This window comes from Ictidomys tridecemlineatus, chromosome Y (assembly GCF_052094955.1).
Source record: "Ictidomys tridecemlineatus isolate mIctTri1 chromosome Y, mIctTri1.hap1, whole genome shotgun sequence".
Taxonomy (NCBI): Eukaryota; Metazoa; Chordata; class Mammalia; order Rodentia; family Sciuridae; genus Ictidomys; species Ictidomys tridecemlineatus.
The window spans coordinates 1,404,472-1,476,502 of record NC_135494.1 but is presented as its reverse complement, the minus strand read 5'-3'; the positions used below and the strand labels follow the sequence as shown (position 1 = coordinate 1,476,502).

Below are 72,031 nucleotides of genomic sequence, written 5' to 3'. Positions count from 1 at the left end.
AGTGGGATAACGGGGTCAAACGGTCTTTCTATTCCAAGTGTTCTCAGGAATCTCCATCCTGCTTTCCAGAGTGGTTGCACCGATTTTCAGTCCCACCAGCAACGTGTGAGTGAACCCTTTCCCCACATCCATGCCAAGATTTATTATTCTTTCTATTCTTGATGAGTTCCATTCTGTCCGAGGGAGATGAAACCTCAGTGTAGATTTTCATTTGCCTTTCTCTAATTTCTAGAAAGGTCGAACATTTTTTTCATATATCTGTTGATGGATTCAGAGATGCTACACCCTAAGAAAGAAGAAAGTGGGCCCCAATTTTCATGATACCGGATCAGGCTCCAACGCCCTTAGCAAGACTCCTAAAGCGCAAGAAATAAAATGAAGACTCAAATCAGTGGGAGGGGTTCCAGCTGAAAAACTTCTTCTCAGCAAAGAACGAATCCGTGAGCGGAAAAGAGAGCCCTCAGAATGGGATCCGGATCTTTACCCCCGCCCCCCATCATCATCAGACAGACAGCGCACTCAGCTCCAGCATAGACGAAGAACTCAAAAAACTTAACGCCAAGAAAACAAATAACCCCATCAATAAATGGGCCAAGGACCTCAAGACACTTCTCAGAAGAAAAAATACAATCGAATAACAAATATATGAAAAAAAAAATCCTTTTCTTTTTCTCCCTCCCCTCCCCCTCCTCCCCTCCTCCTCCCCTTCCCCCCTCCCCTTCCCCCCTCCCCCTCCTCCCCTCCTCCTCCTCCTCCCCAGGGCTACGGTGGAGCCACCAGTTACCCAGAGCTCAGCAATCTCAACATGCACATTGCTCAGGTGGTTGCTGCAGCTCTGATGAGATATTAAGATAAAACCAGTAAGTTTTACCACTCACACCTGTCAGCTCAGTGTCAACCCCGGCTGGCAGGGGCGGGTGCCCTGTTCTCGTGAGAAAAATCTCTCCTACTAGGCGACCTATCAACAAGATAACGTATCAGGGGTGGGGACCCCTTCCCTTCCCTCCTTTCTGCAGGGCCGGGCTTGTCTCAGCAAACCCCACCCTGACTGCTCTATCTTGTCCCCGATCGGCTCCTGTGGGATCTCGGTGGCGCTACACAAATCCCAGTGCTTCTAGGTCCAGCACTGAGCATTTCTCGCCCTGTTTTGAGTGTCCTAGACATTAAGAGGAGGAAAGCACCTCAGCTCTGTTAATGGCAGCTTCAGAAAGTCCTGGAAGCCAGTGGAAAGGAGCTTCTGACACACCCACCTGTCGGGGACTGGGGCTGGGGCTCCGTGGCAGAGCGCTTGCCCAGCCTGTGGGAGGCTCTGGGCTCGATCCTCGGCACCACATAAAATTAAATAAATTGAACAAAGGTATTGTGTCCAAAAAGTTGAAAAGGGAAACAGAACCCAGGGGTGATGGCTCACACCTGTCCTCCCAGCAACTCAGGAGGTTGAGGCAGGAGGATCACAAGTTAGAGGCCAGCCTCTGCCATTTAGTGAGGCCCTGTCTCCAAATAAATAAATAGAAAGGGCTGAGTGAAAGGAAAGTGAGAAAGCAGGAAATGGGAGAAGTGAAAGACAGAGACTAGGCAGAGGTACACACTTGGGGATTTTTTCTGAGGAGGCTTAGGGATTAGAGCTGGCAGGTCCTCGTGCAGGTGGTGAAGGGTTGGGTAGGTACAAGGGAGTGGCCAGCCTTTCTCAGAAACACCCTGGGGTGGGAACGCAAAACTTTCAGAAACTGTCACTTAACAGGGCCATCCGGATGCTAAGCAAGGACCTCACATCCTCCCTCCCCCCCCTTTTTTTTATTGGGCCCCTTAGGGACGAGGGTCATAGGTCCATCTGCTGTAACCGCACCCTGCTGCGAGGGAGCAGCCTTTGAATCCTTCTTTGGGGGCCCAGGATGTCATTGGAGCCATGACAGTAGTTGAGTGATGGTGGGACGCTGTCCCCAGTGCACCAATTTCTGGCGAGGGATGGGTACTTCTGTAACAAAAGCTGTTTTAGAGTTTGGTTGGAGATTTTTTTTTTTTTTTTTTTTTTGGGTCTGGTCTTGAGCTAATCTAATGACTCAGGGAGCAAGCAATTACAGCAGTGTCCCATGGAGAAGGGGTGACTTAGCTGGCACCCCTCAGCAGAGGGATGTTCAAGGTCCTGTGGGAGTTGTTTCGTCTTGTCCTTTACTATGCGGGATGGAGGACTGATTGACACAAAACTGCATTCCTGGTGGGTGGGTGTGGGCTGGGGCTGGGGCTGAGCCGGAGAGCGCTCGCCTAGCACGTTGCAGGACCTGGTTTCAACCCTCAGCACCACAGAAAAATAGACAAGATAAAGGCATTGCTTCCAAATGCAACGAAAACAATAAATACTCAACAAACCCGAGCGTTCCTCCCGTAGATACTGACAAAGCTCACCTTTTGGGCCTTAAGAAGCCCCTCGGACGGGGAGGGCCTGGTTAGCATGGTTTGCCCCGCAGGAGGAGGGAGGAGGAAAAGTGATAAACGGAAGGACGGCACCCAGGGTCCCGCAGGGTGCCTGTGCTGCTCAGAGATGGAAGGAAGATGGGGGGGTCCCAGCCTGGGAGAAACGCAGCTAGAGGGGCCTGTGGGGGTCACTGTATAAAGGGGTGGAGAAAAATGTTTTCAATGGGACTTATGAACCAATATGGCCTGCCACCAAGGCGGGCCGCGGAAGGAGTGGAAGAATGACCGGACAGGGGATAGGGTCCAGTCCATTTTGCATAGGATTGGGTGGCGGGGGAGCTGTTGGAGGGAATTAAGGTGTCCCCAGGAGACGCAGGAGGAGAAGGGGAAGAGGCAGAACTAGGCTTGGCCAGAACAGCATGGCTGTATTACCAGAGAAGGTTCCAGAGAAGAGTAGGAGCAAGGGGCAGTGGAGACTCAGGGGAGGTGAGCTGCGCAGGGAGGTGGGCCTCCATAGGAGCTCAGCAGGGGAGATGGCGAAGGCCCCTTCGGGAGGGCCGTCACTATGGAGGGCCAAGGGAAGGAGTTTGTCCACTCTGAATGTAATTCAAGGGATAGCTCAGTGACAGTGTCCCTCAGGGCCCGGTTGGTGGGTTCCACGGTGGCAGAGGGCTGAGCAGCACCAGGGATGTGAGAAGGCCCGCGCTGCGGGGGGCCTCGGCTGCAGGCCGAGCCTGGGAAGGAGACTCAGGACCAGGAGCACCCTGGAGCCAGGAGGGAGGCCGAATCGGGAAGAATGGGTTCAAAGAGAGGCCGGCCAGCTGGGTGGTGCATAAAAGGAGGACAGGTGCGCGGAGACGGGAGGTGGGCTTTGGCTTCCCCATGGTGAGTAGCTAGAGGCACGTGTCCCCAGGACTAGGCCAAGCCAGAGGAGAGGACACAGGAGCCAAAGGGGGTCCACAGCACCGGATTCACTGGCCCTGGGGCTGGAGCCTTTTGGGGACTGAAGAAGGGGGTCGTCACCCGCTACTTCCGTAGTCCCGGGCTTTGCCATGCAGAGTCGTGGTGGCTGGCCAGGGCTTCTGTGTGCTCTGCTCAGGAGCTGAGAACCGAGACCCGAGAGGAAGTGGCCAAGGGGTAGGGATGGGAAGGTCGGAGTCTTGGTGCTGGGCCAAGATCTAAGTGAACTCTAGCGAACTAGAGATTTGTCCCTGCCATCTCCAGGGACTTGTGAGAAGGAGGGGAGGGGAAGGGAGGAGTCACCTACCCCAATGAGGCTGGTGCGGATGGAGATGGCGTGTAGGGAGAGCGAGTACGGTGATTGGGCCGGAAAATGGCAGAGGGATGTGAAAGGGCACTGGTGGAGTGAGGCCATGGCAGGACTTGAAACATCCCGGACAGCAGGGGCCCCCGGGCAGGGCTAATGGCAAGGCACTGGCAGGCGGAAGGGGGATGGCCCTAGGGTCAGGGTGAGGATCAGGGCAAAGGCAGGCCAGTCAGAGGGATGCGTGCAAGAGGGGAGAGGGAAAGCCAGGCCCCCAACTTCGGGAGGATGTCCCTTTCCCATAAGGGGATCAGGGCACTGTGGCCAAAAGGAGTGGGTAAGAATTAGAGAGCCAAAAGCGCAAACAAGGCGGGGTGTCTGTAAGGGTTGGCAGGTTTACCCCTACCCCACAATAGAGGTCATAGAGTGAGCAGCGCGCCCCAGAACTCCTTGAGGACTGAATATGAGGCCCCTGTGTCTAGGGGGAAGGAGACAGGCCACCTAAAATACCAGGTGTTTTTTTTTTTTTAACTTTATTTATTTATTTTTTTTTTAAAGAGAGAGTGAGAGAGAGAGAGAGAGAAAATTTTTAGTATTTATTTTTCAGTTCTCGGCGGACACAACATCCCTGTTGGTATGTGGTGCTGAGGATCGAACCCGGGCCGCACGCATGCCAGGCCAGCGCGCTACCGCTTGAGCCACATCCCCAGCCCTATCTTTTCATTTTTCAAATGCGTGAAATAGTTGACGAGATCCATGATAATATAGGGATCTTGAGTGCCGTTAAGCAGCCATTTAGAGCCAGATCTGATTGCACAAGTGGAGAAGGTTTGGGGGGTTGAGGTCCAGGGTGAGAGACAGAGGCCCTAGGTTAGCCAGGGGACAGCCTGGGGGGCTATGGGAGGGAATGGATGAGGGGCAGGGCCGCAGCCCATAGAGGCCCTTGGGCACCCAGCCTGGGTTAGAAGGGACAGAAGCCTGTAAAGATGAACCCAAGGTCAAGAGGTCTCGCCAAGAACAACTCCCAATCACGCTTGGTGACTTTTCTCAAAACCCAGGACCCAAATAAAGAACCACCTCTAGGTGGACAGTAGGGACCAGCCGGCGCTGTGAAAGCTGAGTGTGGGGTACCACGGCCACACGGGAACCCTGGGAGTGCCGGATGTTCCCTTCCCAGGACCCCAAGTCACTGAGTTCCACTGGGGACAGCGGTCTTACCTGCAATGTCCAATGGTGGGTGTGAGGAGGGCGCTTGGCAGAATGGAGGACGTGGTCCCATGATGGAATCCAGGTCGGGGCCCGGGGATGCTCCGTGACCCTCGAAGGCTGGAGTGGGTACAGCCGGGGAACCCGATCCCAGGTTTTGGCATGAAAATGAAGGGGAAGCCAAGAACCAGGAAAGGAGTAAGCGAGAAATGGAAGACGGAGCCCAGGCCGAGACTCACATGAGAGTGTGTTTGTCAGAGCTGATCCATAAAGGGCCATCTCTCTGTAGCAGAGGGAGGCCAAACAGGCTGGAGTCCTGAGACTTTTATGGGGGGGCGGCTGAGAAATCAGAGCTGGGCAGTCCCACTGAGGGTGGGCAGCGGTGGGGTTGGTATGAGGGACTGCTGAGCCTTTCTCAGAAAGGCCCTCGGATGGGAAAGAGAAACTCTTTCCTTAAAATGGAGGCTGTCACTTAAGATGCTCCTCCAGGTGCTAAGCAAAGACGTTACAGGGACCACCCCAACCTCTGTGCAGGCCTCAATTCCACCTCGATGTGCACTCTTCAAACGCAGGGGTCTGCCTACTTTCTGTTCTCTTCCCACACGCCTGCACGGCTGCCACCAACCGAGGGTGTCCTCAGTCCTGGGAACCCTCAGCCCGAGGCTCCCGTGTTTCCATCCCCAGCTTGCCACCGGCCTCAAGTAGCTTGGGATCCACCTCCCCCTTCTCCACAAGTTTGCAGGTGCCAAGTTCATTGATGGGGCTGTCCTCTCTTGCTGCCTGCAGGGAACTGTAGGAGCACCCTTCGCCTCCAGAAAAACTGGCTCATCCTTCATGTGGTAAATTTTGTTCTATGTAACTCATAAATGTCTGTGACTATTTTACTTTCCAATGCTGAATTCCAGGGACTATTCTCCGTCACTCCTGCTGGGAAGTGGGACTCCTGCTGGGATCCCATGCAGGGGCAGGCGGCACCTGAGCCTTGTCTTGTCCACCTTCCGCATGTGGAGTAAATATCTCCCCCAACCGCTTCACCAAATTACAAGGGACATTCATCTTTTTTTTTTTTTTTTTTAGTATTTTTTTAGTTGTAGGTGGACACAATACGTTGATTTTATTTATTAATTTTTGTGTGATGCTGAGGATCGAACCCAGTGCCTCACACATGCTAGACAAGCACTCTGCCCCTGAGCCCCAGCCCCAGCCCCAGCCCCAGCCATTCATCTTTTCTGATTGTGGAATAAGACTGCTGGCTTTCCACATGCGACTACATCATCACTGTGCATTCGTCTGAATGGATAAGGAAATCAGTCCCCACTTTCAAACATGCATTCCCTGAGGACCTCTTCCTGAGATAGACATCCTGGGGAAGGCAGCTGTACTCTGTAAAACAGAAGTCACTCAACACTTTCAGCGTGTTTATGATTGTACCCCTGGCAGTTCGATGCTTATTTGGTTTCTGAAATGGTGGAGACAGCAAAGGCCACTCTGGGGTGCTCTTGGAAAACCACCCGAAATTTGCTAGGGATCTCAGAAGATATACAGTGCTCTCCCGGTGGTCAGAGTCAATGGCATCAATGGGGTGCAGGCGCTGAATGCTGTCTGGAAGCTGATCATAATCAGGGCTGCCTACAGGCCTATCTTCCTCCTGAACACTGCCTTCATTCTGTTCTACTCTCCAAGACTGCAGAAAACCCTGTTACTGGTAGGTGACAGAAAGACACTGAGAAACTGATGTGACTCCACTTTTGAAAAACCAGCCTCTACCTCAGAGCAAGGCCTGTCCTAAGGAAGGGGGCGTGACCCTTGTCCTTGGAAAGACCCACAGAGCACTCCTAGGCTCATACCCCACCCTGCTGAGTCGTTTGTCTGCAAATAACAGGAGAGGTCTGCTGCACCAGGTGTCCCTGACTCAGTCAGGCTAGGTGGGGACCCATAGCAACCCCCTAGCAAGCACCAATCAGCATGAGACAGGGAAAATACCCGGGATGCCAGATGACCCCCAAGTCGTTTATGGTGGTTGATAACATGTTGGGAAACCATGTAATTTAGCATGCACACCCCTCGTGGCTTAATCCAATCAGTTCAAAGGAATCCCCCTCTTGCACTAACCCATCACCCCTACCCAATTCACCCCCGCCAGTGAATGTGCTAATCAGTGTTGAGAGTTGTTGTTTGACTTTCCCGTGGTGTGGAATGATTTGCTGTGTGATGTTGTGAGGCATACAGTTCCCCCCCCCCAAAACCTATAAAATCTCACTCGACAAAGGACCAGGACTCTTTCCCTAGGACTGCTGCCTTGGAAATGGTTTGTAAGTCCAGGCTGGAGCTTGCAATAAAGACTCTTGTGTGACTGCATCAGATTCAGCTCCTGGAGGCCTATTGGGGTCCCAAGAATCTGGCATTAGAAGATCACATAGGGGACACACTCCTGGGTGACTGTTTCCAGCTCTTCTGTGCCAAGCAACTTGGATGGACTTGTCACGATCTCTTCATTTTATTTTTTTTAAAATTGAAAAATATAAGAGCAAATAAAAACAAACAAACAAAGCGTATCTTTCTTTTGCATCACCACGCACTGTGGATCATCCAAGGAAGGCTGTCTGTTGCCATGCTAATCCTCAGAATAATAAGTGAAGTATCCAAAGAAAGGCCAAGTACACGCCTTGCTCACCGTCCTTGGTGGCAGGTCTTGTTGCCGAGGAAGCTGTCGTGTGCTGGTTGTAGAAGCAGGAAGATGGGTGGCCTACCTCCAGCAAAGAACTCTGCTCTGGAATTTCTGCTGGCCATTTGTCTCTCACTCTTGTCTCCAGAACAGGCTCAGCCTGAGGCTGGTGAGTGTGAGTGTCTCTCCTGTGCCATGCAGCAGGACACACTCAAATTGGCCTCTTTGATGCCACCTGACTCAATTTACCCATCTTCCCTGACGCCTGTCTAATTCTGGCTTCGCTGCTACCTGCCTTGGCCTTACATCTTGGCATCCCTCTGTCCCGACTAGTGAAAGGACACTCACACAATGTCCAAGGACCACACAGTGCACCCGAATCCCACTGGAGAGATTGGTTGCCAGACCGTGGAGCAAACTGACAAGGCATTCCTTCCAAGGAGAGCAGCAGCCTGTGGGCACTCACAGGGCAGCTTTACAGCCTGCAAGGGGAATGTCACCAGCATGCTTAGGGGTGATGTCATGGGCTGGAGTGGCACAAGTTCTTAACGGAGGCTTAGCAGCATAGCAGAAGGGTCTGCAGATTAAATGACTCTTAATTGGAAATCTGTTGAATCCCTAGATAAAAATGCATGTCCAATTAAAATGGCAGACCTGATGCTAATTGCTAGTGTCCAAGAGTTGTCTGTAATTATGTTCTCCTCAATGTCCCCAGGACAAAAAGGGAGCTCCCTGAGGGCTATTCAAATTGCAAAAGATCAATTAAGGAGGTATGAATTGGGGGGCAAATTCAGGGACTCTATGTCCTGAGAAAGCACCTCCCATTTCTTGGAGGCGGTCCCTGCACTTCCTACGCTGTCAGACCTAAGTCGGAGGGGGACCTGGGGGGTACTCTCTGAAAACTTCCCTGGGACCCCAATAGAACTGGAGACCAGGAGGGGCTTGCCTGTCCTTTCTGGGAGGACCCTCTCTCTCCCTTAAGACTGTCCCTTTTTCCTTTCCCATCTCTTCTTTTTTTTTTTTTTAAGAGAGAGTGAGAGAGGAGAGAGAGAGAGAGAGAGAGAGAGAGAATTTTTGATCTTTATTTTTTAGTTCTCGTCGGACACAACATCTTTGTTGGTATGTGGTGCTGAGGATCGAACCCCGGCCGCATGCATGCCAGGCGAGCGCGCTACCGCTTGAGCCACATCCCCAGCCCCTTCCCATCTCTTCTAATAAAAATCGTGGCTCAGTGGCAGAGCACTTGCCTAGCACGTGTGAAGCACTGAGTTCCATTCTCAGTACCACATATAAATAAATAAAATAATAAAAAAGGCCACATTACTTTATAAAAAAAAATTTAAAAAGTCATGCCTCATACTCTGAGCGCCCTGTCTGAAGTCCTTCACACTTGATGACAAAAATCAGAGTCTGAAGGGGGCTTCCCAGAGTCCCAATTTCCCTGATGGTCCCAGCGCTGGAATACTGAGAGTAAAGCAAATCACATTTCTTACCTGCCTGGTCCTGGCCAACCTGGGAGGTCCCACTGAACTTGCACCCCACCCCTAGGCTGCCTAAAGTCCAGGGGCTGGTGAACCTGGAGTTCACGTGCTGGCAGAGTGCCCGCCAGACCACCTCTGACTCCACTCCAATGACACACTTGAATACTCCTGCCCTCAGCAGCCAGTCTTCCCCCTCATTCCTTTTCCCCTTCATTAATGGCTGCCCCATTTGAAGGGTGGGAAGTTCACTCAGGAGTCTAGCTTTGACTCCTCCTGATCCTGGCCAAGAATAAAATTCTCCTTGGCTCTTCAATGGGCATTTGGTTCTGTTGCAACTGAACGCTCAGCTCTTGTCCCCAGAGCCAACTCCATAATGAGGACACAGTTATAAGAAAGGGGGGGGGGGAATGTTTTCTTGCTTTGCTATCAAAGGAGAAACACAGGGAATTCCTGTTCCAGAGGCTGTGATTCTGCCCATCAGGAGGAGCAACAGGGAGGTTTCAAAGGAGCTATTCAAAGGAGAGCCCTGACTGGGGGTCCCAGGGTGCCCCCTTGCTGTGTTAGAATTCACTTGTTAATTTGGGGGCTATTTACTTCCTAGATGCTGTGGCAGACTTCTTCCTTTGGTTGGGCAAAGGAGGTCTGGGCCAGCACAGGGCTGGGAAGGGCTGTGGTGGCAGAGCAGCCTGGGCCACCTTCCCACACCTCCTTTCCCTGGTCTGTGATGCTTTCTTGGCTTTTCCCTAAAGGTGTCTGCCCTCAGGACAAAGGGGACAGCACCCAGGTCCTCCAAATGTGACCTGAGTCCCAGGGGTGGCCATACCTGGGGGAGGAGGGAATGCAGACCCTGGGCCCTCCCAGGACCCCAGAGTGTGCGTCCCAGCTCTCAGGGCATCCGTGTGCACAGTAGGTGGAGGAGCCCTGGGGAGTGTCTGCCTGTCCAAGGCTGGAGGCCTTTTTCCTATGGAAAGTCCGCTGTGCACTGGGAACCTCAGGCATTCGAGCCAGACGCGCCCTGGCGAAATCCTGGTTCTCTTCTCCTGAGCGAAGGATGTAACCATAAGTTCTCAGGCACCAAGCAGACACAGTGGGAAGGGTGCCCGGCACACTGGCCTCTCCCAAGCACAGAGGTGAGATAAACTGGAGGTGCCAGGTGGAAACCTGCCAAACACCAGGTGTTTCTCACAAACAAAATGAAAACACAACTGCAACGTCAGCATGCTTCAACGTTACGACAAACCCAGCCTAATTCCCTTTTAAGATTGGAAGCCCTCTCATCACAAAGGCATGGGAGGTTAATTCTGGCTTTACTATAAATGACTGCGATTTCTAAACTCGCTGGGAATGCCTGCCCGTGCCTTGACCTCCTCATCCAGGCCTGGCTTTCCCTGGCCAGACAGCAGCCCTCTCTGAAACTTTATTGGTGCCTTATAAATTCTTTTTTTTTTTTTTTTTTTTTTTTTTTACTGGTTGTTCACAACATTACAAAGCTCTTGACATATCATATTTCATACATTACATTGAAGTGGGTTATGAACTCCCAATTTTACCCAAAATGCAGATTGCAGAATCACGTTGGTTACACATCCACAATTTTACATAATGCCCTATTAGTAATTGTTGTATTCTGCTGCCTTTCCTATCCTCAACTATCCCCCTTCCCCTCCCCTCCCATCTTCTCTCTCTACCCCATCTACTGTAATTCATTTCTCTCCTTGTTTATTTTCCCATTCCCCTCACAACCTCTTGTATGTAATTTTGTATAGCAATGAGGGTCTCCCTTCATTTCCATGCAATTTCCCTTTTCTCTCCCTTTCCCTCCCATCTCATGTCTCTGTTTAATGTTAATCTTTTCTTCTTGCTCTTCCTCCCTGCTCTTCCTCCCTGCTCTGTTCATAGTTGTTCTCATTATATCAAAGAAGACATTTGGTATTTGTTTTTTAGGGATTGGCTAGCTTCACTAAGCATAATCTGCTCTAGTGCCATCCATTTCCCTGCAAATTCCATGATCTTGTCATTTTTAAGTGCCGCATAATATTCCATGATGTATAAATGCCACTTTTTTTTTTTTATCCATTCATCTATTGAAGGGCATCTGGGTTGGTTCCACAGTCTAGCTATTGTGAATTGTGCTGCTATGAACATTGATGTGCAGTATCCCTGTAGCATGCTCTTTTAAGGTCTTCAGGGAATAGTCCGAGAAGGGCAATAGCTGGGTCAAATGGTGGTTCCATTCCCAGCATTCTCAGGAATCTCCACACTGCTTTCCAAATTGGCCGCACCAATTTGCAGTCCCACCAGCAATGCACAAGTGTACCCTTTTCTCCACATCCTCGCCAGCACTTGTTGTTGTTTGACTTCATAGTGGCTGCCAATCTTAGGTGCCTTATAAATTCTAACATTGGGATCTAAATTTACTCCCTAAGTGCTGGACTATTAACCTACTACCAGGGCTTCGAATCCTGCGTGGAGGTCACTGCTCAGGCTTCTGACTCCCAATAGGAAACCCAGGCTCCTGGGAGCCCCAACAGTCCTGACCCCGGGACCCTCTCCTGACAGTGGAGAGGAAGGGACCCAGGACACCCCAGACAAAAGGCACCCTGCCATCAACCTTCCCCTGGAGGATGCAGGGATGTGCTCAGAGGAGCATCCTGGGTCCTCAGCCCTAGGGAGCCCCCCACCCTCTCCACCCAGCACCCAGATTGCTCCCTTGTCAGATGAAATATGCAAAACCTCCCATGAAATCAAGCTAAAGAGAACAGAGAAATGAGACAATTTCTGTGACAACACATTCACCATTACTTTTGCCAAAACGTCACAATTTCCAACTCATGATGTAAACCATGGTCGTGGAGCTGTGCTCCATTAGGTCATGGCTCAGACTCTGGTACAGAGGGGGACAACTTCAAATAACACCCATTAAACCTGTGACGTGCCCACCCCAGAGCTTGGACAGGGGGGAAGCAGCAATTCTTGCTTCTGTAGACCATGGGACAGTGGGACCCGTGAGCACCGCTGGACCCGGACACTGACTGCCTCCCGTTCGTCCCACAGCTTTACCCAATCAAGAGCTTCTGAAGGAAGAGGTTCTGAACAATTTTTGCATTTCCCAGTAATTGAGATTTTACCTTCACTCTGATAATAAGACATTGCCCCCTGGGGTTGAGTTCCACTCACCTGTTCCTTTGTAATCCTACTTTGTTTTTTTTTTTTTGCCCCTTTTTTGGGATAGAATGTTCTAAGAAACAGCATCCCCCAATATTCTCTCCTTCTCCCCTCCCCCCTTCGGCCTCTGGTGACTTTTTCTCCCCCGTGTGTCAGGGAAAGCCATTCAGAAGCTTATAAAAAAGCTATTCCATGTCTATGTGGCATTTTGCATCACCCCAAATTCACCCGAGTGACTGTATTTCACTTTCCCTGCTGAACGGGGGGGCAGCAGATTGGCACCCGAGGAGGGGCACTCCTTGTGCATTTGGTGGGCTGACTTTGCACTTAGCAAACTCTGAGTGACTTGGATTGGGCTGGGAAGGAAAACAGATTGCAGAAGGAGAGGGAGGGACGCCAAGAATAACCGGGGCCACTCATCCTCGCAGAGAAGTGGACTTAATGTGCCTGGAGACTTTCATTAACCACAGTGCAGAACAGATCAAAAGAGCTCAGCTCGCTCCATTTCTAAAAAAAATCGTCAAGGATGCTTGTCCCTGGCTTTGGGAGGAAGAGTCCATCAATTGGCGTACTTGGGAGAGGCCAGGTAGAGAGCTGTTTAAAGGCCGTCTCTCTGCTAAACTCCCCAGAAGTACAATAGAGGACATCCAGAACATCTGGACTGCCTTAGCAATGGGTCCTTCTGCTGACCAAGGGGGCGACCAGTGGTCCTCGGAGAAATTGTTGGAAGGGCTGCAGAATGGGCGGATAGGACCCCCGAGCAAGGCAAGACAGACAGACTTGCCCCGCTCCAAGATGAATTTCCTGCCTGGAACTGGACTAGGGTGGGGTCAAGTCCCACCCAGTTTGTGGCTCAGGCAGAAAGCCTCGGGCGGGACCTGAAACTCCTCCAATTACAGCAGATCCGGGCCAGCAGAGGGAGGTGGGGGGTTCCCAGTCCCATGCGGAAAGCGAGCTGGAAGCGGGTGTGGGTCATCTGCACTTGGGGAGCCCTGCTTCCCCCATTTGGATATGGCTGCTCCCCTGCGGGAGGACCAGGCTCTGCCTCCCCAGCGAGGCTCACTGTGGCCTCTGGTTGGGGGGAAGGGGAAGACCTTACAGGTTTCCAGCTTTTTCCAGTTTTTGAGCAGGCAGGGAGCAAAACCCACGTGTTGGCATTCACGCTGTGGTTCCTTTTAAAAGTATGAAAGGGGCTGAAAAATGCTCGTTGCGCTTACGGTCCCAATTCAACTCTTGTTCAAAGCTTGATTGAGTCTGAGACACTGATGTGACTCCTTTTTTGAAAACAGCTTCTGAAGGACCCCAGCCCAACAACGTCAGGCCTAGTTGCAAAACCACCGAGGCATGTCACAAACCTACGCAGGCACCAGAGGTGTTTTTCAGATAATCAGTTAGGTGTAAACCAGGTCCCGAGGCATGCCTGAATAAGCAGGAACAAGAGGACCACAGTGCAAACATGTAGCTTTTATGTGGTTTTTCCAGTAACATAAAGTGAAAAACAACTTTATTTTTTAGGTAACCTATATGCTGGGTTTAAAATTAACTAATAAGAAACCTATTGCTTACCTTGCGCGAAAACTGCCCCTTTACCCTATAAATATCTCTTTATCCCCAAGCCGGGTGTGCCAGTTCACTAAAGTTCCAGCTGAGGTTCTGCTGGGCACCCGCAGGCGCCTGTGTCCCAATAAACCTCTTGCTTTTGCAGCCAGTGTTTCGTGTGATTCTCCTTGGACAGGGAAATGGGGGTCTTTCACTTCTGCCTCTGAGATAGTTTAGTGACCCCATTTTAAAAAATAAATAACAGCAGCTTCTACCTCAAGGCCTGTCTTAAGGAAGGGGGCGTGACCCTTGTCAAAATCCCACAGAGCACTCCTAAGCACATACCCACCCTGCTGAGTTGTTTGTAAATAACAGGAGAGATCTGCAGTGCCAGGTGACCCTGACTCAGTCAGGCTGGGTGGGGACCCATAGCAACCCCCTAGCAAGCACCAATCAGCATGAGACAGGAAAAATACCTGGGATGCCAGATGACCCCCAAGTAGTTTATGGTGGTTGATAACATGTTGGGAAACCATGTAGTTTAGCACGTACACCCCTCGTAGCCTAAACCAATCAGTTCAAAGGAATCCCCCTCTTGCACTAACCAATCACCCCTACCCAACTTGTTCCCGCCAGTGAATGTGCTAATCAATGTGAAGAGCTGTTGTTTGCTTTTCCCGCGGTGTGGAATGATTCGCTGTGGAAGTTGTGACCGGTGATCACTCCCTGGGACCACTGTATAGGGAATGGTTATGAGTCCAGGCTCAAGCTTGCAATAAAGACTCTTGTGTGATTGCACCAGATTTAGCTCCTGGAGGTCTATTGGGGTCCCACGAATCTGGCATTACAAATAAATCTGTAGTGGGCCATTACCACCCCATGACTGGATTAGCTAGCCAAATCCTTGTGTATCTGGAGGTGATGTTTTATTATGGAGATCGAACAGGACAGATTTTTGTCCTGGACAAGGGGAGAAGAATCACAGGCATCTGCAGATTTAGAACAACAGTTAAAATATGATCTATGGATTGATGATCCAATTAGTATGTGTGCCACGAGAGCCTGGAGAGAACTATCAAATAAAGGTGAATAATTTTTAGATTTTACTCAGATTCAGCAGTGACCAGAAGAAAAATTCTCAGAATTTGCGGCAAGTCTTTACCAGGCAGCTAATTGGACCATTGGTGACTCAAATGCTTCTGAGTCTTTGGTCAAATGATTACCTTTTGAAAATCTCAATGAAGTTTGCCATGAAATCATTCAACCCCATAGGAAAAAAAAAAAGTGTTTCTGAATTTATTCGCCTTTGCTCTGATGTGGATATGGTGCAGTTAGAATGTTTGACCGTCACTGATGTTTCTTTTATTTATGTATTTTTCAGTTTTCGGTGGACACAACATCTTCATTTTATGTGGTGCTGAGGATTGAACCCAGTGCCCTTGCAACTTGAGCCACATCCCCAGCCCATTGCTGATGTTTTAACGCAAGTTTTGCAGCCTCCACCCAGGAGATGCCATTCACAGAGGCAGTGTTTTGACTGTGGAACAACTGGACACGTGGCTAGGGACTGCAGAATAGCCTGGAGGGATACAGCTGGTTCATGCCACCACCATTTGCAACTTCACTTCTGTCTTCACCACCCCAACCCTGCCCCACATTATTATCCTTCTGGGATGTTTTTGCCCCAGCGTCCTGGAGCTTGGGACACTGACCAGCCTTGGGACTAATTTGAACTCCTGAAATAGGCCCACAGCTTGTCCCTACTGGGGTTCATGGATCACTACTGCCAAATACCAATGGGACGAAGCCATTGAACTCAGAGAGCAATTCAAGTATCGCCAGGCATTTTTGATACAAATTTGAAGGAGAGTTGAAGATTACAATTCAAACAAATTGTGCTGTTCAGCTGTCCCCAGGAGATGTGTTAGCACAATCAATATTCTTGCCTTGTCCCTCCACAGATGACCAGAGTAAAACCCCAACTTCTGGGTCCCCAGAATGGGCATAACGGGCTCAGTTGGTTACCCAGGAGCGCCCTCTATTGGATCTTAAAGTCAACATGAAGATTTCAGAGCTGTGCCTGGCTTGGGAGCAGATAAGGCAGATATTTCTAGCAGGGACTGGACAAAGAAGTGGCCTTTCCACACTGCACCTGCTAGCTTAGGAGGGATTGGCCAACATTCCCAACCTGCAGAGTGCTCAGTGTCCCTTCTGTGGGAGGGTAAAGATGGTAACTCTGGAAACTTTAAGCCTAGACACTTTGCCAATAAGTCCTAGACACTTTACCAATAAATTTATGTTGTCCAGATATTCTAAGCAGCCTCGGTTTGTTATTAATGACTCCAAACTCCATTCTGTCAACTCAAGGACTTAGTCAAAAATTTAGTTTTTAAGGGAATTTAAATGAAGGGTACTCACCTATAACCCAGTCTTCCCAGTGATTGGTTAATTCACACAGTGAAAATTTCTGGCAGCGGCACGGACTTTCTTTCTAGCCCCAAAGCTAGCAGAAGTGCCAATTTAGGCGTGTAAGTGGCCATTAATGGGAAAAAGTTTAAATAGACAATATATTGGTTTAGGAACACTAGGTTGGCCATATGGAACTTACTCTTAGTCCCTGGAATACATCAATTTTTGTAATTAAGAAAAAGTCTGGTAAATGGAGATTGGTGCAAGATCTCAGGGTAATTAATAATGTTATTGAGCCCACGGGAGCTTTACACCCAGGGCTTCCTTCAGACCATTATCCAATGGTGATAGATCTGACAGACTGTTTTTTTTTTTTTTTTACTATTCATTTGCACCCAGACTGTAAAAAAAAAAATTGCTTTTAATGTTCCAACAATACATTTTAAAGAACCAGTCAAGATATTTTGCTGGAAGGTGTTACCTCAGGATAAGTGTAATAGTTCAACTCTTTGTCAGAATTCTGTGGCACAGATTACCATGACTGTGAGGGGGAAATTTCCTGATGCATATATTATTCATTTTATGCATCCATAAATATACTTTTAGCTCGAGCTAGTCCAGATGTACTTTTAAAATTTTTTGTTCAATTACATAATTTACTTACTGCCTTGGGTTTGGGCTCGGTGCCTGAAAAGGTGCAAAAAGACATCTACTTTTTGGAATCAGGTAGTATAATTAATAGTAGGATGCACAATTTGTCCTCAAAACTAATATATAAGCTTCAAAAAATGCTTAATGATTTTCAAAAATTATTAGGTGATATTAATTGGCTAAGACCATCTTTAAAACTAACTTTTGCAAACTCGAGTACTTTGTTTCAGATCTTACAGAGGACCCCTCTCTGACTTCTCCACCTCATCTCACACCAGAAAAGAGAATGGCCTTAAAGAAGGTCGAACTTGCTATTTAAAATGTTCAGCATGGGCTGGGATGTGGCTCAAGCGGTAGCGCGCTCGCTTGGTGTGTGCGGGCTGCCCGGGTTCAATCCTCACCACCACATACAAACAAAAAGCTGTTGGGTCCGCCAAGAACTGAAAAATAAATATTAAAAAAAATAAATGCTCAGCTTACCAGAAAGAACCCATAGGAGCCCATATGTTTATTAATACGTCCCACTTCTCACACACCTACAGAAGCGATATGGATCCCCTGGGAGTCCTTGAATGGCCCACTTAGCTCATTCTCCTCAAAATTCAACTCCTTTTCCTGACTTTTCTTGCTCAGTGGGTTACTAAAGGCAGAATGTGAGTTTTACAGCTGGTTGGATCAGAACCTTATGCTATTATCATCCCATATTCTACTCGATACAGTGATTGGCTTTTCCAAACTTCGAATACTTGGCAAGTAGCTTTTGCTAATTTTCCTGGTCACATAGAAAGTCAATATCCTCATGATAAAATTTTTTCCATTTGTTTTAGTAACTACATTTAATTTTCCAAAAATTGTCCATGCTCAACAAATAGTTTGGGCACTATCAGTGTTCACTGATGGATCAAGCTCAAGTAAAGCAGGTATTTATAGTGATTCTCATACATAATACAAACCTCATGTACTTCTGCACAACAAGAAGAACTTCAAGCTCTTATTTGTGCTTTAAGTCATTTTGCAAATGAGCCAATTAATATTTATTCTAATAATTTACATACAATTGAAGTTACTAAAAAAAATTGAATCTTCAATTATTGGGTATACACCATTGCAAGAGTTATCAATTTGTTTCATACCTTGCAGAAGATAATCCAAAGGCATCAACATTCGTGTTTTGTAGGCCATATATGGCCCACCAGTAATCTCCCACGGCCTTTAACATCAGGTAATGATAAGACTGATAAACCTGTTGCTCTCTGTCAGCAAATGTCTTTGTATGACTGTACATAATTTTTACATTCTTTGCATCATCAAAATGCTTCTAGTTTGCATAAAAATTTTAATATTACTAGAGAGCAAGCTATCAAGTTGTATGTCAATGCCCCCAATATGTTATACACTTCCCATTTTTACCATCTGGGGTAAATCCCCATGGGTTCTGCCTACGTCAGTTATGGCAAATGGATGTAACTCACATTTCTCAATTTGGCAAATACTTTTATGTACATGTATTTGTAGACACTTATTCTAGATTTGTGTCTGACACAGCCTAGATCTAGAAAGAAAATACTCAACATATTATTTCTCACTGCCTAGCTCCCACTGCCATATTCCAATGCCCTTTTCAGATTAAAACTGATAACGCACCAGCTTATACTAGCTCCTTTTCTGCAGTTTTGCCAATAGTTTCATATGGACCATAAAACAGGTATTTCTTACAACCCTCAGGGTCAAGCTATTGTAGAATGAGCTCATTTTTCTAGTAAGCTACAATTACAAAAACAGGAAGGGGGAAGTAGAACTCCCCAAAATATCTTTAATCATGCCATGTTTCTTTTTAATTTTCCATACATGTGACTCAGAAGGTCGCCCTGCAGCTGAGTGATACGTCTTCCACAGCAACAGGTCCTTTAGGTCAAGTTTGGCGGAAAGATTAAAAAACAGGTCAATGGAAAGGCCCAGATCTAGTGATAATGTGGAGTAGAGGTCATGCTTGTATTTTTCCCAGAAGGTGCATTTTGTCCTCTTTGGATACCTGAATGCACCATCAGACATGGAAGAACTAGAGCCAAGGTTCAAACAACTGAGGAGTGATCCAGAGATGCCAGCCCTGACTCCCAGCAAGAAGAGGAACCTTCAAAGGAAGAGGGGGGAAAAAAAGATGGCCCAGAGAGACCCAGTGGTGAAGCTACCCTCATGGAAGCAGTTGAGGAATCTGATTCAGCAGCAAGACCAACTCAGCCTCCAGCTGCGATGCTAGTAGCAATGCTAGTTCTGTGGAGCTGCCAGGTGAGTGGGACACAGGGAAAAGCTTATTGGACTCATTTTCAAGTCCATCTTTAGGACCCTCAGCAGTGTGGACTGCAGAATCCATCCCAGTATTTTCCAATGACTCATATGATGGGAGGATTGACAGACACCAATGTTACTCCATCCATTTGACTGGACTTAATTATTCAGGCTTTAGTGCTCAGGTATGTATGTGCTGGTCTCCCTCAATAAACATGCTGGCTGACTGAGAGTGTTCTTGGAGGAAAAGGCAGCAGTTTGGGGGCCTAGACCAGCTAATCATATTGGTCTTGGGGACTCAAAGCCATACATTAGAACAGTTATGAAAGTGGGACTTCCTTGTAACAAGCAAGTAATTTCAACAGAACTTCCACTCAATGTCCTAACCATTCTACAATAGAAATTGGCACTTTTGCTAAGTGGATGGATTGTATAAATACCTTGCCAGTACAGTTTAGGGTGTCTAGAGCTAGTGAGTATATTTTAGTCTGGTCTCCTAGGATTGACAAGATTCAATTATGCAAGGGTACTGCCACGACCCCTGGACGATTTCTTAGGAACACCTTGACCTTTAACCAAAGTGGCACTCAGAAAGATGTTTGGTGTTTGATTGCTGCGTCAGAGTTTTTACATTTTACTGACAAGCCTTTACCTGACTTTTTAGGCAGAATTTTAAAGAAATTCTTGTGTGGCCTGAGAGTCTGTGTTCAATATTCTTACATATTAATTACTGGAGATCTGAAATGTAAAAGAAAGATGATTAATATCTCGTAGCCTGTAATAGATGCAATTTAACTAATTGTATAACATGGTATAGTCGAGGGAAGGGAAGAGTGATAGTTCACCAGCCCTCTTTTGTCTTATTTCCAGCTAATATTTCAGAGCCATGGTATGCTGATGCTGCTTTTCAACTCTTACAACAAATACATGGCCAGCTGACTGGACCTAAGCAAGCTCTTGGACTCTTCATACTTGAAGTGGCTGCCTTAGTTTCATTTATTGCTTCCTTGGTCACAGCTTTGGTGGTCATAACTCAAAATGCCCAGCCTGCAAATTTTCTGAATAATTTGGCTCAGAACACTTCCAAAGGTCTTCACAATCAGATAATTGTTGATGAAAAGATTGAAACTGAGTTAAATACCTTAGAAGGTACTGCCATAAATATTGGTAATGAGCATTCAGCTTTAAAGTTCTAGAAAAGGTTCCAATGTCACACTGATTATAAATATGTGTATGTTACTGCTGCCAAATACATTGCTTCCAAATCGAATTGGAAAAAGGTTAAAAACCATTTATTGGGTATTTGGGCAAAGAATAGCAACAGCTTGGATCTTTTGGAGTTACATTATCATATGAAAGATAAAAAAAAGTAAGGTTGATTTGTCAGATCCTACCTCTTTAGCCAATCAAATATTTCAACAATTAAACGGGTTTTTACCCTGGAAACATTCTAAAATATTATGCATAGCATATTATTGGACTGTTCTCTTTGCTGTTAATTCTCTCTTGTATTGTAATCATAGGATTTTGTGCCTTCCACGCAAGAATTCAGGAACTGGAGAGAGGAACTCATCAGTTACTTTTTCAAAGTGGGGATGTGTGGGGAATCACACTGAATGATCATGCCTTTGAGTCCTGAAGCAAGAGGTTCTGAACAATTATTGTGTTCCCCAGTAACTTGGGCTTTACCTCCACTGGAATAATAAGGTGTGGCTCCAGGAGTAAGCGTTGCCCCCTGGGGATAAGTTACACTCACCTGTTCCTTTGTAATCCTATTCCTTTTGCCCTTTTTCAGATAGAATGTTCCAAGAAATAGTGTTCCCCAATAAAAGGCCACTTCAGAACGTGCACTCCCTCTGTCAGTCTCTCGTGATTTTTTTCTTGCCCCTTTGGTGAGAGCCTGAGGCTGAGAGCTGGGGAAGCCATGGTGAAGCTTATAAAAATGTCTGTGTTATTTTGTGTCACCCCAAGTTCACACGAGTGGCTTTAGTTCAGTTGCCTGCACTGAACGCGGGCACCAGCACAGCTCCCATTCCTTCCAACTTGAAGAGCTGAGCCCCAGATTCACTCTGGTGCCTGTTGTGTATGAAGAAGAGACTGCAGCTCAGGGAGAGGAAGTGGACATGCCCTCTACGGTCTACATGCCTTGATCTGTGTTCAGACACAAAACTCAGTTCAGACACAAAACTTTTGGAGGGCAGTCATAGTTCAGAAAACTGTATTGAATGTGTTATTGGACAAACGGCAAAAAATTTACCAAACGGTTAATAAATTATTGGAAATGTGAAGGAGGCACACAGGCTCAATACCTACTCTGATGGCATCTCAGAGATTCCAATATAATCAGAAAAAGCACCTGAGTGTGTGTTTCCAACATCAAAACCCATATTGTAATCCCATCATCACAGGAGTTATGCTTGCTACTGTGGAAAATAGAAAAAGACTTGCACATATTATTTTAATGTCATTTTTCTCATGTGTTATTTGCTTACACAAAGAAAGACAAATTGGTATAAAAATTATGTATTTGAGATTATAGAATTAAAACTTTTTTAGGGAGGAGACAATATCCAAATATATATTATATATATATTTTGATATTATATATATAATATATATATTATAATTATATATATATATTTGGATATTATATATATATATATATATATATTATACCTATTATAATTAGGGTGGATTTCATAGGACACACTATACCTTCACAGGACAAGAACCATGTTTGCAGGGTGACCCAGTTATAGGAACTGCAGAGAAGCTTGTGTTTAGAAGGTGAGCAGCACAGCCCCTGGGAGAAGACCCTGGCCTCATCAGCTACAGTTCTGCTGGTGGGGAGAGAAGAGCAGGAACTAGTGATGGGGAGAAGGCAAGGTCACTAATGCAGATTCAGGCACCCAAGGAACTTCGGAGCCACCCAGGCTATGACTGTGGTGAGCATGAGTGCTCAGTGGGTCTGGGAGAACAGAGCCCTGGCTTCCTGAGGTGCTGAGACTGGTGCAGAGTTCTCAGACTGCTGAGGGCCATTGCCAAGTAGGAATGACGCATCGAAATTTCCTTGCCAGCGTACCCCATGTTAAATGGACTTGCCTTGGAATTTCGCTGTTGACATTGCATGTAAGGTGACCTTGTTCAAGGACCAGGGCGGATCCGGGTTTAGAGCTGATCAGGTTTGAGGAAGTATCCTGCTCCTTGAGTTTAAGGTGTTCCCGGTTTAAGACAATAGGGGTTTTACGGAAGTTGGAGGTTGAAGATTATTGCTGCTGGGATTAGGGTGTTCCTGCTGCTTGTTCCCGTTGAGTTCTCGTGAGATTCAAATGGGATTTTGGAAAAAAAGCCTCGTGGAGTAGGTGAATTGGGCGGGCAGATTTTGGATTTCCCCTGAACGTGTGTGGAGGCCGGTGTGAGTTCGGGAATAAAGAATTGCTGTTTGAATCTACAAAGCTGTGAGTGGCTCGTGATTCAGTGCCAAGCTGAGATATTGGCATTAGACATGCTCCTGCCAGGAGTCTCCAGGAAGGCAGCCTCCAGCGGCAGCATCGTGTTTGCTAGGTGTTGTGCTTGACTCTGTATTCCAAGATCGTGTGTGTGTGTGTGTGTGTGTGTGTGTGTGTGATGTGCTGGGATAGTTACCAGAAAGAACTCGGGCAGGAACATTCAACTGATTTCTCGATGTCAACTCAAGAAAAGGTACAGGCTGAGGCAAAAACAATTCTGAACAAGTACTAATAAAGGCAATTTCTTCTTGTTTTCCTTTAGCGTTTCATTCCAGGTTGAATGGTCAATTTTCTCTTTCTAGGAATTTGTAGTAGTAGGTTTTCACAGAGAAATGAAACCAAACTTCAAATGACTTTATTTGCTTGGGGTTGTTTCCACAAAACAGCCTACTTCTGCTGCTCCTGCTCATCTTTGTGTCTGTCCCTGCCCATTTGCGGAACTCGGGAATGACTGGCCTCATCTTCTTGGATCCCCACCTCCTCACCCCATGAACATTCTCCTCAGAGCTCTCCCTTAGGGACCCGATGTCACTGTTCTCAAGGTGGCCCTCAATTTTCTCTCTGGCCAAAAAAAGTATCTCCGGACTGAACTTTGGTGAGCAAGTCTTCTTCTTTATGACCATGGCAAGTTCTGACGGCTTACTCCTGGCCTCCATAGCCTATGACTACTCTATTGCCATGTGTCACCCCACAGTTACTGCATACATACGAACAAACAAGTGTATGTTAAGATGATTCTGGGGTCCCAGCAAGTCACTTTCTCTAAATACAAAATAAAAAGAATTGGGAATGTGGCTCAGTGGTGAGCACCACCAGACTATATCCCCAGTAGAATATATGTATATATATGAGCCTTTTCTTCTATTTGAAGGTGAGAAGGAATAGTGATTTACCACATTTCACACTCAAAGGATATTTCTTCAGTAAGCTTCCTACATGTTTATGAGTGAGAGAGTAACAACAGAAGACTAAGCCAGTTGTATTCATGAGTGTGATTTCTCTGCAGTGTGAGTTTGTTCATGTCTCCGAAGGTTACTGGATCTAGCAAAGGCTTCATCACATTGTTGACATTCATAGGGCTTCTCTCCAGTATGTGTTCTTCCATGTCTTTGAAGGTGACTGGATCTAGCAAAGGCTTTGCCACATTGTTGACATTCATAGGGCTTCTCTCCAGTATGTGTTCTTCCATGTCTGTGAAGGTGACTGGATCTAGCAAAGGCTTTGCCACACTGCTTACACTCATAGGGCTTCTCTCCAGTATGTGTTCTTCTATGTATGTGAAGCTCACTAGATGTAGCAAAAGCTTTTCTACACTGCTTGCATTCATATGGCTTCTCTCCAGTATGAAACCGTTCATGTACCTGAACAGAAGAGAATGTAGCAAAGGCTTTTCCACATTGTTGACATTCATAGGGCTTCTCTCCAGTATGTGTTCTTCCATGAATCTGAAGGTTACTGGATCTAGCAAAGGCTTTGCCACACTGCTTACATTCATAGGGCTTCTCTCCAGTATGTGTTCTCCCATGGATGTGAAGCTCAGTGGATGTAGCAAAGGCTTTTCCACATTGTTGACATTCATAGAATTTCTCTCCAGTATGTGTTCTTTCGTGGATCTGAAGGTGACAGGACCTAGCAAAGGCCTTTCCACATTGTTGACATTCATACGGCTTCTCTCCAGTATGTGTTCTTTTGTGTACATGGAGCTGAGAGGATGTAACAAAGGCTTTCCCACACTGTTTACATTCATAGGGCTTTTCTCCAGTATGAATTCGTTTATGTATCTGAACATAAGAGGATGTAGAAAAGGCCTTTTCACATTGTTGACATTCATAAGGTTTCTCTCCAGTATGAGTTCGTTCATGTGACACAAGGGCAGAGGGCTTAGCGAAAGCTTTGCCACACTGCTTACATCCATAGGGCTTCTCCCCAGCATGTGTTTTCTGATGTATTCTAAATAAACTGGGGTAAACACAGTCTTTCCCACATACCTCACATTTAAAAGGTGCATTTTCAGTGTGTGTGATCCTGTGCCTTTGAAGACTTGGAAGTGAAGTACAGGTCCGACCACCTTCTTTACATTCACAGAGTTTCTCTCCAGAATGAGTTCTTTCATGTCTTCTAACTAAAGAGGAGGAATGAACGGCTTTCCCACATACCTCACATTGAACAGGTTTACCTCCACTGTGTGTTCTCATGTGTCTTGGAACACCTGTGGGAGAAGATGAGGCTTCACCACATTGTTGATATTCATAGGGTTGCCACCCAGTATGAGTATCTTCATGCCTTTGAATGTCACTGGAACGACTGATGACTTTCCCACATACTCTATTTTCATAAGGTCCATCTCCAGTCTGTGTTAACATTTGTGTGTGAACGCTTTTGGGAGTAACCACAGATTTCCTGCAATGTTTCAATTCACATGGCTTCTCTGCACATTCCTCATGCTTGTAGGGTTCATGTCCAGAGTGACATGTGACGTGCCTATGACAAAATAAAGGACATGTAGTCTTTTGTATACATAACACACTTACATGTATTTACTGTATCAAAATTTGTCTTTGTCCAGTTAAGAACTGGAATCTCATTGAAATTTTCCCCACACTATCTTCTTGGCCTCTGAAGTTTACCACATGGCTTCTTTGAAGAATGACCAGCACATTATCAATGCTTGATTCATTCACATTGTTCTATTTATTTAAAGATCATAAGCTTATGTTACTATGAACAACAGGTAAAGGCTAGGTTTTCTGACTTGTTCAAATGGCCTGAAAATCAAGAGATTGAAAGGAAACAATCGTTTACAACACAGCTTCCCTGTGGCTCTCATGCAAATAGTGATATTCACATATGCAATTTCATAGTACTTTTTGCATGTCAAGCACTTTGAAAACACTGAATATCTGTTACAGTTAAGTATATATTTCCTGCAAAAAAAAAATCTTGTAAGAATAAATACATTTCAAATTGTGCATATTTCTCTGGTTGGTTTGTTTTAAATATTATATGACATTCTCAGATTCCCTCCAGGATTCCTCTTGTGAGTACAATTACCTTAGAATGCTCCCAGAATGTTCGATCTGATCTTCAATGGTCTTGTCTTCCCATTTGTTTCCTAAAATGCAAAACCAGAATGATCTTTATAAATTTTTAGGAGCTAGAAATGCTTTTCCAAATCCTAGGTGTCATTTATGCTGCAATAATTCAACAACTGATTCTCTTTTCACCTTCTACATAAATGACCAAAATAAACATGAGTTCTATTTGATTAATTTTAAAAAAAACATCATTATTACCTATAGAAGCCAGGTTTCTGAGGACCTCCAGCATCACATCTCTGTAAAGGTTCTTCTGGGAAGCATCCAGCAAAGCCCACTCCTCCTGGTTGAAGTTCACAGCCACATCCTCAAAGGTCACTGAGATCTAAAATATCCCACCAAATGTATAGTGGAGGCCAGGAGAGATTGACAGCATGAGAAATCTACACTCAACATGCATGATGTTCACATGATTCCCTGGCCTCCTAATTCATTCCACAATTTGGTCCATGAAATCCTTACTGCATTTGATTGTTCATGGCCATTCCAGCAGTAGAATTGGGCCACTCAAAAGGCAAACAGTAGAACGTTGGACACCCTTCCTTTGGTGTGTTCATAGGAAGTAAGAAAGCCTTCCAGGTCACTCCTAAATTCTCTGTTGGCTTTAGCTATTACAGGTCCTAACATTATCCTGTGCAGTAGAGAGCTTACATTAACACTCCCAATATTACTTAAACTTAGAAAAGAAAGCTGACTGAGTAGAAAATTGCTGGAATCACAAAACAGCATTTCTGACAGATTCTGCCAACCACAGTGGCTCACTGGGCCTCTACAGTTAATGTCAACAACATGGAAATTACTGATCTCCCATTTCCTTCTGAAAGTTTATTGTTCCCTCCTTAAATAAATGCCTAGAATTAGGCCCCACCCACAACCTCTGGGCATGGGTCACTAAGGATCTTCCCTCATAGACAATATTTAGACAACATTTCACACAGTTAGTCACAATGTGTTCACTGGGGATTGAGCTCAATTTGGTTGATTATAACAAGAACAAATAGAAGTTTGCAGGTGATTTACTCCAGAGGAAAACTAAGCCAACTAGTAATCAAACACAACGATTAACACCTTTATTCATTTTATTTTAATATAATGCTGTGAACCAAACTCAGTGCCTCACAAATGCTAGGCAAGCAATCTACCAGTGAGCCACAACCCCAGCCCCAAGCACCATGATTAACAAACATGAAAATTTGACAATATCCGGTGGTTAATGCCAAAGCAGAATGGAGTGTGTGGAAAGATGGCATGTGTCTCAGAAATAACTCAATGTGCCCAAGATGTCACCTTGTCAAAAACAACAGCCTTACAAAGCTGTATAAGTCTGAAAAACAGCCTTCTTACAAAGCTGTATAAGTCTGAAAACAGCCTGTATAAGTCTGAAAAACTGACAGCAGAAAGTGCTCTTCCAAACCTCATGTCAACAATGAATATCCAAGGATTGTCAAATTCCTCTGAACAGCAGATGTCTCACTCAGATGATGGACAACTATGAGGCACACACCAATGTTCTGCTCAAGGACACTTTGATCAAGAACGGGCCACATGTGCAATGGTTGTCTGAGCACAGTGATGGTGCAGGCAAACTGGAATCTACATGGCAAAAGGCACTCCCTCCATCCCTCTATTCTGCAGACAAAAGTCCATGGATTACACATTGAAATGTGAAAGACTAAAACACTTTTCAGAAAGTTAAAGGAAACATGGTTTTATTTATTTATTTATGGTGGGGCAGATTAAAAACATAGCAGAAATCAAATCCAGTCCAGGGGATAAAAATCATGCAGCCACATCCCTCTCACATTTTTTTTTTTTTTTTTTTGGTGCTGGGGATCAAACCCAGGGCCTTGTGCATGCAGGGCAAGCACCCTAACAACTGAGCTATATCCCCAGCCCTCACATTTGAAGTTTTAAGACAGAGTCTTGTCTGTTGGCTTCCCTTCTGTCCCACCACACTGGCACTCAGGGGAGTCTAGAAATGGACTGAACACAAGCCAATTCACCACACACACCGCAGACCAAGCAGTTTCTAAGCAAATGCATGAAGCCTTCAAGAAACAGGAAGAGCACCCTAGGAGAAAGGGGAGAACACATTTCCATCCACTTTTCAACAACAAAATGTACAAAGAATACTGAAAAACAGGAAGCCATGGCTCAGCAAAGGAAAAACACATGACTTGAGATTGACCAACCCTGAGCAAGATCAGACTTCAGAATCCCTAGGTTAAATTTTCTTCCTTCGTTTCTTTCTTCTTTCCGGTTTTTCTTTCTTTCCTTCTTTTTCTTTTCATTTCTTTTTCTTTTTTTTTTAATATATACTAGGAATGGAACACAGAGGTGCTTAACAACTAAGCCACATCCCCAGCCTTATAAATTTTATTTATTTACTTTTGTTTTGAGATAGGATCTAATTTGTTCAGGGGGTCTCTAACATATACTGAGGCTGTCTTTGTACTTGGAATCCTTCTGCCCATAACATGGGATTACATGCCTGTTCTGTTTCTGGTCTAAACTGTAAAATAACGCTCTTAAATTTTAATATGCATGCAACTGAAACAAAGTGAAAAATACACCAGGTAGAGCCATAGAGAACTGTCTAGGACAATGAAGAATGCACACTTACACTGGAGACATCAGCCTGACTCTGTTAGATCAGAAAGGCAGACAGGAGGGTTTCACTGGACTTCAGCCAAAGGGGAAGCACACAGAGTTCTCAGGGTCACAGCAACACCCCCAGGACATCCTGAGCCATGAACCACACCTCTACAAGCATGCAACCCCAAAGAAATCCCATGTATACTCAAAGAACATGGAGGGTAAAGCAGAAATCAGATAAGAAGCATCCAGAAAGCCTTTAGACAAATGGAGGTGATGCACAGGGCTCTAAACAGATCAAGAGAAAGAGGTGACTCGAGAGAAAAGGTGACCATTCTAAAGAAAATACAATGTAAAAGTCCACCATAGGAAATCTGTAGAAAACAGCACAGGGGATGCTTCATTGGTACCTAAGTCATTGAAAGCACATTTCAGAAAAGAAGAGCTAAAGCAATCATTGAAACTTCCACTTCAGGAGACCAGAGAAAGAAGAGCAGGTAAACCTAAATCAAGCACAGGAAGGTAACAGAGTGGGTGTTGATAAAACAGGAAATCCGCAGTCTGCAAAATCAAGCCCTTCATGAACATCAGCATCACTGATAAACTGACATAAGGCTAAGAATACAGAGGACAGGGATTGGGATTGTGGCTCAGTGCAAGAGTGCATCCCTAGCATATGGGAGGAACTGGGCTCAATCATCACCACCATGCAAACAAAATAAATAAAATAAAGGAATAAAATATACAATAACTTTAAAGCAAAGAGCAACAGAACTGATAAACTAAGAGAATTAAAAGTATCATCATGACAAATGCATTGAGATTAAAGATTTTCATGAATATGTGCTTGACACAAATTAGACAACTTAGAGATATTGGACCATTTCTCTGAGAGAGACAATCTCCTACAACCTACACACAGGGTAAATACACAAAAGAGATGAGCCCATGGTTACCGAGAAAACAGACTCAATAACTAATTACTACCCAAAAAGACAAGGCAAGGCTCTGACATCTCAAACAGGCTTCCATGAGACACATAAGAACTGCCACCAATTTTCTACTTTTTTTCCTACAACACACAAGGCAAGTTAAACCTCCTAATTCTTTTGAGACTTAAGTTAACAAATTATCCAAATTAAATAGATAAAGAAAAGTATTAAATAAAAAAAGATATTATGAATGACTCTCATGATCATCAATGCAAAATTCCTCACCAAACATTACTGAATTGAGACCAAAAATAAAATTATATACCGCAGCCAAGAGGGAATTATTACAACTCTGGGAGGCTGATTCAAAACTGGAAAATCAGTTAACATTATCCATCACAACACAAAGCTAAATAATAAATATCATGACTACATCAATAGTTAAAGAAAAAAGTTAAGAATAATGGAAAACACACACTCAAGCTCAGAAACACATCAATGTCTTGATAGACAGCGTGATCCTCTTCTCTATGTGGAATCATGAAGAATCATGAAAAGCAACGAGATGATATTAGTGTTGTCATGCTAAATAAGAGGACAATTATTATATGACTGACATCAGCAAGCTGGGCATGCAGGCAATGCACATGGTCTCTAACACTCAGGGGGCTGACCACTAACACTCAGGGGGCTGACCAGGATGGTCACCACTTTGAGTCCAGACTGTGCAATTTAGCAAGTCTGTGTTTAAAATAATAATAATAATAATAATAATAGAATTGGGAATGTCGCTCAATGGTAGATCAGCCCTGAGTTCAACACCCAGCACCAAAAACAAACACCTCTTATACAGCACCAATAAAAGAGAAATACTCATATATAAATCTGATAAGAATCTATAAAAAAAAAACCTGCAAACTTCTAATGAGAGTGCGAAAGACAAGGCAAATACATGCAGATATTTCATGTTCACAGATGAGAAGCCTCAGGGTCATTATTAATTCTTACCAATTTCAGTTATGGATTCAATATGATCCCAATAAAAATTACTTTATGTTTTCAGTAAAAGATCAAGAACAACCAACACAGTCATGAACACTAAATTCTCAGGATGGACACCACCTGAGGTTAGGAACTACTAAAAATCTACAATCATCAAGAGTGTGGTATTTGGCACAGTATAAATATATTCCACTGATTTTTTAAAAAAGGAGCAAAGAAAAATCAATGGAAAATATACTCTCCTGGAAAAAATTGCCAAGGCACCTGGACATTAATATGCAAAAAAAGAAAAAATATTCACTTCACAAATGTCACAGAATCAGCTCCCAGTGGAAGCTCAGACACAGAGCTGGGGCTGCAGCTCTAGCATAGCACCTGCCTGGCACTTAGCAGGCTCTGGGTTCACTTGTCAGCACCAAAAAAAATTGCCTATACATCATAGTACAAAATGCAAACTTCAGAACTTCACTAAAATGACACAGAAGTACTTACAGAGAAACCTGGGCTGGCATGACAGCTTCATATGCAACATCAGACACATGATCTGTGAGTGAAAAACTTGTAAATCGAACTTGATCAAAATGAAGTTTGTGTTTTTCAAAAGATGCACTTGACAGAATGAGAAGACATGCTGGAGAACTGGACAAAATGTTGTCACGACACATGGTGACACTGGGTTGGTATTCAACATGCAGGAAGAACACTCAGTAAGAAAGCAAGCAACTAAGTTGGAAGTGGGCAAAAAAACCTGGAAAGACACTTATCCAAGAAATAGAGACTGTTAACACAGGTGTGAGAAGATATTCACCAGCATTTAATTAGGAAACTTTAAATTAAACAATAAGGTGCTACCAGATACCCACTGGAGTGGCCAAATGCCAAACACTGAAAGACAGAGAAAACATGAATCGGCAAGAACTCTTCCCTTGCTCAGGTGAACAGAAGGGTAACAGCCTCTCTGGAAGACAGTCACGCTCTTACCAAATAAACATGGTGCACTCCAGAATTAAGTCACCACACTCTCAGGTGTCTACCCAAATGAGATAAAAATCATGTGCACAGAAAACCTCACAGCTGCGACTACAGCAGCCATATCCAAAACTGCCCAAAGCTAGATGCAAGGAAGATGCACCTTTCAATACTGAATGGACGAGCTGCAGTTTAAGGACACCAAAGAACATCACCCAGTAAATGAGCTCTGCAGCCTGGAAAGACACAGCACCCTTAAAGGCAGACTGGTAAGTGAAAGAAGCCAGTTTGAAATGGCCAAGTGCAGTAAGATTCCAAGTCAAGAACATTCTAGAAAAAACAACATTTTAGATGCAGTAGCAGAATTGATGGGTGCCAGGGACTCAGGGAGCAGAGAAGGAGGGAGGAATGAGGAGGAGTGATGAACAGGGGGAACACAGGATTCACAGAGCAGTGAAACTCTTCTGTATGACATTATCTTGTAAATTACGTGACACACACAATCACATCACACAGAGGAGGAACCGTAAGGGATGAACTTTGGCTTATCATAATGTGTTCCTCCATCCACTCTCTTCATCAAATGTCCAACACTGGTTCAGTAACTGATATCCTACACCAACGCAAGATGTTGAAAACAGTGGAGAGTATAAATTGGAGATAGGGATGTTTGATACTATGTGTAACGAATGGCTCATTTGAATTGTCGACTTGATTGGATTAAGAGATACTGATAGGAAGGGGCTTCTGGGTGTGTCTGTGAGGGTGTGTCTAGGAATGATTGGCATGTGAGATAGCCAACTGAGGTGGGGAAACCTCCTTCAGCTAGGCAGCCCCATCCAATAGGACAGTGTCTTGGGTGGAACAAAAGTTTGAAGGAGGAGGAAGCAGCAGCAGAGCAAGCCCCTTTCTTCTCCAATGGCAGCTGCAGTGGCCTGAGGATATCAGACTCTGCCTTCTTCACTCTCCCAAAGTGGACTCTGCCTGTGATTCTCCAGGGAGTTTCCAGAACCTTTGGTCTGGACTAGGGCAGCACCACTGATCCCTCTTGTTCTGAGGCTTCAGCCTCTTGGACTCTGCAGCTACTACTAACAAGCTCTCCAGCTGCAGATGGCCACTGTGGACACACAGCTTCAGTCAAATAGGCCAATCTAATAAGTCCCCTTTTATAATCACACTCCCTGTTGATACTGTTCCTATAGCGAACATCGACTAATAAATTATGTAAGCCTGAAATTGCTCTGGAAAACAAAGTTTATTTAATCAAAAAAGGGGATTAATATCTTGCCATCGAGTCTCACAAATATATACCCAAGTATCAATATGACATACTGAAAACCTTTTTCATAATAATGCAAAAATAAAGGAAAGAGGAAGAGTCATAGTTTCAAATTTCAAAACTCGAGACAAAAAGCAAGGAAACGGATTTTCAATACTGTGTCCATCTGGAGAGAAATGGGATGATAAGACTTTAAAAGGCATTCCAAGTGCTGGTGTGGTGGTGTTGTTATGGGCGAGGCTGTATGGACAATGACCAAACAGACTCCATTTTACCCTGAGACTCCATATCATGTAAGAAATGCTTCTCCCGTGGGAAAGCCCCTCCTCTGTACCCCCTAATAGTTACCTAGCATAACATACTTGGCAACACAAAGTAGCAATTCTTATATAATGTGAAATTGTTCTCTTTGCTTTCCATTTTTCTTGGGCAATGTACCTTTGCTGCCATTCTGGTTACTGATGTGGTCAATTAGTTTCTCAGCTACCTTAGTCGTGGGGTGGGGGAGATAGAGTGGGGCGTGCGTGCCCATCAATCGTACACAAGCAAGATAGTATCCATAAGCCAATCATCTTATGCCTAATGTAACCACCCTAGGAGGATGCTCTAAATATGGCCATCATCAGGAAGGGTCTTAGTCCCTAGGGAAGGGGGTTTCTAAGAAGTTCCATGTCGAAGCTCCTGGCTATCAGTTTCCTGGCCTGGCAGCTTGGCAATGCTAACCACAAAGCTAAGGATGTGGTTTCACGAACGGCTCACTAGAACAGAGCATCCCAACCTGCGGCCCTTCCTATCAGGCCTGAACGAGTGGAGATTCTTCAAGCACTCAGAGCTGCTCAGAGCTGCTCGCTGCAAACGGAAAGTTATTCCAACATTCCTTGTCAGAGGTTGATTGTCTAGATGTTAATAACCATTGTCTAACTTGTACTGAACTAGGGTCATTTTGACCCACTTCCCTTCTGCTGGCTTGCTGCTCCGCCAACCTGGAAAGTCCTGCGGGGGGGAATACCAATGTACCCATTGCATTGTCTCGCTAAATGCCCAATTCAGCTTCTGCACCTGCTTACTTATAGTTGCGTCAACCCAGATGGAGTTTTTACCTTTAAATATCTTAAAATGCTCAGGCTTGGAGCTGTTCCTTGCAGAGAAAGTTACGGGTCCTGCGGGGAGCCATCGCTGGCTGGCCAGCTACATAAAGACTCTTCAATTCGGACAGAACTGGGACTTGATATGTTTTCTGAGGGACCTGCCCCGCAACAATGTGCACCTGCAATTTCAGCAACTAGGGAGGTTAAGGCATAAAAATGGCAAGTTTGAGGCCAGTCTCAACAACTTAGAAAGACACTCAGAAATTTAGCGAGACTGGTCTTCATCAAAAATAAAAAGAAGGGACTGGGACTATAGCTGAGTGACAGACCATTTTCTAGCATGTGTGAGGTACTGGGTATGATCCTCAGCACCACAGAAAAATAAACAAAATAAAGATATTTTGTCCATCTACAACTATAAAAAATAAAATAAGATAAAAAAAATAAAAATAAATAAATAAGAATAAGGGCTGAGGATATTCTCAGTGATTTAGTCCCCAGTAAAACACCTGCCCACCTCCAAAATACTGTTCACAAAGTTGAAATTCTTTTTTGGAGGATAACTAAGCATGAGCAAGTTCATGGCTTCAATCCACAGTAATCAGTAAGTAAGCAAATAAATAAACAACAGTCCATAATATTAATTTTCTTGGTCTGGAGAGTAGCTTAGTAGTAGAGAATTTGACAGGCATGCATGTGGCCCTCAGTTCAATCCCCCGCAGTTCACATACAAAACAAAACAAAACAAACCATCTAAAATACATGCAATGAGTGATAAAAAAATGATTATAATAAAAAAATATACAATAAGAGGCATAAAATACAACAAAATCAATAGAAAGACAACACACTTTCTCACAAAGGAGACTGAATGTTCCCATGATCTACACTCTCTGAAAAAAACACTGAACATTTCAGTAAATTCTGTGAACTGTAGGGCATGGTTTCCTGTGTTTTTTGGGTGAACTTAAGAAAAACTACATCTAAAAATGGGAGTAGTAGACTGTATCCAAGACCAGCCAAAAATGTGGTACAGAACAGAGTGAGTAGAGAGAGCATTTATCTTACTTCCAGTTTCATAAGCTAAAAGGCCAACTTCCAAAGGAGTGGCCCTAGGAGGAGGCAGTTGGCAGTGAACAGGAATTAGGTGACATGGTGAGAGTGCTCATGAAGGGGACCAGCACCCTTATTTAGACACATGTATCTCTCCTACCCAGAAAACGGGTGTCATTTACTATTTCACTGATAAATTATTCAGTGGTTAAATGATCACAGTTGGGTATTTTAGGTATTGCCAAAATCGTCCTTAAAATTTACAATGAAGATGGGTGCAATGGTGTACACCTGTAACCCCAGATGTGCAGGGGTCAGAGGCCCTAGGCAATGTGGTAAGACCCTGGCTTCAAACAAATAATCTGAAAGGGGCTGGGAATGTGGCTCAGTGGTTAAGCACCTCTGGATTGCATTCCTGATACCAAAAAAACCCACACAGTTAAAGGAACTTGTCAAGTCCAGACAACAACAGCAACAAACAGTCATCCCCTGTCAAATTCTCCACCTTGGAAAGGACAGAAACTGATGTTTTCAAGAAATAACATTCATAAATTTATACATCACTATTTTTGAAGAAATCGGTTCATATTCTGCAGCAACAATGCAAAAGAAAGTTTCTCTCTATCTTAAGTGGCATTTGGAATCTAGGACCTGGATTTCAGACAAAATTGAATCTCACAAACTTTCTATACATACTCAGGGTAAACTTAAGAAAAACTACAGGGATAGCAAAAGGTAAATTAGTTTTGTTTGTTTCTTGTTGTTGTTATGGTACCAGGGAATAAACGCAGAGTCATTTTATCACCGAGCCACTTTCCAGCCATTTTCATATTGCATTTTGAGACACAGTCTCCTCAAGTTGCATAAGGCCCAGCTAAGTTGCTAACGCTGTCCTGAAATTTGCAATCTTCCTGTCTCATCCTCTGGAGCTACAAGGATCACAGGTGTGCACCACTACACCTGGCTGAAAATTAGGATTTTTAACAACGGAAATGTAACTAGACTTTTTTAATCCACTTCTTTCAAAAGTGGTATTCTTGCCAGGGACAGTGGGAAGGGGTCTTGGGAAGTTCAAGAAGGAGGATCACAAGGTGGACGCCAGCTTCCACAACAACTGGGAGGACAGCTCAGAATTAAATAAAAGGAGAGCCTGGGGATGTGGCTGAAAAAGCTCCCCGAGTTTGGATCCCGAATTAAAAAGAAAAGAACTATTCTCTCCAATATTTCACTAGATGAAAAGTGACAATCAGCGGACGGTGTCCATTTGGACCGAGTGGGAAGAACGGACGTCTGGCCGAGCTGTGAGGTGGAGGGAAGGTGGGTTTAGAAGGCAGGAGGCGCCTGCAATTTGGGGGACCTACAGCAGCCTCCCGAGGAGCTCCCCTGGGAGGAGGAAGGTGCATTTGTGGCCCTGCTTCCTCCACGTTGGGAAGAGTGGGTCGGGCCACCAGTAGGGAGCAAAGGGGACACCAGGGCCCTGAGCCCCCTTTCCAAACCCAGGGAACCAGGGGACAGGGCCACCTGACAGCGGAGACTCCGAGGCGCTCGGTAGCTCCCCTCAAAAACCCAAAACCCAGCTCACCCCGCGAGCCTAGTGGACAGGGCCCAGGGCCACCCGCCAGCGGGGACTCCACTGCGCTCCGCAGCTCACCCGCGCGCAGGGCCCCAAGGCAGCTGCTGACCGTGCACCTTCAGCCCTGGTCGCAAACTCACCATTTTTGTTTTCTGTGGTGACCCGGGGTCCTCTCGAGGAACCTCCGGGCACCCGAGATGGGGGTGTGGGGGGTCACAGGCAGCAGAGTCACCTGAGCCCCTGGAGCAGAGAACTCGAGTCGTGGGGAAGGAGTAGCCCAGTTGGAGAGGAAGAAAAGCCCGCGAGATTGCGGAAGCCCGCCCTTCCCCATTTTATGCGCACTGATTGGACAGTTCCCCCCAGCTTCCCGGATGGATGGCCTCCAGGCCCGCCTCTGCATCCTGACTGACAGCTGACAGCATCCAATCACTGCCTGAAATTGAGTTAGTGACAGATTCTTGGCCCCAGCCCTTTTCAGGCGGAGCTTCCCCGCTGTGCTGGGAACTAATCCGGTTGAAAGCCTTGGCTTAGCCTCTGGTACGGAGGTGACATGTGGCTCTGCTATATGTGTGCAACAGCCACAGAGTGCTTTGCGAGCATGGCGAGGCCCTGGGTTTAACCTCAACACAAAAACAAACCATAGCTTCTCTGGGAGGCTGAGGCTGGAGGAGCCCAAGGTCAGTGAGTCCTTGTCTTAAAATAAAAGGAAAAGGGTGGAGGTCCAGGTCAAGCCCCACTGGGTTTATTCCCCAGTACCTCAAAGAAAAAGAAAAAAAAAAACTATATATATATATATATATATATATATATATATATATATATATATATATATATATATATATATATATATATTTTTTTTTTTCAGCTGATGCGACCTTAAGCAACTTAGATACAGTCTCCAAATTTTTGAAACACTATTTAGAGACATCATATGTATGACCCATACATAATATCTAAAAGTGAGAACAATTTGAAAACTATTTTAGTAATTCTCATCACCTCCCGGCCTCTGTGGCTTTGAGGAGGCAGCCTGAGCTATGAAAGGAAGCCATTGGGGTTGGCTCTGATGCTCAGGGTCCCATCCACAGCAGAGAGCCTGGGCGAGGAAGGAAGGCAATCCTCCAGGGCAGCAATGTGCGGTGGAAATAAAATGGGTGCCTTGTGCTTAGTGCAGATGTTCTACTTCGACTGTTAGGAAGTCTTGTGCAGAGACCTGACTCTGGGCATCCCACAGGTCTGGTCAGGTGTTTGCCCCAATATCAAACAGAAAAGGTCATGATGCAAAGCAGGAAAGGAACTTTGACCAGTGCAGCTACACCAGGAAGACAAGGAAACCCTGCCCTTATGCTGTCTTCAGGTGCCGACAAGGACTTTGAGGTTTTATAGAAGGACAATCATAGGCATGTAAAGAAAGGGGAAAGTGTATGTAGGATTCAGTATTATCTGTAGGACTTAGGCTTCAGGCATCTGTGGGTCTCATGTCTGTGAGCTCACACTCACTTGCCCCATTGACACATGTCCCTCTACTGCACAGACTGACCTCATTTTGTCTCTCAGGAGCAAGTCCCCCTCCAGTGTATTCTTTCCATGTCAAGGTTTCAGATGCACCAACATTTTCAAGCAAAGCCACAAGCCCTAGAAAGAACATACCCCCAGAGGCTGACCTAGCATCTCAGCATGAGGAGACAAGTCTCTGAGGCCCTGGGGTGACGCCTGTCACCCTTTTAGACCAGGGAGCGGCACCTCCAGCTCTGCAGGCTCAGTTTCTCCTTCTCCTGCTAGGCCCCCCACCTCCATCTGCAACCCACCCCAGCGTTGCTCTTAGGGCCACACAGAGAAGGCACCCAGGGCTGGGTTTTGGTGACTCTGGGTCATCCAACACCTGTGCTTCACCACTCCCCCACCCCCAGGCCATTGCTGGTCCCCTCCCGGGCCTGAGTAGGGCCATGTACTGGGGTCGGCGTGCACCCCTCTACTCCATGGATCCCAAGACTACGGCTGGACATTAAACTGGGCCCTCCATACCTAGTTTTGATCACATGCTGTGTATGAAGAAAATCACCACACAATGTTCCCAGGGCTACTGAGGTTCCCTGAACACAGAGAGAAGTCCAGCCTGGGTTTTCCGGCATATTCCACCTAAATATTAATCATGGTGTTAAAAGCTAAATTGGATGTCAGTGGTTAAAATTCCCTGCTACAGATGTTTAAGAAGAAATGGACCAGATGAAAACATGGAGAAAAACCTGCAGAGCTGCACCTACTGACGTGGTTATCAGTGGGTCCACACACACAGCAGCAGCAAACGCACCACCTGAGCCAGGGGAGGGCTCACTGCTAGAGCACCTGTCTAGCAGGCACAAGGCAGGATTGGGTCCCTGGTAATCAAACTTTAGAAAAACACAAAAGCATAAATTGAGAAGTCATAAAGTAATAATTATTTTTTGAGAAAAAGTAGTGGGCAGCAACGTTTGAGAAAAATCAAAGGAATCAATAGTTGCATGACACAGTGAGGATGAAAGAAGTGCACTAGGGAGGGTATGTAGAGAAAAGGGTGACTTGATCCTGTACATGTGTGTGCACGTGGGTGTGAGTGTGCATGTGTGGGTGACAAAACTCACCCCTCCCAGGTGTTTGCTTTTGTAGTTTCACTGGGTGCTCTGGTGAAAACTTTAGACCAACTGGAAATATAAAAATTTGTAGTATAAGGTGTGAATTAATGTCCCTGTGATGCTCAGAATCATGCTATAATCTTAGAGCTTGAAGGGCATTAGTATACATAAACACAGTAAAAACTAATTCTTGCCTCTGAATCAATTAAGAGTTGGAAACTCTACAGAAGGAAGGCATATATTGATTTACATCAAAGTTTCAAGAAACAGCCAAGAGCCAGGCATGATGTCACGGAGTCTGTAATGGCAGTGGCTATAGAATGAGAATCACAGGTTCAAACCCGGCCTCACCAACATAATGAGGCCCTTGGGAAGATTTTCAAAAGCACTTCAATCAAAATTTTAAAAATACGAATAAATAAAAATGAATAGGGATGGGATCAGGGCTTATACACTTCAGATATGATGATGATGGTGGTGGTGGTGATGATAATTACAATAATAATGTTTATTTTCTCTTGCCCTGAATTCTATGACCCTGGTAATTATATTTGAAAGCTCTCACAATTTTTATTTTGTCATGATGGTAATTCCACTGGAAAAGCAGGCTGAGGCAGGAGATTACAAGTTCAAGGTCAACCTCAGCAACATAGTGAGGACCTAAGCCATTCAGTGAGACAATGTCTAAATATTTGAAAAAAAAATTAAAAAGAATTAGGATGTGGCTTAGTGATCAAGTGTCTCTGGGTTGAATCCCTGGTACCAGAAAAAAGTAAAAGAAATTAAAATTAAAAATTCTCAAGTCTATGTAAGTCTAAATGGATCTGAAATGACTGAAGGTCTCACCATATTTTTATATACAAGGCTTTTCTCCAGAGTGAGTGCTTCCATGATGTTCAAAAAGAACATGGAAAAGTGAAAGTGTCATCACATTGTTTAAAGAACAGAAGGGTTATCCCTGATGTGAATCCCTTTATGTCTTTGAAGGAAACCATGAATGCTGAATACTGCCCCACACGGCTTTTCCACAGGATTTTCTACAGTGGGAGTCCTTTCATACAAGTGAACAAAACTGAAACACTTGAACACTTACTTGCATATGATTTATTCATTTTGGCATGAATCTTTCCAGAAGAGTCTTCCCAGAACTTGTAAAAAACTGGGAAAATTAGAAGACTTCCTACATTAATCACATTCTCAGGGCTTCTCTCTGTATTGTCATATATGAGAAGGAAAGCAGGGCTGGGATGGGAAGCTGACAGAATGTACCCAATCTTCCTCATTCTGAGGTTTATTTTTCAGTGTGAGTAAAATGACTTTGAAGGCAACAGGAAAAATGGAATGATTTTCCAAATTCTTCACATTTAATGCTTTATTCAGTTGGATCTAGTATTGTTTGTCTTTAATCTCAGAGACTCGGGGTCTGAGGCAGAAGGATTACAAATGTGAAGCCAAACTCAGCACCTAAGCAAGGCCCTAAGGAACTCAGCAAGTCCCTCTCTCAAAATAAAAAGGGAAAACGTTGTGGCTCAGTGATAGATGACCCCCAAACTAAATCCCCAGTACTATTTATAGGTAGGTAGGTAGGTAGGTAAGTAGGTAGGTAGGTAGGTAGGTAGATAGATAGATAGATACATTTGGACATGTGAGCACTCTCTTCTCTTTGAATTTGACAAGAAATATTGATTTACCACATTTCACATTCAAAGAATTTTTCTACAGAAAACTTACTACATGTTAAAGAGTGAAATATTATTAACAGAAGACTTTGCCAATTAGTTTCATGAGTACGATTTCTTTTCACTATGGGTTCCTTCATGTAAGTGAAGCTGAGCAGATGTAACAAAGGCTTTTCCACATTGTTTACAACCATAGAGCTTCTCTCCAATATGTGTTCTCCCATGTCTTTGAAGGTCACTGGAACTAGCAAAGGCTTTGCCACATTGCTCACACTCATAGGGCTTTTCTCCAGTATGAGTTTTTAAAGTTTGGGAAGGTAACTGGAACTAGCAAAGAAATTGCCACACTGCTTACATTCATAGGGCTTCTCCCCACGTATGTGTTCTTCTATGTCTTTGAAGCTTACTGGATGTAGCAAAGGCTTTGCCACACTGCTCACATGCGTAAGGCCTCTCTCCAGTATGAATTCTTTTATGTAAGTGAAGGTCAGGGGAACGAGCGAAGGCTTTGCCACACTGCTTACATGCATAAGGCTTCACCCCAGTATGAATTTTTTTATGTGTGTGAAGGCCAGAGAAATGAGTGAAGGCTTTTCCACACTGCTTACACACATAGGGCTTCTCCCCAGTATGAGTTTGTTCATGTGAGTGAAGATGACTGGATGTAGTAAAGGCTTTGCCACACTGCTTACATTCATACGGCTTCTCTCCAGTATGTGTTCTTCCATGAATCTGAAAGGAACTGGATGTAGAAAAGGCTTTGCCACACTGCTTACATTCATAGGGCTTCTCTCCAGTATGTGTTCTCCCATGAATTGGAAGGTAACTGGATGAAGAAAAGGCTTTGCCACACTGCTTACATTCATAGGGCTTCTCTCCAGTATGTGTTCTTTCATGTGTTTGAAGGTCACGAGATCTAGCAAAGGCTTTGCCACACTGCTCACATTCATAGGTCTTCTTTCCAGTATGTACACTTGCATGAATCTGAAGGTTACTGGACATAGCAAAGGCTTTGCCACGCTGCTTACATTCATAGGGCTTCTCACCAATATGCATTCTCTGATGTATTCTAAGTAAACTTGGGTAAGCGGAGTCTTTCCCACATATCTTATTTTTGAAATGTGCATCCCCTGTGTGTGTGATCCTGTGCCTTTGAAGACTTGTCTGTGAAATACAGGTCTGAACACCTTGTTGACATTCATAGAGTTTCTCTCCAGAATGACTTCTTTCATGTCTTCTAAATAAAGAGGAGAAAAGAAAGGCTTTTTCACATGTGTCACATTGGAAAAGTTTACCTCCACTGTGTGTTATCATGTGTCTTTGAACACCAGTGGGATAAGAAGAGGCTTCACCACATTGTTGCCATTTATCGGGTTGCCCCCAAGTATGAGTTTCTTCATGTCTCTCAATGTCATTGGAACAACTGATGACTTTCCCACATACTGTACTTTCATAAGATCCATCTACCCTTTGTATTAACATTTGTGTGTGAACGCTTTTGAGAGAAACCAGAGATTTCCTATATTGTTTCAATTCACATGGCTTCTCTTCACATTTCTCATGCTTGTAGTGTTTGTGTCCAGAGTGAGATGTGATCTGCCTATGAAGGAATGAAGGTCATATGAAGTCTTTTGCACACATAATGAAGTCACATGGATTTACTCTATTAAAATATTTCTTTGTTCAATAAAGAATTGGAATTGATTTGAAGGTTTCCCCCACACTATTCTGTGCCTTTGAAGTTTACCATGACTTCTTTGAAGAAGTGACCAGCACATAATCAATGCTTAATTCATTCACAATTTTCTATCTATTTATACATCCTTACATTACTGCCAACATCAGGTAAAGGCTAGGTTTTCTGACTTGTTCAACTTGCCTGAAAATAAAGAGATTGAAAGAAAACAATCCTTTGCAACACAGCTTCTCTGTGGCTATTATCCAAATAGTGATATTCACATATGCAATTTCATAGTACATTTTGGATGTCAAACATTTTGAAAAGACTGAATATCTGTAACAGCTAAGTATATATTTCTGGTAAAAAATATTATAAGAATAAATACTTTTCTTATTATGCATACTTTTTCAGTTGGTTTGCTTTAAAAATTATATGACAGTTCTCAGATTCCCTCACGAATCCTCTTGTGAGTATAGTTACCTTACATTGCTTCCAGAGTTTTCAATCTGATATTCAGTGGTCTTGTCTTCCCACCTGTTTTCTAAAATGAGAGAATAGAACAATCTTTATGAATATTTAGGAGCTAGAAATGCTTTGCCAAATCACAGGTGCGATTTTTGCTGCAATAATTCACCAACTTATTCCCTTTTCACCGTCTACATAAATTACAAAAATAAACATGAGTTCTCTATTTGATTAATTTTAGAAACATCATTATTACCTATAGAATCCAGGTTTCTGAGGACCTCCAGCATCACATCTCTGTAAAGGCTCTTCTGGGAAGGATCCAGCAAAGCCCACTCCTCCTGGGTGAAGTTCACAGCCACATCCTCCAAGGCCACTGAGATCTAAAATTTCCCACAAATGTATAGTGGAGGCCAGGAGAGATTGACAGCATGAGAAATCTATACTCAACATGCATGGTGTTCACATGATTCCCTGGCCTCTTGATGAATTCCATGATTTGATCTATCAAATCTTTACTGCACTCAATTTCTTACAGCCATGCCAACACTAGAAATTGGCTACTCAGAAGGCTACCATCTTTTTTTAGTGTTTTATACCCTTCCTTTGGTGAGTTCACAGGAAGTGAGACGGGCTCCCAGATCACTCCTAACTTCTTTATTGGTTGCACTTCTATTACATGTCCCAGAAATGTCCTTTGTGGTACAGAGCTAATATAAGCAATTCGGATTGGACTTATCTTTAGAAAAGAAAGGTGATGAGTAGGAAATTGCAGGAATCATGAAACTAAGCATTTGAGAGAGATTCTGCAAACTACTGTGGCTCCCTGTACCTACAAGATTAATATAAACAACATGGTACTTACTGATGTCTTGTTTCCTCTGAAAGTCTATCGTTCCATACTTAAAGAAATGCCTAGAACCAGCCCCACACCCACACCCTCTGGGCATGGGGTCACTAAGGAGATTCCTTCATAGACAACATTTAGACAACCTTTCACACAGGTTGTCACAATGTGGTAACTGGAGATTAAGTTCATCCTCTGTGATTATACATAGAACAATTAGAAGTTTGCTGGTGCTTTACTACAGAACAAATTTAATCAACTAGCTTACTATTAAGTGACAAAAAAACATAAGTTCTCTATTTGATTAATTTATTTATTAATGAACACAATAAATTGATAATTTCCTGTGGTTACTATCAAAGCAGAATGAGGTACTTGCAAAGATGGCACGTGTCTTAGAAACAACTCAATGACCCAAAAATGTCACCTTGTCCAAACAACAGTCTTACAAAGTTTTATCTCTCTCAAAAAATCTTCTTAATAAACAGCAGGCACTACATTTCTAAGTCTCATAGTAAAAATAAATGTCCAATGATTGTCAAACTGTTCTTAACAGCAGCCAGTTCACTACTATAATGTACAGTCATGAGACACATGCCAATGCTCCGCTCAAGGACATTTTGATCAAGGTTGGGCCACATGTGCAATGGTTGTCTGTTGTGAAAGAGATTCATGCTGCCTGTAGCAAAGGTGGTGCAAACAAACATAAAGCAAAAGCTCTTCCAGAGTGTGGTAAAGTAACAAGTTTGTAGCCCAGAATCCTGAACTACCCTGTGGTGAGCCGCCTCTGCCGTTTATGCAGATTATGGTCGCCATTACAAGATGGCGCTGGCTCCGCTGTGGTATGTGACAAACAACTCCTTATTTGGGAGAGTTGGCGCATGGCTTTTCAGCACCCTATGAGAAAGTTCCACGTGGCAGCTTCGCATTGGGGCTTGAGATGCTATATTAAGGCTGGGAGGGGCATCCGAGGGATGAGTAGAAGAAATATCAAGGGCCTGAATAAACCGCTGAAAGAAGATTCCCGAGTTGCGTCTTCCTTGCGGGCAAGGGGTCGCGACAAGTGGTGCCGAAACCTGGGAACCAGAACTTTCAGCGGTCAGGGGTGGTGCACGGGTTAGTCCCAGGTAAGTGGGATCCGCGATCAAAATGGGGCAGCTCCTCTGTAAATAAAGAGAGAGCAGGAAAAAGGTATTTGCTCCTCTGTAGATAAAGAGAGAGCGGGGAAAAATAATAAAATAAGACGCTCCTCTGTAAATAAGGAGAGAGCAGGGTTTTGTACTTTCACTTTATACTGCTTGGAAAACTATGGGTGCTACTTCCTCAAGCCTAATTTTGCTGGCCTTGGATGGGTTACTGCGTTTTAAGGGACTTAAAGCGAAGCGAAGCACATTACAGAGGTTTTTAGAAGAGACTTACTCTGTAGCTCCTTGGTTTGCTTTTTCAGGGAGTCTCACGATTCCCAGTTGGGACAAATTAGGGAAAGATCTGGATTTCGCTTACAAACAAGGAACTTTAAAGGGTGGTACCATTCCGCTTTGGAAATTAGTGAGGGGGTGTATAATGGATGGTAAATGCCAGAAAGCTGTGAGCGAGGGTCAGGCCGTTCTTGAGCAATTGCATGAAGAAAAATCGGAGGGGTCACATAGCGAGGTAGCAGAAAGTATTAGGAGTAAGAGTGGTGAACAGACAAGGGAGTCTGAAGTTAAATAGAGGAGAAGGCTCTATCCGGACTTGACTGAGTTAAAAACTCCCAAGGACACAAGTAGCTTGGACAGTTCTGAGGAATTGGACAGGTTATTACAACAATTACGTAAGACTAAGATAAAAAAGGAAAAAAACGGGAAACAACAGATGTAAAAGCCTGCTGTGAGAAGGGTAATAAATCCAGTTCTGGGGAGGTGGAAAATCTAGAGGAGGAGCCAATACTTGATGCTGCTCCACCCTTCCCCCCCCGCGCCTCCAGTAGTTCCGCCCCCGTATGTGGGTGGAGTCCAAGGCTCCAGGAAGACTTTTCATTCTCAAGTGTGGAGAACAGTTAATACAGACATGGGACTAGCATACCCAGTTTTTCAGAACAATAATAGGGGAAGGTATCATGAGCCTTTAGATTTTAGTCCGAGCCTGTGTCTCCCCGGGAAAATATCTAGATTGGAGAGCATTCATGTTAGAGGGTGCAGTAGAACAGGCTGCTCAAAATCACAGCAGCTATAGTGACAGCCGTAGCAGTGTCTGCTGCTGCAGCAGTTGCGGCTGGAGTAGCCATGGCCAGCCAGGTGCAAACTGCTGTCACTGTTAATGAAGTTGTTCAACAAACCTCCACCATACTCGAATCTCAAAACAAAATTAATCAACATCTTTTGTCAGGGATTTTAGCTGCTAACCAAAGAATAGATCTACTTCAAGCTCAGAAAGAAGAATTGTCTGACCTGGTACTTTTGGGTTGCATTGACCAACGTGCACATTTGTGTATAACCTCTGTCAGATTTAATGATTCCAGGAATGCTTCCCGCATCATCAGTGACTATTTGGCCGGGAATTGGTCCATGGCAGCGGAAGACATGATCTAGTCTCAACTGACTCAGATAGCTGTCTTTAATAATACCCGTGTTGATCCCGTGACTTTGGGTCAATTCACTAATTGGATATCTTCTACTTTTTCCTTTTTTAAAGAGTGGGTGGGAGTAGGCATTTTTGGTACTATGTGTTGCTTTGGTGTGATTCTTTGTTTGTGGTTTCTCTGTCACCTTAAGGCCCACAGTGCTCAAGATAAGGCTATGATCGTGCAAGCTCTTGCAGCTTTAGAAAATGGCAACTCACCTCACGTCTGGCTTGCGCATCTTAAACAGTAAATCTTTGACATGGTCATTGCACCCCAAGTTATTATAACATTGCACTGGGATTGACATGTCTTTCATCGTTATTCTCTTAGTGTCAGAAAGACCTTGCACTCTGCCGGTCTTGCTACCATTGCACGCAGATGGGTTTCCACACTAGTGCCTTTGACATGGTCGTTGCACCCCAAGTTATTCTAACATTGCACTGGGTTCGACATGTCCTTCTTTTGTCTTTCTTCTAGTGCTGGAAAGCCCTTGCACTCTGCAGGTCTTGTTGCTATTGCACGCAGAAGGGTTTCCACACTGGTCTTTAGCTATGGCTTTAAAGCCTGTGCCTTTCTCTCAGGGTGTCGCCAACTTAATTGTGGTTGTCCTACAGAGGTAGTCCCAGCTACCCCCTTTTGTTCACCATCATCACGATACAGGATGCCAGGCAAGGCACTGCACTTGAGTGATCCCGCAGTGGACCGGGACCTCAAGGAGAGCATGTCCTATTGCATGCGGGTTTGACGTGTCCACGCCCCGCCCCACGAAAAAAGGCGTCGGCTGATATGGAGTCAGATCTGGGGAAGGGCCCTCCTTAGGACTGAGCCATACTATGCAGCCACTTCTGCACAGTGGGATAGGACCTCTACTCTCGCCTGTATTGTTTTAAGAAAACAGAAAGGGGAAATGTGGTGAGCCGCCTCTGCCGCTTATGCAGACTATGGTCACCATTACAAGATGGCGCTGGCTCCGCTTATTTGGGAGAGTTGGCGCATGGTTTTTCAGCACCCTATGAGAAAGTTCCACGTGGCAGCTTCGCATTGGGGCTTGAGATGCTATATTAAGGCTGGGAGGGGCATCCGAGGGATGAGTAGAAGAAATATCAAGGGCCTGAATAAACCGCTGAAAGAAGATTCCTGAGTTGCGTCTTCCTTGCGGGCAAGGGGTCGAGACACTACCCCACACAATCTGGGTGTGAAAAAGGCCACCATTCACATCTGTAAGCATGTTATGATGTCTGCACAGTGACGGAACAGGCAAAAAGAAAATGTCCCTGCCACTGACACAGAACCTTACTCAAGAACTGAAAACATACAGAACCGCCCAAAACAATGAAGAATCCACAATTACACTCAGGGACATCAGCCCAACTCTGTCAGGACAATGATGCAGGCAGGAGGGCTTCATGGGTCTTCAAGCAAATGGGAAGCACACTGAGGTCTCAGGGTCACAGCAACACTGCACAGGACATAAACCACACCCCTACAAGTGCACCACCAGTGAAATCCCATGTATGCTCAAAGAACATGAGAGCTAAAGCAGAAATCAGATCAGAAGCAGCTGAAAAGCCTCCAGGGAAGGGGACGTGAAACACAAGACTCTAAGCAGACACAGGACAAAGAGGGGACTCAAGAGAAAAGGTGACCATTTTGAAGAAAAAAAAATGTAAAAGTCCATCACAGGAAATTCCTAGAGAACATCAGAGGTGGTGCTGTACTGCTTTCTAAGTCATCCAACGCACATTTCAGAAAAGAAGAGCTAAAAGCAATCATTGAAACTATCACTTCAGAAAAACAGACAAAGAAGGGCAAGGTAAACCTAAATTAACCACAGGAAGGTAACAGAAGGTGTGGATAAAACCACAACCAGGAAATCCGCAGTCTACAATATCAAGTTCTTCATGAACATCAGCATCACTGATACACTGACATAAGGCTAAGAATACAGAAGACAGGGACTGGGGTTATGGCTCAGTGGAAGAGTGCTTGTCTACTGCTTGGGAGAAAGTGGGTTCAAACCTCACTGACACATAAAAAGAAAAAAGTGTAAAATATACAATAACATTAAAGAAAAAAATCAAAGAGGACTGAAAACCTAGTAACACATTTAAAAGTATCATCATCAACAATGCATTGGGACTTCAAGATTATCATAAACATGCTTGATACAAATTAGACAAGTCGCAAAAACTGGACCATTTCTTTGAGAGAGACAATCTCATATAACTTACACACAAGGGGAAATACATAAAACAGATGAGCCCATGACTACTGAAAAAAACAGACTCAATAACTAATTACTACCCAAAAAGGCAAGGCAAGGGCCTTACATCTCAAACAGGCTTCCATGAGACACTGAAGAACTGCCACCAATTTTCTACATTTTTTTCCAGAACATAGAAGCTGAGTTAACACCTCCTAATTCTTTCTGAGGTATAAGTTACCATATTATCCAAATTAAATAGATAAAGAAAAGTGTTAAATAGAAAACAAAACTATGAATGATGCTCATAATCATGAATGTAAAAAACTGTACAATGAAGTCATCACACTCCAGGGGTCTATGCAAATGACTGGGAAATTATGGGCACAGGAACCCTCACTGCAGTGACTACAGCAGACATATCCAGAACTTCTCAAAGCTAGATGCAAGGAAGATGCACCTTGCAATACTGGATGGACAAGCTGCAGTTTATCCACATCAAAGTACATCACCCAGAAAATGAGCTCTCCAGCCTGGAAAGATACAGCACCCTTAAAGGCAGACTGGTAAGAGAGAGAAGCCAGTTTGAAATGGCCAAGTGCAGTAAGATTCCAAGTCAAGAACATTCTGGAAAAGACAACATTATAGATGCACTAGCAGAACTGATGGGTACCAGGGACTCAGGGAGCAGAGAGGGAGGGAGCAATGAGGAGGAGTGATGAACAGGGGGAACACAGGATTCCCAGAGCAGTGAAACTCTTCTGTATGACATTATCTTGTAAACTACGTAACACACACAATCACATCACACAGAGGAGGAACCGTAAGGAAAAGAATGAACTTTGGCTTATCATAACATGTTGCTTCATCCATTCTCCTTATCAAATATTCAACAATGGTTTAGTAACCAACAAACACCCTACACCAATGCAATATGTTGAAAACAGTGGAGACTATCAGCTGGAGAGAAGGGGTATTCGATTCTATGAGTAATGTCACATTTAATTGTCACCTTGATTGGATTAAAAGATGCCAATGATTAATGACCTTATGGGTGTGTCTATAAATGATTGACATGTGGAACAGTGAACCAAACTGGAGAACCTCCTCAAGCTAGGCAGCACCATCTAATAGGACGGTGACTTGGGTGAACAAAAGTTGGAAGAAGAAGGAAGCTGCAGCAGAGCAAGCTCCTTTCTTCTCCAATTTATTCTTGATGGCTGATGCAGTGGCCTGAGGATATCAGACTCTGCCTCCTTCAGTCTCCCAAAGTGGACTCTGCCAGTGATTCTCCAGGGAGTTTCTAAAACCTTTGGTCTGGACTAGGGAAGTACCATTGATCCCTCTTGTTCTGCAGCTTCAGCCTCTTGGACTCTGCAGCCAGCACTCCTAAAACTCTCCAGCTGCAGATGGCCACTGTGGACATCCAGCTTCCCGTCAAGTAGGCCAATCTAAAAGTCCTCTTTTATAATCATACTTCCTCTTGATGCTGTTCCTCTAGAGAACACTGACTAATAAACTATGTAAGTCAAAAATTGCTCTGAAAAAAATAAAGTTTATGTCATAAAGAAGTGATAACTACCAAGCCCTGAAGTTTTACAAATATATAGATGAGAAACAATTTTATATGCTAAATACCATTTTCATAATAATGCAAAAATAAAGCAAAGAGGAAGAGTCAGAGTAACAAATTTCAAAACTATGGACAAAAGCAATAAAAATAATTTTCAATACTGTTTCCATCTCAAAAGAAATTGGATGATAAGTCTTCAAAAGTCATTGTGTGCTCACTCACACAAAGTGTTAAGTTTCACTGTGCTTAGCAAAAACAAAGGGGTTCTGTGAGAAACTATGAACTCTTTGAACTGTGTTCTTGTTGCCATCTTAAGAAGATAAAAGAATGTTCTGCAAGTTTAAATATATATATATATTTGTGTGCTTGCCAGGAAATAACTAACTACAACTAACTACAAGTAGTATAATAAGAAGTATGGAGCACTGTGACCAGTAACAAAGTTATTCTGAGAATGTTTATCCATGCTGGAAAAGATTAAGCTGCCAAGAGGATGTGTTTCTTTTTTGCTATATAAAAGGGAAAAAAAATAAAAAAAATTCCTACTGTGTGTGTGTGTGTGTGTGTGTGTGTGTGTGTGTGTGTCTTTCAGCATCTCTGCTGTTACCGCCTGATCAGGAACTACAGATTGTCAGCAGGGTCTGACAAGTCATTCCAACTGCTGGTGTGGTGGTGTGCACCTGTAACTTCAGCCAATAGGTAGGTTAAGGTAGGGAAATGACAAGTTGGAGGCCAGTCTCACCAACTTAGCAAGACACTCAGAAATTTAGTGAGACTGGTCTTCATTAAAAATTAAAAGAGGGTACTGGGATTGGAGCTGAGTGGCAGAGCACTTGCTAGCATGTGTGAGGAAAGGGGTATGATCCTCAGCACCACAGAAAAATTTTTAAGAAAGGTATTCTGTCCATCTATAACTATACAAAATATTAAAAAAGAAAAAATAATAATAAATACAATGCTGAAGATGTGCTCAGTGGTCAAGTGACTGTAGGTTTATTCCTCCAGAACGCTGCTCACAAATTGAAATTCATTTCTGGAGGAGAACTAAGCATGAGCAAGTCCATGGCATCAATCCCCAGCACTCAATAAGTAAGCAAATAAATAAAAAAACAGTCTACAACATTAATTCTCTTGGGCTGGAGAGTAGCTTGGTAGTAGAAAACTTGCCAATCATGTATGTGGCCCTCGGATCAATCTGCAGCAGGCCACACACATACACACACACACACACACACACACAAAAACAAACCAAAAATACATGTAATAATAGATAAAAATGATTATAATACAAAAGGTACACAATTAGAGGCATAAAATACAACAAAATCAATGGAAAGACAACACACTTTCTCACAAGGGAGATTGAATGTTTCCATAATCTACACTCTCTAAAAAAACACTGAGCTTTTCAGTAAATTCTGTGCAATTTAGGGCATGGTTAACTGTATTTTGAGGATGAACTTAAGAAAAACTACATCTAAAAATGTAAATAGGAGGGTTGGGATTGTGGCTCAGCAGTAGAGTGCTTGCCTAGCACATGAGAGACCCTAGGTTTGATCCTCAGCACCACAGAAAAATAAATAAATAGGTATTTTTTCCAAGTACAGCTGCCGTAGTCTTGGCTGGCCACAAGATCACGAGCCACTCACAGCTTTGTAGATTCAAACAGCAATTCTTTATTCCCGAACTCACACCGGCCTCTACACAAACACGTTCTGGGGAAATTCAAGTTCTGCCTGCAGTACAATTCACGTCCCAAAAACTTTCTCAATTCCACGAGAACTCAACGGGAACTCAGGCAGCAGGAACGCCCTATACCCAGCAGCAATAATCTTAAACCCCGAACTTCCCTAAACCCAGATTGTCTTAAACCAGGATACTTCCTCAAACCTGCAGGATACACCTTAAACCTGGATCCACCCTGGTCCTTGAGCAGGGTCACCTTTCTCAAAGACATGCAATGTCACAGCAAATTTCCATTTAACATGGGGTACACTGACAAGGAAATTTCAATGCGTCATTCCTACTTGGCAATGGGCCTCAGCATACAGCAACAAAAAAATGTATTTTTCAAAAAATCGAAAATAGCAGACTGTATCTAAGACAAGCCAAAATGTTGTACAGGACAGAGACAGTAGAGAGAGCATTTATGTTCCTCCCAAATTTCATAAGGTAAAAGGCCAGCTCCCAAAGAGGTGGCCCAAGAGGATGCAATTAGGAGGGAACAGGAATCAGGTGACATAGTGGGAGTGCTCTTGAGGGGATCAGCACCCTTATTTATACACATGTATTTCTCCTTTCCAGAAAACAAGTGTCATTTACTATTTCACTGATATTCAGTGATTAAGTGATCATAGTTGGATATTTCAGGTATTGCCAAAATTGTCCTTAAAATTTACAATGAAGACAGGTATGATGATGCACATCTGTAACCCCAGCAGTTCAGGATTTTGAGGCCCTAGGCGATGTAGCAAGACTCTCAAACAAAGAATGTAAAAGGGGCTGGTGGTTAAGCAACTCTGGGTTCCATTCCTGATACCAAAAATACCACACAGTTAACATGAACCTGCCAAGTCCAGACAACAACAGTGATAAAACTGTCATCCTTGGTCAAATTCATCACCTTCTGAAGGACAGACATTAGTTTTCCTGAAATCACATTCATAAATTTATCCACCACTATTTTTATAGAATTGGACTCAAATTCTGTAGCAATATCGCAAGACAGAGTTTGTCTGTATCTTATGTGGCATTTTGGAATCTAGGATTGGATTTCAATTTGAAATCACTGAAAAGACAAGATTGAACCTTACAGACATTTTATACATACTCAGGAGTAGCAAAAGGTAAATTAGGTTAAGTAGGTATTTTTTTTGGGGGGGGGCAATTGGTACCCCCGAGATTAAACACAGAGATATTTTACTACTGATCCACATCCCCAGTCATTTTTATATTTTATTTTGAGACGCAGTCTCACTAGGTTGCATAAGGCCTGGATAAGTTCCTAAGGCTGCCCTCAAATTTGCAACACTCCTGTCTCAGCCTCTGGAGTGAGAACGATTACAGGTGAGCACCACTGCACCTGGCTGTAAGTTGGGATTTGTAACAATGGAAATGTAACTAGACTTTTTAAAATCCACTTCTCTCTTGCCTATTTAATAATAGTCCATCTCATTTAAATTTGAATAAATAAACCTGGGCCTCAGATAAGTTAGTGCATCATTTCAAAGTGATACACAGAAAGCTTTGGTGCTGAGGGAGCAAACATGTGTCAGGCTCAAGGGGCAGGGAAGATCCCTGACAGCTGGGACATGCTCCCTCCTGGTCTTGCTCCCTGAAAGCCTCCAGGATCACTGTCCCAGGGACTGAAGTAGCTGTCTAGATGAGGCCTGTTCCAGGAGACTCCTCAGCCCAGAGCCCCAGCAGCTTCCCTGAGAGGCTGCACCCCACACCTCAGGCTGTCCTCTAGGAGGAGCTGACTCAGGGCCTGAAGTTCTGTTCACCCTGCAGGGACCAGGGCAGCTGTGGGCACTTTGGGGCAGCTCCAGGAGAGGACAGTGGCTGAGGACATGGGACCCTGTTAAATGTCCAAAGGGAAACTCTGCCCAAGAAATCTGACATGGTGTCCACACCTAAGGAAGGTAAAAGGAGAAGCACAAGATTTTTACAGCTGTGAACTCAAGTTCTCTATACAGTTGCATCTACATCAAAGAACCTTCAGAGTACTTGACTTGGCTAACCAGACCACCATGAGGGTGGAAAGGCCGGGTTCTGTATGGAGAGCAAAAATTATCTTGGGCTATCTTAAGCTCTTCAATAGCCAATCATCTTAATTTCTGTATCAGACCACAATCTCAAAATTTCTCAGAATATAACACTAACCTTATCAGACGTCTCCAAAATCTACCAAAGCTCAGAATGCAATAACAGACATACAGAAGAAATTTTCTTTATTTTTTTTCTGTACCACAACAATCTGATGTTCCTACCAATGCAATTGGTTAATGCAGTGATACACAGTTTCTTTTATAAAAGTTCACGTAGGCCAGACACAGTGGCACACAACTGTAATCCCAGCAGCTTGAGAGGCTAAGGTAGGAGGATTGCTAAATTCAAAGGCAGCCTCAGCAACTTAGTGAGACCATAACAAACTTAGTGAGATCATATGTGAAAATACAATATAAAAAGGGCTGGGGATGTAGCTCAGTGTTTAAGTGTCCCTGTGTTCAATCCCTGGTATATTAAAAAAAAGAAAAGAAAAAAAGAAAAAAACAAAAGAAAGAAAGAAAGAAAGAAAGAATCGATGTAATTATGTAATCTCTTCCAGGGAGGGACACACACATTATTCAGGGTAACTTGAATCCATGTACCTTAGTATAGTCATTAATATTTGGGTTAAAATGAACTATTTTCTGTAGCTGGGGTTGTCAATGCCTTTAATCTCAACAGCTTTGGAAGCTGAGGCAGGAGGATCACAACTTTCAGGCCAGGCTGGGAAAAATACCCAGATCCTTTCTGAAAATCATATTGAAAAGAGCTGGGGATGAAGGACAGTAAATGAATCAGACATTATTGTAGTGGCATCCCCTTTTTTCACAGAAAATTACAAACTTCCTATCTTTGTATTGCCCTATTTTACTGGGCCACTAGTCTGAAAGAAATTAGCACTCCAAGTGCTGGACTCGAACTCCCCTTACTAGTTTTTTACACACTTGTATCCAGTATAGTAGTTTGTAGAAATGTGCAAACAAGGCCTCTGGCTTTGAGCTGGGCTTCACAGAGAACTTACCAACTAGGCTTCATGGAAACAGCTGGTGGGGGAGGAAAGAAAGGGGAGAAGAAGCTCTCCCCTTCTCAGGTGCTGTCCTTGAAGGGTTATCTTTGTCAGAACAGAGAAAGAAAAAAGCTGCTTTTATGTGTGTGATGTGAGAACTTGACTATGGTGACTCCATTTTGTGAACTCAGCCATGACACACAAAAATGTCATGACAGGGGCAGTTTGCATTCTTTTATTCATGAAAATCCCCGAAGAACACAGAATGATCTATGGTGCCAACTGGAGACTGACTGACTGCAGCTTTCAGCCTTGCTTGCATTGCCTGAACCCCAAATGTCCCTTTTGTGGTTTTTGTGCTTAAATATGGAGCCAACTGAAGGCAGGGGCACCACTCTGACAACCTCATTCTTTTGAGAGCAGAGTGTCTGCCAAGAGCCAGGAATAAAGGCTTAACTGGAATGAGACTGTGTGGTTTGTCTGAGATTTATTTGAGGGTCTCAGTATTACAATGTGAACTTCCGAGGCCCTCCTCTTCCATGATGAGTATAAAATCCTAAAACCACCTGAACTCAGGGTTCAGGGGATTGATTGATTGATTACAGCAAAAGCAGTGCCCTCTGAGACTGGCTGCAGCCAGATAAAACTGTTTCTGGCTATCTTCAGTGCCTTGCCTCCTTTGTCCCTACATCATCATTTCCCTGTGCGCCTACATGACTGCACATCATGGACTATCAGAAAGGGGAGCAGTTATCCTCTATTGATGGAGCCCAGGATTCCATATCCCTGGGATCTATAAAAAACCTCCTTATTCCCTTTAAGGCAGTTATTTTGAGCAAACACAAGGAAGTGTTAAGTGATTATTCTTTCCCCTCAAGTATAACATTCACAAATAGAAAACAAATGCTTTCAAAAGTGTCCTTCTTGCCAGGGACAGTGGCACAGGCCTGTCATTCCAGATATGTAGGAGGCTGAAGCAGGAGGATCACAAGTTAAGGCTGCGGAGGGAGGGAGAAAGGGAGGGAGGGAAGGAGGGAGGAAAGGAAGGAGGGAGGGAGGGAGGAAGATTTTTTCCAATATTTCACTAGATGAAAAGTGACAATCAGCGGACGGTGTGCATTTGGACCGTGGGAAGAATGGACGTCTGGCCGAGCTGTGAGGTGGAGGGAAGGTGGGTTTAGAAGGCAGGAGGCTCCTGCAATTTGGGGGACCTACAGCAGCCTCCGGAGGAGCTCCCCTGGGAGGAGGAAGGTGCATTTGTGGCCCTGCTTCCTCCACGTTGGGAAGAGTGGGTCGGGCCACCAGTAGGGAGCAAAGGGGACACCAGGGCCCTGAGCCGCCCTTCCAAACCCAGGGAACCAGGGGACAGGGCCCAGGGCCACCCGCCAGCGCGGACTCCTCCACCCTCTGCAGCTCACCCGCGTGCCAGGCCCCGAGGCAGGTGCTGACTGCGCACCTTCAGCCCTGGCCGCAAACTCACCATTTTAGGCTTCCGTGGTGACCCGGCGTCCTCTGAGGAACCGCCCATCACCCAAGATCGCGGGGTTCACAGGGAGTGAGAGTCACGGGTTTCCCTGACAAGAGAAGTCAGGCGCCAGAGAAGGAGTAGCCCAGTCGCTGAGGAAGAAAAGCCCTGTGCGCACTGATTGGACAGTTCCTCTAAGGTCTCTGATGGATGGCCTCCAGGCCCGCCTCTGCATCGTGACTGACAGCTGACAGCATCCAATCACTGGCTGAAATTGGGTTAGTGACAGATTCTTGGCCCCAGCCCTTTTCAGGCGGAGCTTCCCCGCTGTGCAGGGAACTAATCCGGTTGAAAGCCTTGGCTTAGCCTCTGGTATGGAGGTGACATGTGGCTCTGCTATATGTGTGCAACAGCCACAGAGTGCTTTCTGAGCATGGCGAGGCCCTGGGTTTAACCTCAACACAAAAATAAACCATAGCTTCTCTGGGAGGCTGGGGCTGGAGGAGCCCAAGGTCAGTGAGACCTTCTCTTAAAATAAAAGGAAAAGGGTGGGATGTAGCTCAGAGGTCCAGGTCAAGCCCCACTGGGTTTATTCCCCAGTACCTCAAAGAAAAACAAAGAACTATATAACATATATATTGTTTTTTTTCAGCTGATGCGACCTCAAGCAACTTAGAAAGACACAGTCTCCACATTTTTGAAACACTATTTAGACACATCATATGTATGGCCCATACCTAATATCTAAAAATGAGAACAATTTGAAAACTATTTTAGTAATTCTCATCACCTCCCGGCCTCTGTGGCTTTGAGGAGGCAGCCTGAGCTATGAAAGGAAGCCATTGGGGTTGGCTCTGATGCTCAGGGTCCCATCCCCAGCAGAGAGCCTGGGCGAGGAAGGAAGGCAATCCTCCAGGGCAGCAATGTGCGGTGGAAATAAAATGGGTGCCTTGTGCTTAGTGTAGATGTTCTACTTCGACTGTTAGGAAGTCTTGTGCAGAGACCTGACTCTGGGGATCCCACAGGTCTGGTCAGGTGTATGCCCCAATATCAAACAGAAAAGGTCATGATGCAAAGCAGGAAAGGAACTTTGACCAGTGCAGCTACACCAGGAGGACAAGGAAACCCTGCCCTTATGCTGTCTTCAGGTGCCAACAAGGACTTTGAGGTTTTATAGAAGGACAATCATAGGCATGTAAAGAAAGGGGAAAGTGTATGTAGGATTCAGTATTATCTGTAGGACTTAGGCTTCAGGCATCTGTGGGTCTCATCTCTGAGAGCTCACACTCACATGTCCCTCTACTGCACAGACTGACCTCATTTTGTCTCTCAGGAGGAAGTCTCCCTGCAGTGTATTCTTTCCATGTCAAGGTTTCAGACGCACCAACATTTTCAAGCAAAGACACAAGCCCATCTGCATCCTGCCTAGGAAGCATCATGGGAAATTCATAGAGAACACTAGAGGTGGTGCAGTATTGGTATCTAAGTCATCCAATGCACATTTCAGAAAAGGAGCTAAAAGCAATCATTGAAACTGCTGCTTCAAAAAAAAAAAAAAAAAAAACAGAGAAAGAAGAGCAAATTACCCACAGGAAGGTAACAGTATTGGGCACCACGGAGCTGGCACCAGGTAGATAGATGGGCCCATCAATGGACTGTGGCTTGACTTAGGTCGCTAAGGGGCGCCCCGAGGCCCTAATGTTGGAGGAACAGAGAGTGTGGGGGGGAGAGGGCCCTGCAGTCAGACAGCAGTGGCTTAGGCTGTTCCTGGGGACTCACCAGCAATGTCAGAGAGGGGGCACAGGGCATGCCTGGGGTGCTTAAGCAGGGCCCTGGTGGGGACAGGGTGGTTTTCAGGGAGTGAGTGGGCATGAGGGCTGTCTGCAGAGGGGACAAGACAGGAGTCTCAGGGGGGGGGGGGTTTAGGGCCATGTTGGGGGAGGGGCAGGGTTGTGTGTGACATTACTGAGTGTGATAGGCCATAGTTTAGGGAGGGGACTCAAGCCCATGGTTGGGGAGACACTGAGGGGTTCAATTTCATAGGGCAGACAGGAGCATTGGGCTGCCTGTGTTAAAAAATGTGCGTGTGGGGGGGTCACCGCTGTGTTAGGGTGGCGTTCCTTACAGAGATTGTGGGACTTGGCCATGGGGAAGGGTTCCGGCTCGAAATGGCAGGGGCAGAGCGGGTCTTAGTGGGGGGCCACTCCAGCGCATTTGTGTCGACCTGGTGTGGGGGGGACTCAGGCCGTGAGTGGGCAGGGTGCGGGTCTTGTAGGGGTTCGGAGGTCCGAGGGTCTCAGCGTGGGGAGGCGAGTCTCCGAGGCCCTGGGGTGATGCGTGTCACCCCACTCGATCCGGGTGCGGCCCCCGATCTGGGAGCGGCCCCCGCAGGCGCAGTTTCCGCGGCTCGACCCTGGCCCCCCTCCTGCTCGGCCTGCACCCCCTCCTCCTTCTCGGTCCCCCACCTCCCTCTGCGCCCCACCCCAGTGCTGCTCTCTGCGCCCAGGGCTGGGTTTTGGCGACTCGCCGTCTCCCGGCACCGCCTCCTCCTGCCCAGGGTCTCGTCCCCTCCTCGGACCTGAGTGGCTCCGCACCACGGAGTCCCGCACCTAGCGGTGGCGGAGGCACGTCCCTAGGGGCCGGGAGCGCCTGTCTGCCTGGTGGATCCTGAGCTTGCGCGCCTGCGCCGGGGCAGGACCGTGACGCAGACCCGGCCGCGCTGGCGTCTCCGCCCCCACCCCACCCCCGGGCTCCAGGGCGCGCGCCTGGGCCCCGGGCTTAATCCGATTAATTTCGGAACTCTGAGCCTGGGAGGTGGGGACGAGAAATTGGTTCTCCTGGGTCCCCGCCGCCCGGGGAAGCTGGGGTTTCTGGAGCTGTTTAATCCGGTTGGGGCCTGAGCACCGTGAGCCCCCAGGCAGCCAGGGCGGCGCAGGGACCCCATTTCTTATTCTCAGCCAGGGTCTTGGGACAGCCGCACCCCCCTCACAGGATCCGTGCGAGTTCAGCTCCACCAGGCTTGGCGTTTGGGCTCTGTAGGGTGCTGACTCCCTGCTCCATGGTTGCACTCAGGACCTTGACCAAGGGGTCTTCTTACTGGGTACCTCCTTGATGGTGCTCTTGGCCGGACCCCGCTTCTTCCGCTCCGACAGATAATCTTTTTTCACTTTTCCAAATCGGTTCTGTATTTTTACCAACCCAAATCAGAGCCTCTGAAAGATCTGGGCTGCCCCAAATCCTTGGGGTGCGTGGGGTGTTTGCTGAAAATAGAGGCAGGAGGCTCACCCCCCTCAATTCAGAAAGGAAATCCGCAGAGGTTGCTGGAGGTGGAGAAAAGGTCTTTTTTTAAACATATTTATGTATGTTTTAGTTGTAGTTGGACACAGTATCTTTATGTTTATGTGGTGCTGAGGAGAGTGCTCTACCACTGAGCCACACCCCCAGCCCAAGGTCTTTGTTTTTAATTTGCAAATTTAAAATATTTGCATTTTCATGTGCGCCCAGACTTACACATGGGGTTATATCCAGAAATCCCCAAATACAGTACATGAGGAATGCATTTGCCAAATCTCACCTATGAATGTCCTAGATTTGCCCATGTCTCGGCTTGGCACAGAATCACGAGCCACTCACAGCTTTGTAGATTCAAACAGCAATTCTTTATTCCCGAACTCACACGGGCCTCTACAAACACCTTCTGGGGGAATCCCAGTTCTCCACCGCCCAATTCACCTACCCCACGAGGATTTTTTTTCCAAAATCCCATTTGAATCTCACGAGAACTCAATGGGAACAAGCAGCAGGAACACCCTAATCCCAGCAGCAATAATCTTCAACCTCCAACTTCCCTAAAACCCCTATGGTCTTAAACCGGGAACGCCCTAAACTTGTCTTAAACCGGGAAGGCCTTAAACTCAAGGAGCGGGAAACTTCCTCAAACCTGATCAGCTCTAAACCCGGATCCGCCCTGGTCCTTGAGCAAGGTCACCTTACATGCAATGTCAACAGCGAAATTCCAAGGCAAGTCCATTTAACATGGGGTACGGTAGGGTGACAAGGAAATTTTGATGTGTCATTCCTACTTGGCAATGGCCCTCAGCATAGATTAGCAGCCCAAAAGTTTTTATGGATTGTTTCCTCTTACTTTTTATTTTTGTTTTTTTTGGTACTGGAGATTGAACCTAGTGTACTTAACCACTGAGCCACATCCCCAGCCCTTTTTTATATTTCACAGAGAGACAAAGATCTTGCTGAGTTGCTCAGGGCCTCACTAAGTTGCTGAGACTGGCCTCCAAATCGCAACCCTCCTTCCTCAGTCTCCCAAGCAGCTGGGGTCACAGGTGTGCACCACCAGGGCAGAAAACACTATGTTCATTGAGGAGACCTTGGGTTCTGAGAGCAGAGATCTCTAAGAACCACAGAAAGTAAGTATGTTGGGTGCTGTTAGGCAGATATCAAACTTACTGAGCATAATCTTGGGTTAAAAATGCTCTAGGGCCAGAGGGAGCTGGAGAGGTATTTGAGGGAGGTTGCTCAGATAGGAGAAGGTGAGAAAGTTCAATACAGCACATAACAGAGATTATTATTATATAATAACAGTTTATATATAATAAAATCATAAAGTAATAAAACATAAGCTCTACAGTATGATTGCCAGCCTATTTTAATGCACAATGTCAAAAATAATGTTGAAGTCAGGTGAAGTGGTGCACATTGATAATTCTAGTGACTCCGGAGGCTGAGGAAAGAGGATTGCAACTTGGGGGTCAGCCTCAGCAACTTAGCAAGGCCCTAAACAACTTAGCGTCTGCCTGGATATAAAATGTCAAAAAAAGTTTGGGTATGCAGCTCAGTGCTAAAGCACCCCGGGTTCAATCCCTGGTAGTAGTAGTAGTAGTAGTAGTAATAATAATAATAATAATAAATATAATTTTGTTGATACATTTGCAGAATTGAAAGCTTGACACTTATGGGTTAAGAACTTGGAGTCTCTGTGGGGACCTGGGCTACAAAGACAACAGAGTCCAGGATGTGGTTGGACCTGGAGGGGATGACCCAGCCTTGAGGATGCCAAAGATCTCAGAGGACAAGGGACACAGCTGTTCCATTGTGCTGGGTTTCTGTTCCACACAGCATGGGAGATGGGGAGGAAGCAGGGCTCCTAGGGTTGACCAGCTGCCATCTCTTTCTTCATCCCAAGATCCACTGGGCTGGAGACGGCTTTGGCCATCAGGCAGAGGTGGAGTTGGCTTCAGGTGGTGGCCTGAGGTCATCCATGAATACTCAGGGTCTGTGGTCTGTAAGCCCCCCGGGCTGGGATGTTTTGTAACAAAAGCCCCGGGAGACTAATACAGTGACCACCAGCCCTCTGACCAGTGCAATGACCTGAGTGTGGATGTCTCCAAAAGTCTTATATGGAAATCTTTACCCCCCAAGGTGATGGTGTTAGGAAGTAAGGGCTTTGGGGAGGAGAGGGGGCCCTGAGGGTGGAGCCTTCATTGCTACTGAAAGCCATAAGCTGAGACTTGACCCCTTGTCACATGCCATGTCTTATTTGTCCCATGGCTTCCCCCCTCTGCACCTGCCAATCTGGGGAATTTGGAAGCACCTCTGGGCTAGATTGGGTCCTCTGTGTCAGCTTCTAATTGCAGGAGGTCCTGGGCTCTTTGCTAGGTGCCCAGAGTGGCCCCTGAGGGTGCATTTCATTCAGTTGGATTGTGCATTGTGACTTCATGTGTTGATGTGGGGAATTGTGACCTCGGAATGGATGCCTGAGGTCAGAGTGAGGAGCTGGAGCTGTTTGGACCGGGCTCTGGCTCTTCCCATGAGAAACTGATGTGACTCCATTTTTGAGAAACCAGCCTCTACCTCAGAGCAAATCCTGTCCAAGGAAGGGGGCGTGACCCTTGTCCTTGGAAAAACCCACAGAGCACTCCAAGCACATACCACTCTGCTGAGTGCTTGTCTGTAAATGAGAGGTCTGAGGTGCCAGGGGTCCCTGACTCAGTTAGGGTAGGTGAGGACCCATAGCAACCCCCCTAGCAACATCCAATGAGACAGGGAAAATACCTGGGATTCCAGATGACCCCAAGTAGTTTATGGTGGTTGATAACAAGTTGGGAAACCATGAAGTTTAGCACATACACCCCTCGTAGCCTAAACCAATCCGTTCAAACGAATCCCCCTCATGCACTAACCAATTTCCCCTACCCAACTTGTTCCCGCCAGTGAATGTGCTAATCATTGTTAAGAGTTGTTATTTGCTTTTCCCACGGTATGGAATGATTTGCTGTGTGATGCTGTGACACATAGAGTATCTCCCCAAAACCTATAAAATCTCACTGAACAAAGGACTGGGACTCACTCCCTGGGACCGCTGCCTTGGAAAGGGTTGTGAGACCAGACTGGAGCTTGCAGTAAAGACTCCTGTGTGATTGCATGGGATTCGGCTCCTGGAGGCCTATTGGGGTCCCAGGAATCTGGCATCACACCCACACAGAAGGTCACTGCCCTTGTTCATCTGTGTCTCACCAGCACAGGGGGAAGGGACCACAGCAGGGCTGCAGCCACAGCCTCCACAGGTTGTGCAGGGTGCCCAGCTGCTGGGGAAGGGCTCAGGGACCGCTGATGCTCCTCCATGGCCTGCTGCACTCTGCCCACCACCTCGTGGAACCAGGGCTCTGAGTTGGTTGTAAGGACATGGTCTCCCAGGGTCTCTGCAGAGGTCAAGGAGCAAAGGCGGGTCAAGCTGGACCCCTGGTCCGCAAAGCACGGAAGACCCCTCCCCCTTGGCAGGCTCAGGCGCCCTCTGGCTGGACGAGCAGGGTCAGGAAGTGCCTGTTCCACAGAGTTGCTCCTGTGGAGGGACCAGGATCACAGAGAGATGACTGAGGACAACAGCAGGACTCAGCCAGGTGTCCTCAGGAGGTGAATAGCACCAGGGGCGGTGGCCCGTGCGTGGGTGGGCATAAGCTGCTCTGTCCTCTCCAGAGCAGAGAGAAGGCGGCCTCCAATTAGATCCCGCACAGACACATTCACTACAATGAGACCTGAGAGTGTGACATCCAGAGAGCAGAAAAGGGGGGAAAAGTTCTCTTGCTTTGCTAGCAAAGGAGAAACACAAGGAGCTCCCGTCCCAGAGGCTGGGATTCATCAGGAGGAGCAACATGGAGGTTTTCAAGGAGCTATTCAAAGGCTGATACCAGGAGAGCCCTGACTGGGTCCCTGGGCGCCCTGTGGCTGTGTGGGGATTCACTTCTTAATTTGGGAGCTATTCACTTCCTAGATCTGCTGGCGGACTTCTTCCTTTTGTGAGACATGGATAACTCAAGGTCATCCTGTTCCTTGCTGCAAAGATAGGGAGAGGGAGAAGAGGAAAAGCAAACCATGTGCCCTTTCAAAACAAGCCTCAGAGCTCTTTCTAAAGGCGCAGTGGTCCTCTGCTGCACTGCTGCTGCTTCTACAATTCAGACACGAAAAGAGGACCCAGGCTTTGGGTCAAAAATTGGCAACACTGTTCTCTCTGGGACTTTTTTTTTTAAAGAGAGAGAGAGAGAGAGAGAATTTTTAATATTTATTTTTTAGTTCTCGGCGGACACAACATCTTTGTTTGTACGTGGTGCTGAGGATCGAACCCGGGCCGCACGCATGCCAGGCGAGCGCGCTACCGCTTGAGCCACATCCCCAGCCCAGAAATATATTATCTAGGAAAAAAAAAACCCTCATTTTCATGTTGCTCTGATTTATTTACTCTGAACAATTAACATGATTTTTGTTTTACATTACATTACTTAATAATTAAATATGAATGGGATTAATGTGTACATGTGAGCTATAAATAATGAACGTGCCACAGTGTGGGGAGCCGCCCTGAATGAACACACTTAAGTCCTGAAGCAGGAGGCTCTGAATGATTATTGGGCTCCCCAGTAACTCGGGCTTTACCTCTGCTCAGATGATAAGGCGTGGCTCCAGGAGTAGGTGACACCCGTGGGGTTGAGTTACACTCACTGGTTCCTTTGTAATCCTACCTCCTTTGCCCTTTTTTGGATAGAATGTTCTAAGAAACAGCATTTCCCAATAAAAGGCCACTTCAAAGCCTGTGATCCCTCCCTCTCTCTCTCTTATGAGCCTTTGTGACTTTCTCTTCCCCCCTTTACTGGGAGCCTGAGGCCCCCAGTCTGGCAAAGCCCCCCCCTGAAGCTTATGAAAAGATATTCCGTGTCTGCAGGTATTTTGCATCACCCCAAATCCACACAAGTGACTTTAGTTCAGTTGCCCACGCTGGGCGGAGGCAGCAGATTGGCACCCAAATAATATTCTTTGGGGGGGGGGGCACTCCCTGTGCATTTGGAGGGTGGACTTTGATTAAGCACACTTGGAAAATTCTGAGCAACTTGCATGGGCTGGAAAGGAAGCAGGTGGCCGACCGGAGGGAGGGACAGAGGCAAGGTTTGACTGTGGTGAGACTGGGCACGTGGCTAGGGACCGCGGGCGGCTGCGCAGCCAGCCAGGACACGCCTGGTTCACGCGCCGCCATTGGAGAGGTGACCCAGCGTCCTGGAGCTTGGGACTCCGAGCAGCCATGGGACTAATTTGAACTCCTGAAATGGGCCACAGCTTGTCCCTCCTGGGGTTCATGGCGCAGCCAGGTGCTGCCAAATATCATAGATCTAGTGTTGGGACAAGCCATTGAACTCAGAGAGCAATTCAAGTGCTGCCAGGGGCTGTTGATCCAAATTTGAAGGAGAGACGAAGATTACAGATCAAACACATTGCGCTGTTCAGCTGTCCCCAGGAGATGTGTAGCACAGTCGGTATTCTTGCCTTGTCCCTCCACGGACGGCCAGGGTGCAATTCCAACTCGCAGGGTCCCAGAAGGGGCGCATGGGGCTCAGTTGCTTAGCCAGGAGCGCCCTCTACTGGGCCTGAAAATCAACATGAAGATTTCAGAGCTGTGCCTGGCTCGGGAGCAGATAAGGCAGATATTTTTAGCAGGGACTGGACAAAGAAGTGGCCTTTCCACACTGCACCTGCTAGCTTAGGAGGGATTGGCCAACTTTCCCAACCTGCACAGAGTGCTCAGTATCTTCAATGAAAGGATAAAAATGATAACTCTGGTATCTTTAAGCCTCAGGTCCTACCCAATGTGCCAATAAATTTATGGGGTCGAGATATTCTAAGCAGCCTGGGTTTGTTATTAATGACTCCAAACTCCCTTGTATCACCTCAGGGACTTAACCAAAAATTTATTTCTCATAGGAAATTAGAAGGGAATCCACGGGAAAGGTATTTACCTATAACCCAGTCTTCCCAGCGAAGACTAGTTAATCCACCAGTCAAAACTTTTGGCAGGGGCATTGACTTTCTTCCTGACCCCCCCCCCCCGCCCCAAACAGCAGCAAAGATGAACTGGCTCACAGGAGAGCCAATCTGGGTTTTCAGTGGACCTGAACTGTTGAGGAAGTTAATATAGCCAATATGTTTTTTAAGGAAAAATGTCAAGCTGGTCATATAGAACCTACTCTTAGTTCTGGAATACACCAATTTTTGTAATTAAGAAAAAGTCTGGTAAATGGAGATTGGTGCAAGATCTCAGGGCAATTAATTATGTTATTGAGCCCACGGCAGCTTTACACCCAGGGCTTCCTTCTACAGTTATTCCTTTAGATTACCATGCAATGGTGACTGATCTAAAAGATTATTTTTTCACTATAAATTTGCATCCAGATGACTATAAAATATTTGCCTTCAGTGTCTGAACAGTAAATTTTAAAGAACCAGTTAAGAGATATTGCTGGAAGGTGTTACCTCTGGATATGTGTTATAGTTCAACTCTTTGTCAGAATTTTGAGGCACAGACTATCACCCCTGGGAGGGAGAAATTCCCTGATGCAAATATTAGTTATTTTATGGATGACATATTTTTGGATCATGCTAGTCTAGATGTACTTTTAAAAGTCGTTGCTCAATTAGAAAATTCACTTACTTCAATAGGGTTATGCAGAGCACCTGAAAAACTGCAAAAAAGTGAGAATGGACTTAAAGAAGGTTGAATTTGCTATTAAAAATGCTCAGCTTTGGGCTGGGGTTGTAGCTCAGTGGTTGAGTGCTTGCTTGGAACGTGTGAGGCACTAGGTTCGATCTTCAGCACCACATAAAAACAATAAATAAATAAAATATATTGTGTCCACTAGAACTAGAACTAAAAAGAAAAAAAATTAAAAACAATGCTCATCTTCCCAGAATTTACCCACAGGAGCCTATATATTTATTTATATTTCCCACTGTTTATGTTCCTACAGGAGAGAAATGGCAATCATTGGGGTCTTTGAATGGCTTCAGTTAGCTCATTCTCTGCAAAAGGCATCAATTTCTTTTCCTGATTTTCTTGCTTGGTGGGTTATTAAATGCAGAATGCGAGGTTTACATCTGGTTGGATCAGAACCTTATACTATTATCATCCCATATTCTACTCATCAGAGTGATTGGCTTTTCCAAACTTCTAATACTTGGCAAGTAGCTTTTGCTAATTTTCCTTGTCAGATAGAATGTCATTATGTTCATGATGAAATTGAATAATTTGCTATAGTAACTATATTTATTTTTTCCAAAAATTGTGCATGCTCAACCAATAGTTGGGGCAATAGTTGGATCAAGCTCAGGTAAACTATTTTGTATAGTGCTTCTCATACAGAGGTAATATAAACATTATATACTTTTGCACAACAAGCAGAATTTCAAGCTCTTACTTGTCCTCTAAGTGATTTTGCAAATGAGCCAATTAAAATTTATTCTGATAGTTTTTATACAGTGGAAGTCACAAAAATATTGAAACTTCAACTATTGGGTATACACCATTACAAGAGTTATTCAATTTGTTTCATACCTTGCAGAAGATAGTTCACATGTATTAACATTCATTTTTTCATCACATTTTTTTAGTTGTAGATGGACAGAATCCATTTATTTATTTATCTTTATGTGGTACCGAGGAGCAAACCCAGGGCCTCACACATGCTAGGTGAGTACTCTACCACTGAGCCACAACCCCAGCCCCTCAACATTAATGTTTCATAGGCCATATTTGGGCCCACACGAATCTCCCAGGGCCTTTAATATGAGACAATGATAAGATTCATAAACTCATTGCTGTCTTTCAGCAAATGTTTTTATATGGCTGTGCACAAGCTTCTTATTCTTTGCATCATCAAAATGTTTTTAGTTTGCAAAAAAAAAAATTACTAGAGAGCAAACTATCAAGTTGTATGTGTGTACTCCCAATGTGCTATACACTTCCCACTTTTACCATCTGAGGTAACTCCCCACGGGTTATGACCAAATCAGTTTTGGCAAATGGATGTAACTCACATTCCTCAATTTGTCCAACATTTTATGTACATATAATTGTAGACACCTATTCTAGATTTGTCTTTGCCACACCCATTTAAAGGAAATACTCAACATATTGTTTCTCATTGCCTAGCTCTGTTTGCAGTACTAGGGTGGCCTTTGGCAGATTGAAAGTGATATCGACCAGTCATACTGACCATAAAACAGGTATTCCTTACAACCCTCAGGGTCAAGCTATCATAGAACAAGCTCATTTTTTAAATTAAGCTACAATTACAAAAAACAGGAAGAAAGAAATGACTCCAAAAATATTCTTAATCATGCCCTGTTTGTTTTAAATTTTCTAAACTGTGACTCAGAAGGTCGCCCTGCAGCTGAGTAACACCTGTCTTCCACAACAACAGGTCCTTAAAGCCGATATTGGTGGAAAGATTTACACACAGGCCAATGGAAAGAAGCAGATCCAGTGATAATGTGGGGTAAAGGTCATGCTTGTATTTTTTTTTTTCTCAGAAGGTGCATTTTGTCCTTTTTGGATACTGGAATGCACCATCAGACATGGAGGACCTAAAGCCAAGTTTCAAATGACTGAAGACTGATCCAGAGATGTCAGCCCTGATGTCCCAGAAAGAGGAGGGAGCTTCAAAGGAAGAGGGGGAAAGAGATGGCCCAGAGAGACCCAGTGGTGAAGCCACCCCCGTGGGAGCAGTTGGGGAATCTGGTGATTCTTCAGGCTGAGCCAATGATGCTTAAATAACTTAGTTATTAACAAGTAAAAACACCCTACTTGAAATCAAATAACACTACAGTGATTTATGTCATTTTTACTTTCTATAGGACTGTCAATGACTCACCTACCATGAGATGACCAAAATTATCCTAATTTAAAATTTTAGAAAAAGAGAACGGAAGAGAGATAATGAATGACACATAAGTCGGATACCTTTTCTTGTGTGTCAAAAAAGCCAACAGTATCTCTTTCTTCATCAAGGTTCCAGTCTGCTAACATCATAACGCCTGCCATATAATGTTATATTAATAAAATAGAGCCTGCACCTCACATGGAAGCAGCCTTAACCATCATGCATTTGTTTCAACATTGGTAGGATTTTTTTTTCTCATGTAAAAAATCAAATTGAGATGATTTGTTGAGTTTAAATTTTACCCATTGAGGGCTGGGGATGTGGCTCAAGTGGTAGTGCACCAGCCTGGCATGCGTGCAGCCCGGGTTCGATCCTCAGCACCACATACCAACAAAGATGTTGTGTCCGCCAAAAACTAAAAAAAATAAATATTAAAAAAATTTACCCATTGAAACAGCTATAAGTACTTTTTTAAAAGAGAAAGAGAGAGAGAGAGAGAATTTTTTTTAATATTTATTTTTTTAGTTTTCGGTAGATACAACATCTTTGTTGGTATGTGGTGCTGAGGATTGAACCCAGGACACAAGCATGCCAGGCGAGCGCGCTACCACTTGAGCCACATCCCCAGCCCCTATAAGTATTTTTCCAGAAGCCCATGTCACAATGTTTTCACTTGTTTTGCTTTTCTTATGTCCCCTTCAAATCATGCAGCCTGCATCCCAGCAGCAATGACCTGCACACAGAAGGAGAGCAAGTGGTTGAAACTCCATTGAGGGCTTCTCCCCAAGTAGAAGAATGGAACCTTGAAACTGCACTGGGTCCTATGGAAAAGGAAGGGCAGAAGCATGTGATTGCTCTTGACCATTCTCATGTGATGGCAGTTGGAATGCAATAGGGGCCTTCCTGTATGCTGTCGGATTGAATCCCACTAAGTGGATATTCATCACTCGCATCTTCAAAATGACACAACTGAGAATCAGGAGTTTTAAGTGAACTTTCCTAGACCCCAGCTATTACACTCTACACACATATACATGAAAACATATGCAACTTTACATGTATGTATACATGTAACACATATGCATACTCATGAACATGTTTTGCATTCTGAAAATAAATATATACATAGAAGCTTTAAACAATTACATGGCCTAACTAATTTATACCTAAAATGTTTTTAGGTAATGAATCAGAGACAAGGGTGATTTATATTAATCAACCAAAATAAAAATAAATAAATAAATAAATATATTAAAAAAAAATATATATATATATATATACACACACACACACACATTCTCTCTCTCTCTCTCTCTCTCTCTCTCTCTCTCTCTCTCTCTCATATGTATAAAAAAACTATAGCTTCCAAATTATTTAGTAGGAATATATAAAGTTTCATTAACCACTAATTGAAATATCCTAGTATTTAAAACTTTCTCATTTCTGCATCTTGTCAGTTGCATAAGTTCTCAAGGAAAAGCAAATCTAAACAACAATCATGTCACCCAATTTAGAAAGGCTATTACAACAGAAAAATAATTACAGACTCTGATGAGGTTGTTGAGAAAGAGGAACTCTTATATACTTTTGGATGGAATGTAAAATAGTATAGCCATTTTGAAACAGTTTGGGTGTTCACTAGAAACTAAAGCAGAACTTTCAGAGATTCAGCAACACTACTAATGGGAGTATATCAAAAGGAAATGATTTGTATCAAAGAGATGCCTGGAGGGGCTGGGGATGTGGCTCAAGCGGTAGCGCGCTCGCCTGCCATGCGTGCAGCCCGGGGTTCGATCCTCAGCACCACATACCAACAAAGATGTTGTGTCTGCCGAGAACTAAAAAAATTAATATTAAAAAAAAAAGAGATGCCTGCAATCCCTTGCATATGGTAGCACTTTTAACATCAGCCAAAGCTATTTCATACTGGTTCAGGGAATCATTCAACAAATATAATGAATATAAATATTTACACTCTAAACATCAGTGCAACTACATATATAAAACAAGCCCTTCTGAATATGAAGCATCAAAAAGATGGCAAAATTGGGTGATTTCAACACACCTCTCTTACCATTTGATAGGTCATGTAGACATAAACTTAGCAAAGACTCTTCATAACTAAAAAACATTATTAATTGAAAGGATCCAACAGATATCCATTAAGTATTTTATATATTGACAACCAAATTCACTTCTTGCTCAGGAGCACATGGAATTTTCCCTAAAATACACCAGATTTTAGGGCTCAAAGCAAGTTTATAAAATACAAAAAAATAGAGATAATTACTTACATTTGATCAGACCATAATGGAATAAAATTAGAAAACAACAAGATAAATACCAGAAACCATGATAACACCAAAGATTTCATAACTCAATTTTGAGAGAAGACTGAATCATAAAAACAATCAAGGGGAAAAATTATTTAAATATTATTTGAAACAAATGAGAGGAGAGATACAATATATCTCATCTTTGAAATAGTATGAAGGCAATTCTGAAGGAAAAAAAACCTTATAGGTTTGAGTTTCTACATTAAAAAAATAGAAAGAGTTTCTGTTGTCTCTCTTTCCATTATTTTTTTAAGTTATACATCGACACAATACTTTTATTTTGTTTGTTTGTTTGTTTTTCATGTGGTGCTGGGGATTGAACCCAGTGCCTCATGCATGTTAGGTAAGTGCTCTACCACTGAGCCAAAACCCCAGGCCCCTATTGTCTCTATTTCAATAGCCATTCTATTGCAAATCTTTCTTAACTCTAAAAGGATCAAACGCTTTTTTCAGACTACTCAAGAGCTTTTTACACATGACCTTGAAATGGGACTTAGAGCATGTGTCTCTCTCCAGGAGCACAGGGTCGACCTTACATGGTGAACATCCTCCTTCAAGGATCCTCTTCAAGGATTCCTTAGAGGCAAGCAGATCCCAGAGTTTTTAGGCTGCACTGCACCTAGTATCAATGTGTTTCTCGCTAATAAGTCACATGTGATCTCGATGATTTTGCCTTCTACAAACAGGCAGGCCCCTAGGACTTTACTCTTTCCCCGCTACTCTAATATTCACAAATAGAAAACAAATTCTTTCAAAAGTGCTCTTCTTGCCAGAGATAATGGCACAGCGCAGTAATCCCACGGACTTGGAAAGCTGAAGGAGGAGGATCACAAATTGGAGGCCAGCTTCTAAAAGAAGTGAAAGGAGATCTCAAAACTTAATTTTAAAAGGGGAAGCACATCTGTGCCGACCTGCTGTGGGGGACACAGGGCGTGAGGGGGCAGGGAGAGGGTCTTGGAGGTGCTAGGAGGCCCCAGGGTCTCAGCGTGGAGAGGTGAGTCTCCGAGGCCCAGAGGTGGGGCGTGTCACCCCGCTGGACCGGGGAGCGGCCCCTTGGGCATCGCGGGCGCAGTTTCCACGTTTGGACCCGGCCCACTTCCTACTCCGCCTGCGCCCCCTCGTCCTGCTCGGCCCCCCCACCTCCGTCTGCACCCCACCCCAGCGCTGCTCTCCGCGCTGCGCAGAGAAGGCCCCCGGGGCTGGGTTTTGGTGACTCGGGGCTCCAGACACCGCCTCTTCCTCCCCCAGCCTGAGTGGGGCCACGTCCTGGGGTCATTTTGCGCCCCTCTGCTCAGGGGAACCCAAGGCTGCAGCTGGCGCTGCTGCAGAATCTTGATCCACCCGAACCTCCGCCGGCGTGCCACTCCCCAAATCCGATAAACTTGGGATATCTGGCCTGGGCAGTG

At 44.8% G+C, this 72,031-nt stretch overlaps 1 protein-coding gene and 1 long non-coding RNA gene across 2 annotated transcripts; one reads left to right on the top strand and one right to left on the bottom strand.

The window, feature by feature from the left end:
- Nucleotides 1–20,857: 20,857 nt before the first annotated feature.
- LOC144371966 (uncharacterized) lies at nucleotides 20,858–57,529 on the bottom strand. The gene is given in 8 exon segments (XM_078035329.1): nucleotides 20,858–24,532; nucleotides 40,605–40,772; nucleotides 40,775–40,841; nucleotides 40,843–42,064; nucleotides 42,626–42,686; nucleotides 42,867–42,993; nucleotides 56,090–56,342; nucleotides 57,391–57,529. Coding segments are annotated over 7 exon segments (2,655 nt in total). The 5' UTR covers nucleotides 56,138–56,342; nucleotides 57,391–57,529; the 3' UTR covers nucleotides 20,858–23,570.
- Nucleotides 55,683–68,227, top strand: LOC144371969 (uncharacterized). Its single transcript, XR_013432027.1, has 2 exons — nucleotides 55,683–55,780; nucleotides 67,940–68,227. It is a non-coding gene; the product is annotated as an uncharacterized LOC144371969 (long non-coding RNA).
- Nucleotides 68,228–72,031: the final 3,804 nt, after the last annotated feature.